The sequence below is a fragment of the Epinephelus fuscoguttatus genome, linkage group LG2, assembly GCF_011397635.1.
Source record: "Epinephelus fuscoguttatus linkage group LG2, E.fuscoguttatus.final_Chr_v1".
NCBI lineage: Eukaryota > Metazoa > Chordata > Actinopteri > Perciformes > Serranidae > Epinephelus > Epinephelus fuscoguttatus.
In genome coordinates this window covers 25,003,885-25,061,458 of record NC_064753.1, presented here as the reverse complement: position 1 = coordinate 25,061,458, position 57,574 = coordinate 25,003,885, and the positions used below count along the sequence as shown (strand labels likewise).

The 57,574-nt window shown below is 40.5% G+C and overlaps 4 protein-coding genes across 5 annotated transcripts; all 4 read right to left on the bottom strand.

Moving 5' to 3' along the window:
- Nucleotides 1-222: 222 nt before the first annotated feature.
- Nucleotides 223-18,356, bottom strand: LOC125881853 (hexokinase HKDC1-like). The gene is made up of 21 exons (XM_049565254.1): nt 18,095-18,356; nt 16,643-16,805; nt 16,386-16,543; nt 16,073-16,195; nt 15,881-15,976; nt 15,579-15,678; nt 10,810-10,993; nt 10,538-10,693; nt 10,224-10,457; nt 9,887-10,028; nt 7,164-7,320; nt 6,882-7,030; nt 6,534-6,653; nt 6,252-6,347; nt 5,861-5,960; nt 3,528-3,637; nt 3,274-3,437; nt 2,931-3,086; nt 2,650-2,737; nt 1,646-1,791; nt 223-1,477 (listed from the first exon to the last, which is right to left on the bottom strand). The coding sequence occupies exons 1-21, from the start codon at nt 18,155-18,157 to the stop codon at nt 1,342-1,344; spliced, it is 2,841 nt and encodes a 946-aa protein (XP_049421211.1). The 5' UTR covers nt 18,158-18,356; the 3' UTR covers nt 223-1,341.
- A 2,381-nt stretch (nt 18,357-20,737) lies between these two features.
- Nucleotides 20,738-32,123, bottom strand: supv3l1 (SUV3-like helicase). The gene is made up of 16 exons (XM_049565315.1): nt 31,644-32,123; nt 31,229-31,306; nt 29,829-29,936; nt 29,603-29,717; nt 29,038-29,206; nt 28,417-28,528; nt 28,000-28,077; nt 27,043-27,134; nt 26,760-26,940; nt 26,340-26,433; nt 25,972-26,091; nt 24,290-24,389; nt 24,111-24,191; nt 23,494-23,670; nt 22,416-22,564; nt 20,738-22,263 (listed from the first exon to the last, which is right to left on the bottom strand). Exons 1-16 carry the CDS (start codon nt 31,921-31,923, stop codon nt 21,831-21,833), a joined length of 2,367 nt encoding a protein of 788 aa, XP_049421272.1. The 5' UTR covers nt 31,924-32,123; the 3' UTR covers nt 20,738-21,830.
- Nucleotides 32,124-34,189: 2,066 nt separating this feature from the next.
- Nucleotides 34,190-44,452, bottom strand: vps26a (VPS26, retromer complex component A). Its single transcript, XM_049565718.1, has 9 exons — nt 44,362-44,452; nt 42,778-42,927; nt 42,197-42,272; nt 41,548-41,704; nt 39,567-39,731; nt 38,821-38,927; nt 38,494-38,595; nt 38,227-38,336; nt 34,190-37,425 (listed from the first exon to the last, which is right to left on the bottom strand). Exons 1-9 carry the CDS (start codon nt 44,362-44,364, stop codon nt 37,309-37,311), a joined length of 987 nt encoding a protein of 328 aa, XP_049421675.1. The 5' UTR covers nt 44,365-44,452; the 3' UTR covers nt 34,190-37,308.
- Nucleotides 44,453-46,584: 2,132 nt separating this feature from the next.
- srgn (serglycin) lies at nt 46,585-56,383 on the bottom strand. 2 transcript variants are annotated; one of them, XM_049565844.1, is made up of 4 exons: nt 56,154-56,383; nt 53,650-53,791; nt 47,615-47,838; nt 46,585-47,466 (listed from the first exon to the last, which is right to left on the bottom strand). In XM_049565844.1, exons 1-4 carry the CDS (start codon nt 56,206-56,208, stop codon nt 47,363-47,365), a joined length of 525 nt encoding a protein of 174 aa, XP_049421801.1. In that variant the 5' UTR covers nt 56,209-56,383; the 3' UTR covers nt 46,585-47,362. The 2 variants fall into 2 exon arrangements, with proteins under 2 accessions (XP_049421801.1, XP_049421799.1); XM_049565842.1 differs by having other exon boundaries at nt 47,576-47,838; nt 56,154-56,368.
- Nucleotides 56,384-57,574: the final 1,191 nt, after the last annotated feature.

The following is a 57,574-nucleotide window of genomic DNA, read 5'->3' as shown; positions in this document are numbered from 1 at the left end:
TGTCCAAACTTTTTTGAATGGGGGCCAGCTGCTTGTTGCATCAATTGGGTTATTTTTTAAAAAAAAAAGGAAATCACAAACAAACCAGATAAAGACAACTGTTTCATCTTTCAGTGAAAATGTATTCTTGTCTCCTCTGCTGCTGCTGAAAGTGACAGCCCTCACTGTTAACTTTATGCTTATTTGCTGTGGCTATGACACGTATGCTGTCAGATAACCGTTCTGTTTGCCTGTTTACTGTCTAAGACAACACATTAGTTCTGCCTGCGTACCTACTTGATGCATGTCTATAAACTGTATGATAGTCCTGCCATTGTGAAGTGAAGGGAAAAAATGCAAGTGATATTGTGTGGTGGGCCATATATAGTATATTTAAAGATGGTCCACAGGCCAGACTTTGGACATGCCTGTCCTACACATTTGGCTTAGGGAGAAGTTTGAGTTGTGCAACCTCACCACTAGAGGCCACTAACTCCGACACATGGACCTTTAATAGCTTGACACTGAATATACAACACAATAATTTATAGTGTGTATGAATCATCTGGTTCAAAGAACTGAATTGATACAAATTACTGCAGTGCAAAAGTTTATTAGAAACACTTCAAACACAGTAGATTTAATGTGTGTGTGTGTGTGTGTGTGTGTGTGTGTGTGTGTGTGTGTGTGTGTGAGCAGAAGTGAAGAGACTGTTCAGTTCTTGAGAGAATCACACCACGTGTACAGATCACACTTTGACAGCTGAATCTTATTATCAGTCTTGTATGATAACTTCACTTTTTGTTTGGTCTCACATACATGCCGACCATGAGGAGTTTGCAGGGTGTGATTTTTGATATCAGCGTTCTTTCTTTTCCTAAACTAAGCACTCAGCTGTGTTATCAAAGGCAGAGTCTAATCAGTGCATGGCTAATACTGGCATGTGACTGTGCAGCTGTAGGTGTGACACTTCCCACATCTAATCTGGTAATGATTGGGAAATCAAAGGCTTTCAGTTTTTGCATTGGCAAGCTTTGTTGTAAACATTTGGTAGTTTGAATCAAGTTCATTAAATATTTTTAGGGACCAGAAATTAATTGCGGTCTGCACAGTGCAGCACAAATGGCTGTATTCATGGGTGGGAAGCCTGTCAGTGAAAAACCTCTGCGTGTTTTATGCCCTTCAGGCGAGGCTTCGCTGTCAGGTGAGAGAAGCTGTTGGTGAATCCATGTGACACATGACACTCAGCAGCTCTCTCACATCAGATGACAATGGCAGCAACAGGTGCAGCAGTGCTGACAACATTTCAAATAATGAGAAAAGTGAAAAAAGGACTTAAAAATATTTTTCAGTCAGGTGAATTTACATCTCTGGCTTCTGTTTGGCCACAGCTGTGATGAGGGCGGCACCCTTCCCGCTGCCTTCCTCTGATGGCAGGAAGGTGATGTTACACTGTGGGGCCATAACTCTGGCAGTTTCTTGGAGGACTATAGAGAAACTAGAAACAGCAGAAGAAGAACAAATAATTTAGTTTTTATTAAGTAATTTGAAGAAGCTAAATAAAGAGAAACAAGTAACATCAAAACTTGTGATTGGACTGATTCCTTTTAAAGTATAGTTTTGTGTCCGTAGCATACACCGACTACAACAAATAAAAAAAACTCACTGTGGATGTAGTTTGTAAAGTGCACCGTCCACCCCGACAGTGATGTCCAGATGATCCAGTCCTCGGTTCTCCCTGATCTTTTCGACCACGGCTGCCATTCCTGCCCCACACATTTGAGCTGCACGACGTGACACTGCTCCACATACCTGCGTAACAATGAAAACCATTATCATTATTACAACACATAACAGACTGTTGGTGCCACAGTTTGCAGAACCAGACAAAATCATATCACCCCTCATTCAGTGGAAAGAAATCTTACTGACTCCCAAAGTGAGGTTGCAACAGAGAACATGCTTTTCTGGGCAAGTGTGTCAAAACGTCAACTCTTAACCTCTCTGTGGTATTTGAGACAAGAAACAGGACACAGGGTTGCAGAATTTTGATATTTACATCTAAATACTTTCAACTGGTTGACAAAGTTCAAAAGTTTAATATCAGTGGTTCCTGCACGCTGGCTCAACAAGGAAATGAGAAAACTCAAATGAAACAGAGTGATGTTAACGAATTACTCCTGTGTTTTTCTTGCACTGACTGAAGTATCTGCGAGTAAGGTAATGGATTTAGACTTCAGTCCTGTGGGATGCAGTGCTGTATTCAGAATCGCATACTCACTTCATACTTAAAATCACCATTGCGTTAGTGAGTTTGTAGGGGCATGTTGTGCAGCCTTCAAACAAAATGTGCCTGCAGCTATACATGTCTCAGACATCCTGGTATTTCTGGCAAACTGCATTTGACACACTGACATACTAAATCTTTATCTGACATATCAAACAGTATTGTAGTATGGAGGCTGCTAAAGTAGTAAAATAGACTATAATCATTGTTAATGATATTAAAAGGACTTGCTTAAAACACCTGTGTTGGTCCTGCACAAACATTAGTTACAGTATAACAAAGATTGTGTCCTTAAATTTGTTTTTCTCTGACTGAGACGGCGCTGAAACAGCTGTTTGTCTACAAACATGACACAGTGCTGCTCATTATTTTCTGTCTTCTACCTCTTTGACGATGATGCTGTCGTCACAGTTGCTGTCGAGCCCCAGCTGTTGGAGAATAGCTCTGACCTGCAGTAGAGCCAGGCGGTCACTAGGGGGAGACAACACAGTTTAGACACATTACACTAAGATAGAGCCACACATTTACACTCACTCACACCCAGGTGGCATCATTGAATAAGGGACCATCTGAAAAAGACATGCATGCATTTTCACACGCAGTCTCACTTACAAACACACACATACAGTCTATACTCTTCCCATTCACACACAGTTTCTCCTACCTCTCTATTTGTGACAGGTATTTGGTTTCAAATATTCCAGGTGTTTTTAAAGCTTCAGTGACGTGTCCTCTGAACAGCAAACCTCCACTGGTTAAATCCAGCAATACCTGACGGACAACTTCTCCTAAATACATCCCACTGGTCAGCTTTTCAAACCTGCACACTCACAAAGACACAAATCATTTGTTAAAAAGACCATGTGACCACCTGATGGAGTCTGAACAGCTAAAAGGTTCAGAAAACACGCAGAGTCACTGGAGCATGAGACACACACTGTATTTGTATAAAAGTATACAAATAATGTGGCCACTTGTGCACAAACTTTACAAAAAGTGTTTCTCACCGTTGTTTTCCAGGGTTGACTGAGTTTTTGTCGACCTCAATGTCATAAGGTGTGATGATGTCATCCAGAGAGCCATCATCACCCAAACCTCCCCACTCTGTGTTTACACACATCTTTGATATCTCAGCATCCCCCTCCTCTCCCTCTCTCTCCGTCCCATCCTCCTGCAGGGAGCAGAAGCTAATGAGTTTGTTTTGACAACACCACAGCTCAATGAAGGACTAAACAGTGTGAGCCTTTTATAAATTTTATACCCAATCTTCTCCTTCAGGGGTCCCCTCTTCTCTGTCCAGTCTTCCTTTCTTTTGTTCTGTCTTCTCAATGTTCTTCAGTTCCTCCATGTAACACACATTAGTGCCAGTTCCTGTGAAACACAGTCACATAGTCTGTCTTGTATTAAATATAAGAACTACAATAAGGAAAGCATTCGTACTGCTGGTCAAACTCATTATGGTTAGAGAGAATCCAGTGTGCTTAGCAACACACACATGCATTACTGTTACAGTACTCGGGATGACCCTGATTGGTGAGTGCTTTTTTACCTCACGTTATAACACAAACCATCATAACTACGTACTGACAACAACCCTTAACACAATTCCAGCCTTTTTTTGAATACAGAGACAGGGGTCTATGTTGGGTCCCCTTCTATTCACCATATACATGCTATCTCTCGGACAAATCATGGGTAAAAACATAACTTTAACTTTCACTGTTACGCGAATGACACTCAATTATATGTCCCGTTAAAGCCTGGTTCCTCTGATGCTGTCTGTTTTATGTCTTGTCTGGCCGAAATCAAATCCTGGATGTCCAAAAATTTTCTGCAGTTGAATGACTCTAAATCAGAAGTAATCATCATCACCCCCTCTGGCCCCAGCACTAGCACCATCACCAATCTCACCTCTAGTCTGGGTACACTGTCTAATAATGTCCAAGCAGAGGCCCGCAACCTGGGTGTCATTTTTGACTGTGAACTGTCTTTTGATGTGCAGGTGACCAGAGTACTTCAGTCCTGCTTTGCCCAACTGAGACAGCTAACCAAAATCAGGTCATTCCTCTCCCCTGCAGATTTAGAAAAGGTCATCCATGCTTTTTTCTCTTCCAGACTCGACTATTGTAATGCACTTTATTCTGGCATCAGCAAATGAAACATTAAAAAACTGCAGTTGGTACAAAACACTGCTGCCAGGCTTTTAACAGGTACTAAGAGAAGTGACCACATAACACCAATCCTTGCTGCCCTTCACTGGTTACCTGTGAGTTTTAGAATTAATTTTAAGATTTTACTGTTTGTTTTTAAAGCCCTGAATGGTCAGGCTCCTGCCTATATCTGTGATCTACTAACCCCTTATGAGCCTGATCGCTGCTTGAGATCCTCCAGCAGGGCCCTTCTATTAGTTCCAAATTGTCGTCTTGTCACTAAAGGCGACCGGGCCTTTGCTGTTCGGGCCCCTCAGCTCTGGAACTCCCTGCCTGGAGATCTCAGGCAGGCTAACTCAATCTTCTTTTAAATCTCTTCTTCGGACTCACTTTTATAGTATGGCTTTTTCTTAACCGATGGTAATTATTGTAACTGTTTTTAAATTATTTGATGTTTTATTGTTTTTATGCACTAATTGTTCTATTGTGTATTAATTGTTTTCATTGTTAAGCACTTTGTAACTCCGTTTTGAAAGGTACTATACAAATAGTTATTATTATTATTACTTAAGTAAACCAAAGTTAGTAATCAGTCAGACATCTGCAGCTCCTCCAGAATGTTGCAGCCAGAGACCATTGAGCGCCTTATATGCAAACATCAGAATTTTAAAATCAATCCTGCAGCTAACAGGCAGCCAATGTAGTGAGGCAAGAATGGGGGTGATGTGTTCCCTCTTCTTTGACCTTGTCAAACCTCTGGCTGTTTCATTCTGGACAAGTTGAAGACGGGATAGGGAGGACTGATTGATACCAAAGTATACTGTAGTGAGTTACAGTAGTCAGGGTGGGAGGATATGAAGGCATGGATGACTTTCTACAGGTCAGAAATACAGAGAAATGATCTGAGTGTGGATATGGTGCAGAGCTGCATGAAACTTACTTTAACTACCTGATTGATTTGTTTCTCAAATTTTAATGCCGTGTCGAAGATGATAAGATTTTTTGCATGAGATTTGACAGCAGGAGCTAACAGGCTCACTGGCTTCCTGTGGGTCAAAGGAGGATTTTAAAATGCTTTTATTTGTCTGTAAAGCACTGAGTGGCCTCAGGTCTAAATACATTTCTAGATTTACTTGTACAATATGAAGCATCCATTAGGTCATCTGGAACCAGTTTACTCAGCGTTCCCAGGATCAAAACCAAGCATGGTGAAGCAGCTTTTAGTTTCTATGCTCCCCAACTGTAATACAAGCTCCCCAGCCTGCTAAAAACTGTTAACTCATTTTAATCAGGGCTTAAACATTATTGTTCAGTGCATCTTTCCATTTTACTAACCCCTGTAAAGCATTTTAAATTTCCTTGTGTCTAAATGGTGCTATATAAATAAATGTACCTTGCCTTACTGACAACTACTCAGAATGTCATCACTTTGAAGGTCACATACCAGCAATCAGTCCGATTTCACACTGAGGGTCTTCATAGGCACAGCTCATCATGGTCCCCACTGTGTCATTGACCACTGCTACTATGTCCAGGTCAAACTCCTGCAGGTACAAGCATGCAGTACATACAAGAACAAACATTTAGCACATGACTCAACATCCAAGAAAATGCAAGGCAATTTACCCTACAGAAGAATGACGATGACTTCATTTGTCATCATAATTTACATTCAATTTGTGGTGAAACAGTTTTGTGCATCTTACAGGTTCTTTACTTCCACATGCACTTAAACAAATATGTATAAATAGGAAAGCATGCAGGATTATTCTTTCACCTTATCTGACAAATCCCAGGTAATCCATACTGAATCTTTTCTGTTGTATTTTACTCACGTTGCGCCTCTTTATGGCTTCCCTCAGCATGCTGACAACATCCTGTCCTTCACAGTCTGTGGCCTTGAAGCCTTTGGTCCAGCTCACCAGTGTGCCCTACAGGAGAGTTACAAAGGTTGAAAAAGATTATAAAATCAGTGTCTGTTTACTTGTGTATTTTTTACTGTATGTTTCTCTGAAAAGCTATTAATTTGAGCATTGATTGATCATTGGTCGTTATTCCTACGAGAAAGTTTTCTATGGTTGCAAAAAAAACTAAACTAACATAGTGTCCACACTCACCGTGTCGAGAGCTGACTGCTCGCAGGGGAAAGAGAAGGTGAAGCCTGCAGGAAGATGAGCGTTCTTCATCCCCATGTAGTCCAGGAAGTCACTAACACACTGCGCTAAATGATCAAACAGCTAGAGACAGAGAGACAGAGAAGGAAAGGTTTTTACTGAAAGATGACCAAGTATGTACTGTTCATGTAATGCTGTCAGGTCAAATTCATTTTCCACAAATGTTCTTCTTAGCTCAGTAATTCAAATGCTGATTAAATCATTATCAATATTTTACAAAGGCAAGCCATGGTTTAATTTCTGCACAGCTTTCTGTGCATATTATTTGAAACCCACATCACAATGTCCTACCTCTTCCCCAGTTCCCTGCATTATCTCCAGTGGTATGGTGTAGATCTTGTGGTAAAGCTGTGTGTTCGGCTGCTGACCTTTTGTCAAGTTCACCAGCAATGCTCTGAAGTTTGTCCCTCCTAGATCCAGGGCAAGGTACTTCCCATGCTCTGGAAAAACACACATATAGTAACTTATTGATTATCTGTTTTAAAAGGATTCTGTTCAGTATATTCGATTAGAAAACAACAATTTTGGAAGGCCTTTTAATTGTTCACTTTGATTTTCATTTAAGTTTCTGACCTGTGCCGTCAGGTGTACGGTACACAAAAGAAGGCAGCATCTTGATAGCAGAGGGGCCTTTACTCTTCAGCCCTGCTTCCAGCCCCGCCCTCATCCTGCTCTTCACCAACTGGAGCTGCTCTGGGGTCAGTTTGAAGGGAGACAGCGTCTCATCCACCTGCGATACATGTCGGAGATACTGTATAATATCAGACATCAGGGCTGTGCAGAAACCTTTAGAGGGGCAGGTGCTAAAAGTTAAAAGGGGCACATGGACCAGTATTTTAAAAAAGCAAACCACACTAACATAATTTATAGCATAACCTATTGAATTATTACAATCCATATTTCCACAGAATGCAACTTGGCATCCTACAACAAACTGCACCTGGTGAAATCAGAAGGGCACTATGATACATAAATATCCTCCTGAGACCCTGTGTCCTCATATGGAGACATCACATTTTAGGTTTACTTGACCTTATACCATCTAGTGGTAGTAAGACCACAATACACTAATCCATGTAAAAACAAGATGGCAGCTAACTTTGCCACGTCAGTATACAACCGATCCTGACACAAAAGTGGACAAGGTCCAAAACCTGATCACATTTTATGGTTGAAAGTTGTTTATTTATGATTAATAATGTTTGTAGTTTGATATGGCAACAAATTGTAGCAACAGTAACAAGCTAAGACACTGTTAATTAGGAAGTCCTTGTTTGAAGACATTGGGACTTTATTATCATGTTGTTTGAGGACTCTAGGACTTTATTGTCGTCTCATTTGAGGACATCAAGACTTAATTGTTGTTTCGTTTGAGGATGGTGGGACGTTTTATAATCTCATTTGAGGACATCAGGTCTTAACTGTTGTCTTGTTTGAGAACATCAGGACTTAACTGTTGTCTTGTTTGAGGACATCAGAACTTAATTGTTGTCTCCTTTGAGGACATCAGGACTTAACTGTTGTCTCGTTTGAGAACATCAGGACTAACTGTTGTCTCGTTTGAGGACATCAGAACTTAATTGTTGTCTCATTTGAGGACATCAGGACTTAACTGTTGTCTCGTTTGAGGACATCAGAACTTAAAATTGTTGTCTCGTTTGAGAACATCAGGACTTAAAATTGTTGTTTCGTTTGAGGATGGTGGGACATTTTATAATCTCATTTGAGGACATCAGGATTTAACTGTTGTCTTGTTTGAGGATGGTGGGACGTTTTATAATCTCATTTGAGGACTCTAGGACTTTATTATCGTCTCATTTGAGGACATCAGGACTTAATTGTTGTCTCATATGAGGATGGTTGGACATTTTATAATCTCATTTGAGGACATCAGAGCTTACAATTGTGTCTCGTTTGAGGACATCAGGACTTGTTGTCTTGACTGAGGATGGTGGGACTTAATTGTTGTCTCGATTGAGGATGGTGGGACTTAATTGTTGGCTCATATGAGGATGGTTGGACATTTTATAATCTCATTTGAGGACATCAGAGCTTACAATTGTGTCTCGTTTGAGGACATCAGGACTTAATTGTTGCCTTGTTTGAGGATGGTGGGACATTTTATAATCTCATTTGAGGACTCTAGGACTTTATTGTTGTCTCATTTGAGGACATTGGGACTTAATTGTTGTCTCGTTTGAGGATGGTGGGACGTTCTATAATCTCATTTGAGGACTCTAGGACTTTATTGTCGTCTCATTTGAGGACATTGGGACTTTATTATCATTGACAGTGTTTAGTTTTTTTACTTATTGGGTCCTATTAATTAATTGATATAAGAGAAATTAAAAATACAAACAGGACGAAAGTTTGGATCTCAGGATGGTATGAGGAAATTCTAAGTGTGTCGAAATGTAATTTGAGCTGATTTTCCATGAAGATTTCTCCAAAACTGTGCAGTTCAATCACAATTTCTCATGGACATAGTCGAGGTCATCCTGAACAGGAATCCTTTGAAAATTTCATATAACCTATTGGAGATTTTTACAATGAAATTTCTAATGTTAAGAAACTACAACTGTGTTAGAATGTAATCTGAGGGCACTTTCCCTTTATATTCCTCAGAACCTGCACGGTGAAATCACATGAACCTTTGCATGGTCATGGTCATGCACAGCAGGAAGCCATTGGAAATTTCAGCTAACGTATGAAGGAAAGGTTTTAATGACGGGTCAAAGATGATTATTCGGAGATATTTTAACTTTTGAGGTCTCTCTTTGTATAAAAACAGTACAGTAGAATGACTCTGAGTTTTACGATAACTGGATTTTACGTAATATGCAGTATAAAGTCTTTGGACCTTGGACATCAAGTAACAGAGGGGCAGGATGGGGGCACGTACCTGACAGATACAATAGCTGATGAGGTTAGAATTAGGGGTGTAAGAAATAATGATACAATAGAGTACTGAGACAAAGTGTTTTGTAATACTGTATCGATATGCAAAAACATTGTACTGATGTTTCATTAATAGTTTACATACAAAGATTTGTGACAGTGGTTCATTTTGTGTTGTGTTTAAACTCCCCTACTGCTAGATCTGACAGTGTTGTAACCTATCTGCAGCCATCTGACTCTTACACTCATAACATATTGCTAGCGCAGTATATATATCAATATATTTAATCATAACTCCTGTATTGTAAGGTATCAGCAGAGTATTGCCAATACGCTGCCCTAGATAAAAACATAAACTACATTCAGTATACAGAAACACACACAAACAACATCCTAACCTGTCGCCTTCGTGATGCCAGTCGTTGGGCGACTGCTGTTACCAGGGCAGCTCCTTTGCTGCTGCCATTGTCTGAGAGCACAAATCTGACTTGACAATCAGGAAGCAGCCGCCGCACTACTTTATGGAGACGTTTAGCATACCTGAAATGGAAAGAGGGGAATCTGTAGCAGCTGCAACAACATGTGATTTACATACAAATGTGTTTTTACAGGTTACAATATTAATTCAAGGTTCCTGCTATTAGCATGTGAATAGTCAGGAGGATAATTCAAGATATCTCCAAATGAAAAAGGTCTATTGATGATTTTTGTTGAATATTTGTTATAATAACCTACTGTGGATGTGTCTTGTATACAGTTCCATCCACACCTACAGTGATCCTGAATTTCCTCAACTTCCGGTTTTGCTTAATTCGAGTCAAGATGGCAGCCAGTCCTGCAGCTACCAGATTTGAGGACCTGAAGGACACTATGGTGCTGATATGTTGAACAGCAGCACAGTCGTCAGACGATGGGTTCAAATCGAGATCTGTGAGGATGTTTATAGTGTTCTTCAGACCAGTTTTGTACCTGTAATAGAAAGATGTGGATGGTATCACTTGTTTTTACAGAGAGGGAGTGTGACACAGACAGAGAGACAGATAACTTACTCCTCCATGGCCGCTACATGTGCAGTGGTTATTGTCCCTTTAGTCTTTAGGGCCTCAGACAAATGTCCATCAAACAACAGCCCGAGTTTAGCCATCTTTAATACAACCAGCCTCATGAGCTCACCCAGGTACATCCCACTGACCATCTTCTCCATGCTACAGTGAGGAGAAAAAAGAAACAGATGGGGTTCACGCCACAGTTGATATTGTGTCATACATGCTGTGCTGTACCATATCAATCTCATGAGGAAAGACAAAGCTGCTCTCCTCACATTTGTTTTCCAGGGTTGTTGGAGGCTGCGTCCACTTCCCTGTCAAACTCAGTGATGTAATCGTTGAGAGCCCCATCATCTCCGAAGCCTCCCCACTCAGTGTTCACACACATCCTACCCTCATCTCCCTCCACCAAGTCAACATGACGCATTTCCTCCATGTAACACGCATTGGTGCCAGTGCCTAAACACATAAACATACAGGATATCCATGCATTCATTTTTATACTATTGAAAGAAACTTGCTTCCTTTTGTTATCTTTAAATAATCACAACGTGTTGTGCCTAAACTAACATTAAACAAGTGACTATTATTCTAGATTTTGTATTTGCCTCAGAGTCTAGTCCGAATACTTCAAACACAGAAAACAGAATACAGTTTCCTCACACACATGCATTAACATAGTGAACCACTAGAGGGAGCAACATTTTAACCAAATAAATGAATGAAGGAATGACTATTATTTATATAGAACCTTTAATGCACAAAATGCAGCATGCAGAGCTTTACAATTTAGACAGCAGCGACAAACAGCAAAGAAGTAACACCATGCAATTATACAACACTCATTCAAGGGGAAAAGAGAAGAGTAAATAAATGCATCAATCAATAATTAATCAAGTAAAGTAAATACATATATACAAACACGTTAAGAATATTAAAACAGATAGCTGCGAGTTATAGGCTATGTTAAAGAGATATTTTTTGAGTTGTCATTTTAAACTGTCCACTCAGCCAGCAAGTCTAATATTCTAAGGCAGGGTATTCCATATTTTTGGGGTGTAGTTGCTAAAAGAAGCATCCCCAAAGGTTTTTGTAATGACATTAGGAACAGATAAAAGGGCAGCTGCAGAGGATCTCAGGTTTTATGGAGGGACATGAGGTGCACAACAACTATTTGTATTTGATTTTTTTCATCATAGCATGTCAAAATATGTTAATTTCAAACTAAAAATAAATTTGAACTTTAATGACATTTAGCAAGGTTTCAGTTCAACTATATTCAGAGTTTTAAGAATGCTGTTTTGTTGGGCTGCATTTATTGTCAGGGGTTTCATTTTTGCAGAGTACCGTACATGAACAGAGGCATACCTGTAGAAGACAGAACTGACACAAAGTATACAGAGAAGTTTGCAACTGCAGTTGTCTGCTGCCTCGAACAGCTACAGAAAACTGTATAACTCTGATATCTTGTTGCCAAATATATCAATATATTGATACATATCAAATCTGAATATTTGTGACGGTTTAATCCTCATAATTATATCGTATCTATATTTCCCACGCAGTGTCTGTTAGTAGGAAAACTCAATTGTCACTGTACAATACGCCGTGACTCTGAAAAATAGATGAGGAGCATATTTTCATAGCTTCTGGGGCGCTTCTGAGATGTTTCTAAAAATGCTTTGAGCTGCATCTGCTGGAATTACAAAAACTGTAAGTGGTCATGATCAGCCAAGGGTGCTGCTCGGATGCCCGGCAAGATCTGCACTCTACCGAGTGTATTTTGAAGTTATCGTTATTATCAGAGTAGATGTGGCATTTGGAAATGATATGAAAGGTTTGCTGCCAAATAGACAACAAATAGAGGCACTCTCTCACACTTACACAGCCCATGGGTATGCACAGATAAACGCTCCAAAAGTAACAACAGTAGTATTAGTAATAGAGGCTGTAGTATGATAGATGGAAAACTGTGAAAAATAAAATGGAGATTCTGCTGCTGTCATGTCTGAGAAACGCACACACCAACATGTCTGTGAGTGGCCATTGCTATGATAATTAATGAGGGACACCTGGACCAGTGGAGGGGGAGGGGCAGACAGCAGTTCAGAGCAGGCACCTGATTTAATGGAGTTGAAACCTCTCAAACACCTCCTTTTCAACATATGGATACCACCAGGGAGAGGAAATGATCTTTGTGTAGATGTCTTTTTAATGTTTGTGGTGTCAAACATGTGATCTTGGCCACAGGTTAGAAATCTGGTGCCCCCCAGCTCTTTTCAAGGAATTTCTCCTCTCAGATTACATAGGAGTGAATGTGAAAAAAATGGTCTCTCCCTTTGCTTGGAGGCTCACTGAGCCAAATATGTCACTGTGTGTGATTCCATAGTAACATTTCTGCGACCAGCACAAATTTTCCTACGTTTTGATGTATAAATTGTTTATGTAGAATGGAAACTCTGGGCATGACAGCGAATTAAGAGAATTTTTTTAAAGAAGATTTCAGAGAAAATGTGTGTGTGTGTGTGTGTGTGTGTGTGTGTGTGTGTGTGTGTGTGTGTGTGTGAGAGAGAGACTTTGTATAATAAAGTTTTGTAAAAAAAAAAAAAAAAAAAAAAAAAAATCTATGATGGAACAGAGCATCTGTGACATCACAACACAGTTCCACCAGAGTTTGTAAGCAGGACTTAAATTCAAAGAATTTCAGGCAGCAGTACTGCTGGAATATCATTTTGCTTGAACTCAAGGCAGTGTTTTAGTTATTTTTAACAAACATGAGCCAAACAAAGAAGTCAGCTGAGGCACTCGAGGCAGAGTATTTCTGCATAAGTAAAAGCTTTGACTTAGCCATCGAAAATGCAAAGAAACTATCCAGTGAGTCTTTAGTCAAAACTTTAACTGGAAAAAACTTTGAACATGTAGTGGGGAAAGTGAAGGTTCAGAGACAGAGGTCATACAACCTGCATGATGATCTGGAATCTTTGCATGATGCATATGACAGCATCAACAGTACCGTGGCAGCGATGATTAATGAATTTCCTCTGTTTGATAGAGAGGGTAACCAGTGAGTAACTGCCCTCCCGGCCCAGAAAGAAGAGTGCCGATATTATTTAAAAAATGAGGACATCATTAGGGAAGATGATGGTTCTGGGCAGCAGGAAAAGCCCAAAAAAAAAAAGCGCAAAGGCTGGAAGAAATTTATTTATAACATCAAGCCCTAGCACTGGGAAATAAAGTGTAGGATAAAATGATTCCTCTGCTTTTTACCCATTCAAATATGGATGGGTAAAAAGTAGAGGATAAAACTCTCTGCTGTGTGAGGTTTTCTCTGGGTGCTCCAGTTTCCCCACACTTCAAAAAAAAAAAAAGCCCAGCCGTCAGACGCTTACCAACAGCTGCCAAAGCTCTGCCTCCATATTTGGCCCCGGTATCCCTGTCATAAGTTCTGCTGGAATATCATTTTGCTTAAACTCAAGGCAGCGTTTTAGTTATTTTTAACAAACATGAGCCAAAGAAGTCAGCTGAGGCACTCCAGGCAGAGTATTTATACGTATACGTATAAGTATTTTATACTTAAGAGAAGGCTTTCACTTAGCCAACGAAAATGCAAAGAAACTATCCAGTGAGTCTTTAGTCAAAACTTTAACTGGAAAGGACTTTGACAATGTAGACTCCAGGTCATACGGTCTGGATCATGCTCTAGAATCTTTGTATGATGCATATGACAGCATCAACAGTACTGTGGCAGCGACTAATGAATTCCCTCTGTTTAAATAGAGGTTAACTGCCCTCCCTAAAAAATAGGGGATAAAACTCTCTGCTGTGTGAGGTTTTCTCTGGGTGCTCCAGTTTCCCCACACATAAAAAAAATAAATAAATAAATAAGTAAGCCCAGCCATCAGACGCTTACCAACAGCTGCCAAAACTCTGCCTCCATATTTGGCCCTGGTATCCCTGTCGTAAACTTTAAAGCATTGTATATAATGTAAATTTACCACCGCCAATTCCATGAAGTACATAACAGAGATGTGTACATTGTAATCATGTGCAGAGTCTAAAGTTTAGCATCTTGTGTTCTGTTAGCTGTATTGTATTGCATTACATGCACATACACCTACACAACATGGCAACTGGTTAGCTTGTCAATGTGACATCAATGTGCACTTTTTTAGCAGTGTAAATGTAATTAAGTAATTAATAAGCCTACCTTTATCGGCTGCAGCTGAAATGATGTTGATGTTTGAGGTAGATGCATATATCAACGCGTGTGCACAGTAACTCGTGGGGTGAATGCATCCACTTTGTAAAAGAATATACTAATAATTGTAATTTTTTGAAAAAGTCACTTAGTCACCTTCTACCTATGCCAATCCTCAATGACTATGTGCAGTTTCACATAGATTTACCACGTCAGTGAGTAGAAAAACGTGGAACAGACATACCCACAGACAGACAGAGTTTTCGTCATTATATAATAAGATAATAAAGCACTAATAAAAGAAGTAATTGTGTCTTGTGAGGGGATTTATTACATACATAAATAAATGGTTTGAGAACACAGTCAAAACAGTCTTGCTCTGTCCCATAGACTCCTTACTCTTAGTAAACAGTGTGACCTTTTTTGGTGGGCAGGACTTAGCTGGAGGCAAAACAATTCTCCGCAAACATTAGCTAGTGCTAGCTAGCAAGTTCTGTTGGATTGTTTGAGAAATGGAGAAAGACGGTGTGAGTGGTGCATTCAGAACCCATCAGCCTAATATTGTGTGTGCACATTTATGACTATATGCTCATTATGAGCCCTGTTGGGTTGCAGTGATTCACAGTTGCTGAAAAACCTGTTTTATTACATCATTAACTGCTGACTCCTCACTCCTCTTTACTGGCTGCAAAGTTGCGTTTCCTTGGATAGTGAAGACATGACCCACCCAACTCTTCTTCTGATTGGCTAGTACTCGTTACCTTTGTTGGTTGGGTTGATTTGGATTAGGCAAGAGATTTTAAATGAAATTACAAATTCCAGTATTATGACAACACTAGTACTCACCAACGATGAGTCCGACTTCACAGTACTGGTCATCAAAGCCGCAGGTCATCATGGTTGCTACAGTGTCATTTACCATGGCTAACACCTCTACATCCATACCCTGCAGAGTGAGTTACAGAGTGGATAATTAACATCAACTACAGTACAGTTTTATACTGGATTAAGTGTTTCTTAAGAAGTGCAGTCAACTCTAACTGATGTTAAGTGGGTATGATTGTCTCAGTGCCTTTACTGGCCTTTCTGATAAATGAAAAATAGTTTGTGGGTCATATACAGGTAAGTAGTAGCTGCTTATGTCCTACCCCAGTTCTCTCAATAGCCCCTCTGAGGGCCTGGACCACATCTTTACCCTGAAGGCCTCGAGCCTGATAGTTTTTACTCCAGTCTAGCAATAATCCCTGCAGAGAAAGAAATAAATGAAAGGACAACAGTAACATACTGTACTGCAGGTGCAGGTGATGAAAACCAAATGGAAGGATGTAGGGTGTCATTACCTGGTTTAAGGCGGACTGTTCACAGGGGAAGGAGAAAGTTAAGGCCAGAGGATGTTTCTTCTCCAAACTGATGTTCTTCTCATGCATGAAGTCCTTCAAAGACTCTGACACGTGGTCAAATAGCTGCAGACAGAACGGGAGAGAAGACAGGAGGACAGTCAAGAAGAAGGTGGAAAAGGCTGATAATGTGTCCCAACTGCTGCTCCCATCCTTATCCAAATCTCTTCCACATGCCTTCCCTTTACTACACCCTCCCCTTGTTCCTCTGCTTTTCGTTGTCCATGTTTCCCACATCTCCTCCTCTCCTCCGTACCTCTGTTCCTTTCCCATTCAGTAGCTCCTTAGGTATCGGGTAGGTCTTCTCCTCCATCTCCACTCCTCCTCTCCTGATCCCCATGCCCTCTCTCACTTTAACCTGGAGCACCTTAAACCTGGAACCTCCGAGATCCAACACCAGAAACTGTCCTTTCTCTGCAGGAGTGGTAAAGACAGGCAAAAATATATGACCTGTATCACATGTTTCTTCAGAATACATTGACCTACAGTGTGAAAACCGTTACTGCGAGTTACCTGATCCGTCCGGAGTGGAGCGGACATGTGTTGGCAGCATCTTCACTGCTGCTGCAGCGTTGCTTTCTGCTGAAAGCCCCTTCTTCATTTCAGCCTGGAAACGAGCCGAGATGTCACTTAACTGGTCGTCATGGAGGCGCATGGCGTGCAGAAACCTGTCCACCTAAAAAAATTAGAGAAACAGAGTCAGCAAACAGACACAAAGGGAAATGATGCGTACTAATTTAATCTCTGTTTTCTATCTTGACAATAAAGTCATAAACAAATAGGGGCGGCAGAACAAATGTGTCACAAGGTCAGATTCACTTTATCTTGTTTAATCAACCCTCAGATTTGGGGTCTGTATTCATAGTTGTGACAATGTGGTCCTAACAGAAAGATTTATCTGTTATTCTAAAAAATACAGGTTTCTTCCATCTTGATGGTTTACATGAGGCAAACATTTGAAATGCCATAAGATTTATTGCTGCATGCCAGATTCAGCACAACTAAAAGCTCAAAGGTCATTTTGTGGTGAAACTTAATCCAGGGAGTGTTGCTTAAATGAAGGAGACAGAGACTATGGACTTCTTTGCCTCAAGTGGCTGGGAAATAAAGGGTGTGTCATACAAAAAAAAAAAAAAATGAAAGGAATGACAAAAAAAGCATGAATCAAAAAGCCTTTCTAAGCTCAGTCCCTCCCCGTATACTGTATCACTGTGGGGTCATGTTTAAGGACAAGGTCACTCTGGCTGTGCACCTGGTTGCATGTCGTATTGTATTTGTGTCGGAGTGTGAATGTGAGCAGTGTTTCTTATGACAGCGTCAATACTTTGTCCCTGGGACAGTGTGTCACACCCATCTGCACTAAAAGAGTAGTAGTGATACAGCCAGGGGAAGATGTTAATCATTGCTCAGGAGAGACCAATGGTGACACAGTAACTAATCATCACAGTACCTTGATAATCTTATTACAGCACAGGCTACTGCCTTATCTTTTAGATTTAGTAGATAGTTGTGGGCACATCTGCAAAACCCCAGCAAGTCAGTGGATACAAATATATGTATATATTCAATCCTTTAATCATTGATTAATCCTGACAGAATTTCTCACAGCGAATAATTCAGCACTACATGAGAGCAATTAGCAAGGAATATACATTTTATTTCTTTAAAAACAAAATTACTGTCTGATAATTTTGAGGTGGACTTGCCATGATTAGCACATACAATATTTTACAATAAATATGTTAGATAAAGGAAGGCAATTAATACACTTGTTGGATTTAAAGGTAAATGTAAGCCAGTGAGTGATATATAGAGGTCAGCAGCTGTTTAGATGAATATATTACAGATATCTTTGTAAATCTCATCATACCTCATCTGTAGCAGAGCACATATTCAATGTGGCCTCTTTATAGGAACTAAAGTTTAAGCTGTGATTAGAACGTAAAACTGTGTAGTGGCTCTTACCTTCTTTGTGGGGTCCTCCTGGAGTTTGGAGAAGAAGAAGGAAACAAGGTGAACAGCAAGCATCTTGATGTATAATGTTTCTCTGCCAGTGCACGAACGATACAACTGCACACACTCCAGTGAAATGTTGTTGAAAACATTCAGTGTGTGCACATATTAAAATACATTAAGTCTGTTTCTTCCCTCCTGTACTCCTGTCTTGTTTTGGTTTCACTGACTGAGTCCACTACGCAGAGACCAAACACTACTCTGACTCAATGATTAACAACAAGCCCAACCCCTTTCTCCCATCATTTCCTCCTATTTTTTCTCTTACTGCCCAACCCTCTCTGAATATTTAGTTTCACTTAGCGTCTCTGGTGAACTGCACCTGACCTTTACTGAAATTCGGCAGAAACGTAGGATAATCAAAAATGAGTGATGAGTTACTCAGCAAAGGTCATGGAAATGGAGAAGTGACATTTTTAAAAATACTTTTGCAGTGTACATTTCTCAACTTGCCCCAATTTTTTGAGAGTGAGTATAATCTATTAATAGAATGTATGCTATCTAACACCAAAAACTATATTTTAGAAATGTCTTGTAGGCAGACAAACAATTGAAAGACTGAGATATCTGCCTCACATGCAACAGCCCGATTATGAGTCAGTACAAACCAAATGTTATACGTACCCAAAGAACATTATTTTATTTTCTAGTGGAGAACCCAAGGTTTCCAAAGATGCAAAATATATAGGGCTGAATTCTATGGAAACGTGTATAAAATAGTGCATGGGATATCTAGAATATTTCTATTTCAGTCAGGACCACTTTAGTCAAAGAAAATTTAATTTCCATTTGCAGTATTACATTTGGCAGTATGGCTCTGTTTTGGGGCCTCTGCTTTTTCTCAGGCCTACATAGAAAGCCTCTTCCACACGCCTAGTTGGAAAGCCTGAGGCAGAGAAAGTAAACCTCCTTGCCCTTCTATGCGCCTACATGGAAAGCCTGAGGCAAGGAGAGCAGCAGCAAAGACCCCCCGGAACAGAACAGAGCAGCATCAATGACAAACAGAAATGACATTGATAAGTCAGACACAGCATGAGAAGGAGCTGGGGTGGAGGTGGGTTGCAAAGTGACTTGCAGAGGAAGCAGCCACAGTAGGCAGGCCAGAGCAGTTTAAATAGGACACCCTGAATGAGATTTTGCCAACTAGTTGCATAGAAAGGAATCATGTGATCTATCAGCTGACGGTCTTCCATCAATCAGCTGCTCCATCAGTTGATTGGCTGTTTGAGATCAGCTGATGTAGCTGGGATGTGAGCTGAGCTTGACATTGGGTCCATCCCAAGTCTCTTATTTTTATAGCGCTACTGCTAGCTCCTCGCTTGAACCGGAAGTCGAGGTCCGCCATCTTCTAGGCCATCCCAAGTCTCTTATTTGTGCAGCGAGGAGCTAGCGCTAGGAGCTAGCAGCAAGCTTTAAGCAGCTACGAGCTAGGATGTGTCAAGAGCTTCCTATCCGGAAGAGTTTTTCAGCTGAACGCCATGACGTATAAATACCTGCCCTCTACATCTGGCACATTTGAACGAGATGGCAGAGAAACAGTACAAGAGTAAGTACCCGTTACATGCATTCTTTGCAATGAATCGCTGTAATTCACGTACCTACTTGAAAGAGTAATGATATTTCATGCAAGATTGTTATGCTGCAATTAGGTTTCTTAGTCACAACCCGTTGCGTTGTTTATCAGACTGTCGGTGATGTGCGGCTGCTACATGCAAAAGTGTGTGACCAGAGTCATGACGGCGGGGGGTGGGGGCTACTGTTTTGGTCAGCAAATATAATGAGACTTGGAATGTACCCATAGTAACGCCAAATGCTGGCTCCATTATGCAGCAGATCCAGCGGTGCTGCTGTCATCAGGAATGGACATCGCTTCATGTGACGCTTCAGTGGAAAGGACGTCTCATGTCTCTTAAACCGACAATGCTCGCTCATCGCTCTTAGCGCTAGCTCCTCGCATTTTTTCCTAGGCGGGAGAGCTAAACAGCTAGCAAAGTTGGCTATGTAAGATAACTAGCAGTAATTTAAGAGACTTGGGACGGACCCATAGTGTCCTGCCGGAATTAACGCTATGCTCTATTTGATGGAATGGTGCCAACATTTTAACATCAAGTATTTTCTCTGAAAAACTGGAATAAGCTGAAAAGAATATTTATGATACTGCTGAATAAGATGATTTTAACAACCTCAGGGCTACTTAAAGGAAAACAAAAGCATTATGTTAAGGGATTAAAGGTAACTGTAATTTACAGGCAGGTATGTCTGCCACATCCATGTTTGTTAATGCCACTAATGTGGGTTGTCTTTTTGGTATAAGAAAAGAAGTCATGGCTTGAGGTTGTTTCCCATAGTACATGAAGTCATCTTTCCTGTTTTTAAATGAATACACATGCAATTTGCTTCTGTTTGAGAGTTTCTCATTGGAGCTCTTTGTTGCCTTTTGACCCACTGAAAATTCACATGTGGAAGTCTTGACTGAGTTAACTTATTATTCAGAGTTAGTTTTAATCATGTGCTTGTGTTATTTTGTTTCTCCCTGGTGTGAGATGCATCACACAATTTAAACATGAAATCAAGACTTGTTAAAATATAGTGGATTTTAATTGACTAATGTTTTCACCTTCAATATACAAAGGAACAAGAAAAATCTCATCTGTATATAGACACTAACAGGGCTGCACTCAGTTTACTCTATTCCAAGTGTTTACAGGAACTGCAATTAAAGGTCCAGTGTGTACAATCTAGTGGCATCTAGTGGTGAGGCTACAGAGTAGACACTTCTCCCCTGAGTCAAGCTTGTAGGAGAACTATGGTGGCTGATGTAAGGACATGACTGGCCCAATCTAGAGCCAGTGTATGATTTGTCCGAGCTACTGTGGAACACGGCGGCCTCTGTGGAGGAGGACCCGCACCATATGTGGATACAAACGGCGAGGTGAAAACACAATGATTCATATTTTCAGGTGACCATAAACTAATGAGAACATAGTTATGAATATTATATTGCATTTCTGCCAGTATATTCCCCTAAATCCTACACATTGGACCTTCAATGTGAGATTACTTTAACTGACAGTAACTGCACAACTGGGTTGGATGTATACTTATACTGTTCTGAGGGTTTACATTGAAGAAAATAAAGCAAAATAAAACTGATTCCAGACCTGCATAACACACATACACAATGTTTAAATGTTTCTTTCAGCATTTGCAACACACAGTGACTCTCCACTGAAACACTGCGGTAAACCATGCTGCTTCTCAGTTTGCAAGCAAGAACTGTGGGTGAGAAGTTCAGGCAGGACCTGACATTTCCAAGGACAATTTCTTGAAAGCCAAATTCGAGTGAGGTCAATAAAGTTTGCCGTTTGGCTAATTGACAGTTTTAGATCCTTTTCCAAGGTGATTCTGTTAAGAATAAAAGAATAATGAGCTTTTCACAGTAAAAACAAGTAAATCACATGATCTAATGACCCAGTGCTTTGGCGGAAATCTTAGTCCAGACCTGTTCAAACTACATATTGGTGTTTTAATGATTACAGCTCAAGCTAAAAGCTTTTTATGATCCCTCCAGGGCTGGAAAATGTGATCCATCTGAAACAAACCACAACAAATCAGGGCTTGTATCAGCTTTTGACCTCTATGGGGACAGCACTGACCATGTTACAACTACAACACCTGAGAGTTTTCTTCATTTCTTCTTCCTTCTTCCTTTCCTGTCGCTGTTGTTGTCAGTTTGTTTTTCTCTACTGCGTGCGCTGTGATTGGTGCTTTCCTGCTTTTTATCTTTTGACCACTCCCTCTGCAGCTGCCGGAGCAATTCAGGAGTCAACATACCGTCTCTCACGAGGCGACTAGCCAGAGACCTGTCCATCGTCTCTTCTGAGCGTCTTTGTCCTTTTGGACCTCTGCTGTTGATTGTATAATTACTACTGACACTTCCACTGATTCCACCTGTTTGTCCGTGCCTGCTGCTCGGCGTCTGCAGCGAGTCAGCGATGGCTGGGTCAGTGGCTCTGATGAGACGGGTGATATTTTGGACGCCCTGTTGTATGATGTTATCGAGCTCCTGCTGGGTTTCCCGAATCAAGGCCGTGTCTGGAAACATGTCCATGAAGCGGTAGCTGTGGAGACAGGCAAAAATGTAACATAAAATAGAGTTTAGAAATATGATGATGAAACTTAAATTAAATTCACCACATTTTTAGACACAAGAAATATATGACTGCATGAAACAACAGCTGCCCATAATAACCCCATTTAAATGACAGGTTACCTTAACCAGAGGTAAAGATCCAACACATCGTGAACGGCTTCCAAGTGCACCAGATCTTTTATGTTTTTGGGTGCGGACAGAGGCCAATTGACATGGCGACAGACCCAGTCAAATGTCAGGGGTTCATCTCGGCTGAACTGACGGGCAAACTGAAAGAGAAGTAAGATTCAAATCAGTGCAACAAAGCTGTAAGGACAGGACAGTATGTAAAGCTCAACAGATGAGCATATGGAAGGACTTGAGCTGTATCAGTTTGGGGTCCCTGTGGTCTAACAAAGTATTTCATATGATCTGATTATTGAATTGTCAGGAGTTTGTCTTGTCTCTGTGTGTTTTAGTGCTGTCCTGTTTGTTCTGTAATGTTACGTGTTATGATGTAATTTGTAATGGTTGAACTGTTACCGGGGGGTGTTGGGGGTCCTCTGCCAACCACTGGGCATTACACTGAATTTCCACTTAATTTGTTGCCTCAACTCTGTGTGCTCCAGTGCGCACCTTGAATCTCAAAGGTTACATGTTGAGGACAGTAATTTAGTCTTGTTTTATTAGTGTGATATAACCATAAAGAGACAGAGCAAAAGTACAATCCTGTACAAAGTATCCTCCTGGGGCATCGATAACATAGTGGATAGTGCCGGCGCCCCATGTACAGAGGCACTGCCTTGCTGCAGCGGTCGCGGGTTCGAGTCCGGCCTGCGACCCTTCGCTGCGTGTCAGTCCCCGCTCTCTCTCTGTCTCCCCATTTCACCCACTGTCCTATCCATTAAAAGCAAAAGCCCAGAAAAATAACCTAAAAAAAAAAAAAAAGTATCCTCCTATGAACCTTGTCATATTTATTTTTTACAACAATTAAATCACTGAATCAGTTTATGTTGTCTGACAAACAGAAAAAAGTAAAAATAAATAAATAAATAAAAATCTCAGCGCAGCAGAAATGAGCTCAAATGTTTTGTCTTGTCTTTCACTATGTGTCTCGCTGTTGTTGCTGCCCCTTAAACTTCTTTCCTTCCTTGTCTCCCTCCATTTTCCTCCTGCCGTCTCATACCTTCTTCCCATGTCAACTCCTAGTAATCCTTACCTTTAGGAAGGAGGTGCAAACAAAAGGCTGCTTCTTGTTGATGGGAGCGGTGCAGAAGACGTAGCGCGACCTCAGGTTGAGTGGAATATGCTGAATCATATCAGCCAGGAACTTGAAGTCGTCAATGTTGCAGACGAAATACATACCGTCCACCTGAGAGAGGCTGACAAATATGTCCTGTGAGAAATGGATGGAAGGAGAGAGGAGTCATAAAGTTTGTCAGAGTGCGAATTCACCTAGACTTGAACATCTTTCTTTTGTGACATGTGGATGTAACAGTCAGAATTTAACTTCTTCTCACAAATCATACACATCTCTTAATTGACAGCCCTGTTTTAAGCAGGTCCTTCTGTGGGATAATGTGCAGTGTCACTTGAAGCAATCGTCATGTCAAAATGGCCACACAAAGATGGCAGTTACCTCAGTTTACCTTCCCCTGCAGTCTTAGATCTCAATAATGCAACTTCAGGACTAGTCTAAAGAGGTTCACACAGCCCGACAATGGGGGCAACAGTCCCAAAAGTCCCTCCCAAAATTAATTCTGCAAATGGACACCTCAAAGTATTCAGGCTATTCTGAGGACAAAAACACTTGAATGGATAGCTGGCTATACTCACAACAAGGTTGGACAGTGTAGCATCAGGTAGGTGATAGGCAAACATCTCTATCTGCTCTGCTGTAGGATGGAGACCTGCAGTCTGAGATAGAGGAGGAGAGATAAACACAGTGAAGCTTGGTTTTTCAGAGACTACCTACGCATGTGTGTTCAACTGCAAGCTTGTCTGTAAATGATTACCTCTATGGGGTCTATGGATTGGCTGAGTATTTCCTTCAGTACAGGCAGATCATCTCTGTGCATGGTGGTGACTTCTCCCTCTTTAAACTTGGAGGAAAATCTGAGAGATGTGACAAAGGAGACAGGTTTAACTAAAATTACTGCCTTGCCGCCAACAAGTCAAGTTTACATCCATGTCTGTCCAGCACTGATACACAGGTCAGGGATTCCTAAAACCTGCACCAACCTGGCCTGCAATGGCTATATTGTATGTAATTTCCAGTAAATATCATAATATGAAACTTGTGGTTTCTGTTTAAAAAGTATTTTTTAAGTGGTTACAGTTTTGTGTGATCTTTAGAGCAGATGATATCCTAGGTAGTTTGTTTACAAGGGTGCACAGCCGATAGGTACAGTGGTTTGTTTACATGACATAACAGAAGTGCATATTGGATGGATTCTGTGTGGACAGAGAGGCGCCTGCTTGCTGTTAAGTCACGGTGTTAGGCCTCGGCTACATATTCTCAGAGGGAAATATTTTACCAGACATCATGACCGCAGAGTTTTAAATATGTCCGGACTTCAACAGATTTGTCCTGGTAAAAAAAAAACGGACAATGGAAACCCTAAACACAGCAGCACTGATAACAAAGCTACTTGCTGTGTGTGTTTGACAGGGATGGATAAAGACAGAGATCATGATCACTCAAATGATCATGATCATGGATACGCGGCATTGCCAGGTAACTCACATTAACCACAGGCCAACGCATTACGGAAACCTGCTTAGCATTGCCCTCACTCGCATAGCATTAGCTTCAATCAACGGAACCTGCGTTAAGGCTTTTAGCGTCAGTCATCCGAACCTAACCTGTCCGCTAACTTCACCTGTGTTGACGATAGCTTCGTGTTGGTTGCAGAAACTACATTGCACTTCACCACTCAGTTGACTGTTGTTCCATTTGTTTTTTTTGTTTTCTTTTCCCAATGACAAAGCAAAAAGATACTGGTAGTGGTACTTTCACATTAGTGAAATGGGGTTCAGCTGCTAAAAGCCAAACACAAGACATTACAACAACTTCATTAACAACAACTGATTAAACATATACACCTCAATCTGTATCCATATCAATCGCAGACACATGTAGCCTATCATCTTTCTACTGACGCCTCCTTACCAAAATACATGCTTACTATGGGCACTGCACTAGTTTAATAAAAGGCACTAAGTGAATTTTTTTGCGTGTTGAATAATGGCCAGAAAGTGTTTTTGCAGAGCATAATGATGTCACAGTTGAGTTGACCTTTAGATTTTGGATATGAAATGTCACTACTTCATCATTTTATTCTATTAGACATTTGCGTGAAAGTTTATCATTTTTAGTGCATGAATTCTTGAGTTATGGCGAACAGTGTTATTGTGAGGTCACAGTGACCTTTGACCACCAAAATCTAACCAGTTCATCCTTATGTCGGAGTGGACTGACAGTGGACTGGAGTGCCAAATTTGAGGAAATTCCCTCAGTGCGTTCCTGAGATACCTTCGTCACAAGAATGGGACAGACGGACGGCCACAGCTATCACTGGCACAGAGGTATAAAAAATGTACTTGACAGAAACTGAATTTGCTTGTTAATATTGCATCCTCTCTCCCACCTTCAACCCTCCTGAACAGGGATAATATGAGTGAAAATGAGACTGACCTTCCTGCCCGGCCAGATATCTGCAGAGCTTGTGATGTGCTGATGGTCTCCATGTGTTTCTCCCCTTTCTCATTAATATTCGGCTTCATCAGACTGTTGAAGATGATACGCTTTATACTCCTAGAGAGAGAAAAGGGGGGCAGACAAATGGATAGACATGAGCTGAGCTAGTGGAAACTGCCAACGTAGCTACAACTTCAAGATTAGATTCTTGTTAAAGCCCATGTGTGTAGGATTTAAAAGTTTCTGACTGTAGCAGCCCCTGGTGGTGTCTGACGAACATGCAACAGCAAACAACAGACTAAGTGTTTTACTTATGACCTCTTTTGGGCTCTTCGTGGTATTACAGTGTGCATGATGGTACTTACAGGTTAAGGCCCATGCCAATAGCATCGGTAGCAACCAGTATCTTGCAGGGGTCATCAGGGTCATTGAACTTCTTGGCCTGTGACAACTTGGTGCCTGCAGATCACAGAAGTCTGGAGCTTATTTACAGAAGTCTATCACACGAAGAGCTCAAACATTGGATGGTTAAAAGTTGAGTTTGAGCTGCAGCACAGATGAAGCCCAGTAGCATCTGCCTGACTTCCAAGACTTTATTCAAACATGACCACCTCCTACTTTAATAAACGTGCAGACGCTTCGTGGATGGAAACACACATTTATAGAGGTTTTATCTTTATCTTTGCAGCCAGTCTTTAGTTAGTACTGAGGATCAAGTTGACAGATTGTGTCTTTGCCTTACACACATTAATACATCTATCTATACGCCCTTCTCACAATCTCACCTGGAGGTAAACTCCCATAAATCACAGCACATTCCAGTCCTCTGGCCTCAATCTGTCTGCTTATGGAATAGATGTCATTTTTACTGAAGCAAACGATGCAGTCTCCTGGTCTCAATTTGTCCAGTGACTCCACAGCGTGATCCAAGATTGCAAATGGGGTTAAACGCTGGTAGGTGTGGACCTTGAGAAAGAGACAGAGACCCAAATAAAATGATTTTAAAAAGCACTGAATAACATCAGTGACACGCTTCTCTTCCTGCTGCATTACACGTCACATCCTCACCTCCACCTCCTCCCCAGTGGTGTACATCAGCTCTCTGATGAAGTCTATGGCAGCAGGTTCCCCACATATGTGGATCTCCTCGGCACAGAGACCTAGAAAAACACAATGATGTCAGCTGCGGCAGTTGGAAACATCTTGTTCAAAATGAATGATAAAATCAAAAGGTACAAATGAAAAAGTAAAATGCAGAGTTCACAAATGAAAAAGTAAAATGCAGACTTTGTGTACATTAGGGTTGTTAAAGTGACAAGCACTAGCACAATATTAGATTTCACTACATGATTATCACGGCCAAAAGAGTTCACCATTTTGATATTATCACAATATCTTTACAAAATTAAAAAAATAAATAAAAATAAATCAGTTAAAATAATCATATTAGTCAGAATCATCTTTAACACTGGTTTTTGTGCATTTTGTCCCTTTTTTAGCAAATTAATTTCACACAAAATACGAGTGTAGGGAGGTAGAGAGAGAGTCTGTAAGCGTACAAAAAGAGCAGTTACACTTAATGGATAGTTAAAAGCACAACCAGACGGCACTGGGGGAGGGAGATTAAAGGAGAGTGGAAAGAATGGACATGATTCAAGAGGCGCTGGATATTTTACACTGAATCACATGTGCATTATCAACATGATATGAATATTTCATTTTAAATATCACGGTTATCATCTATGATGATATATTGGAACACCTCTATAGTACATATTTTGCCTAAAAATGTTGCGTTTGTGAGTGTGTGTGTCATGACATTTAGAACATTTTCATTATCACTGCTTGATCATCATAAATGCAACTATTGCAGGAAGAGCCCCATCAGTTCAGCCTCAGGCCAAATCAAAAACAGGGTGAGACAGAGAGATATGACGTACATGTGCGAGAAGTTGTGTGTGTGTGTGTGTGTGTGTGTGTGTGTGTGTGTGTGTGACCGTATGTTTTAGAATGTGTGTTACAAACCCAGCAGCGCTCTGGTCCAGGCCCAGCCTCTGGAAGGATCTTTGATCATTTGAATTTCATCGATTACAGCCACCTCATCTGAAGACAGACAGACAAAAAAAATCTGTGTTAAATATTCTATTCTCCTTGTTTTATAAATCAACACAAACATAATTTATCATTTCAATCAGTGCCTAAATTTCTACATGACCTGACGGGGGCAACATTCTGTTAGTTTTTGTGATTAGAAGAGACCAGACTCCACTTTTGGGGGGTCAATGTGAAAAGAAACAGCAGCAGTCAAACATTCATATTTGATGTAGCTGACATAATCTGATAAGGTACAACATAGTGTGATGTCCCACAGAGAAATGTTGAGTTTTCTGGTCATATTTTTGCTATGAAACTGAAATGTTTGCATGTGTTATGTTTACGTACAGGGTGTGCTGACACTGCACATCTCAATGGTACAGGCTACATGACTAGCAGCTCGACCCTCCAAGTCCACAAAGGTCCTCTCCTCTCCAGTAACCAAGTCACATGGCACACCCTGTGAATACACACACACACACGTACACACATGGGACAACAGTAAATGGTAAATGGACGGTAAATGAACTTATACTTGTCAAGTGCCTGTCTAGTGCCTGTCTGACCACTCTAAGAGCTTTTACACTATTTATCACTATCACACCCACATTCCTACAGCTGAGGTGCCACCTGCTACTCAGTTTAAACATTCACATGCAATTTTGCGTTCAGTATCGTGCCCAAGGATGCTTCCATATAAGGACTGGTGAAGATGATAATCCACTGCCAATTAGTGGACGACCTGCTCTACCTCTGAGTCACAGCTGCTAACAGCACAGTGCAGTGACAAAGAGATAACAGATCACATCTTAAAAGTATAAGCAAAATTAGGAAATAGGAGACATTTTTCTTTCTATCAGTGAAGACTTTTACATATGTAGCCCCCAAGACCTTTAAAAACACTGATGTGTTAAAATCAGGGGAGTTTCACTTTAACAACAAAGATAACAGAGCAAGACAAATACGTACGGCAGTGTTGCTCTTCTCAAAGATCTCGTGGGCCAATAGTTTCAGCGGCCCACAGTAGACCCCAGACTTAGCAGCCAGGTAGCGCTGGATGGCGTGATAGGTTTTACCACTGTTAGTGGGACCAGCGTGGAAAATCACCTTCCTCTCGATGGCACGAGCCTCAGGGTACCTGACGAAAACACACATACACACAGTAATGTTGTGCAAGTTATGATACATGAATGCAGATGGTGACTGAAACCTACAGCCAGCACAGTTTGAAGGGACAGTTCATCCCAAAATCCCACCACAAGCTGAATGCCATCTAGTTCTATTATACTGTATCTGAGAGAAGGTGGACATCTCTACTGCTGATATCTCAAAACACTCAGCAACTCACACCAAAACGATCTAGACTGATAAATAACACTACAGTTAAGAGCAAAAATATGTATTTCTGATTTGGGGGTGAACTGTCCCTTTATGTGAAGGTGTAATACCACTGTTGGTCGCCACTAGGGATGGAAATAGAGAACCAGTTCCAGCTGAGAATCGATAAGGGTTCGTCATGCCCTGTAATACCTACCAGTTAGCAGGGACTCTGAGGTCTGAGATTTTTCTCAGGTCATCCATACAGTCCAGCATGGGAAAGATTTGCTTGGCATGACGCATAAAGTACGGGTAGATGTCATCTATGTGACCTGGAGAACAACAAAAATTAAAGTTAATTAAAGTTTGAATTTGATTAATTAAATGAATATGATCTCTTTGAACACAACTCCTTCTTGAGGATCAATGAAAAGCCAACAAACCTGCTCCAGAGCAGATGTCACTGAGGATGATATGCAGATCCGCGGGGAGTGATGACATTTCCAGAGCATACTTTCTGAAGCTAATGAAGGCCTGGTGGAACAGACGAGCTGTGCACACACACACACACACACACACACACACACACACACACACACACACACACACACACACACAAAAACACATGAGGCTCACCAAACAAAGCATGCTGGTTAGATTTCTGTCTGCATCATTCTGACATCAGTGTCAAAAACTTCACAAGTTTTCAGATTCAACAGCTGCTCTCCACCAAAGGCAGGACCTCAGCACATGATGATCTAAGAACCTATCAGCGCAAATACGTCTCCAATATGTTTTATCGAAATTCTTCACTGTCTGTTTAATCAGAAATATTTTGAGTTTATTAGTCTTCATTTTTACCATAGGAGTTTATTGTTTCAACAGAATAAAAGCTCTCTGGTTGATGACAATAGTTATCAGGCCACAGAAGTGGAAATTTATTTTACAACAACAATGACAAGTGGGACATGATTGTTCTTCAAACAATCTCTATCGAGAATGACGTTGAGTCCTGACAGTCTAATTCCACTGGCATAGGGTGGTGACATAACTGCAGCTTCAGCTTTAATCTAATAAAAGGAAATGCATATCTGGTTCTTTTCTCTTGTTATGTATGCGTCATGATATTTTGACTCGTGATTGATGTTTTGAATTTCTTTATTTTAAATTAAATTTCTATGGTAAAATTTTCTTGTAAATTGTCCATTTATACATAACTGTTTATCAGAAGCACTTCACAATTAGCAGTGAATTCAACCATTCACCTGCACACATACTGTATGACAGCAAGCTACCTTGCATTGTCCTGGCCTTGGAAGCAATTTAGGGTTCAGTGTCACTATATTTTGTTTAACAACATGCTGCATTTTAAAATCCTGTGGTCTGTCACACAGAACATTAACTAGTAGACAATTACATTTAGTCAAAACACTGGAGTTAAAATTAGGTGTTTCTGAAAACAATGCAGTGACAACCTGAGATGGGGGATAACTAGTTACATGTAATTAAATTACAAAGTAAATGTACTTGAAATTAGAATAGCCCAAAAGAATATACTCAGATGTTATATTCTTTTTGGTAGAAAGTTTATATGCAGAATACAACATTCATTCTGCTGCTTTGCATCTTTTTTATGTGCAGTACTGTCTTCTCTTGGTATTGCTTTATTGCCCAGTTTAAAACGTGTAAGAGAAGAAATCAAATAACAGATACATTAATGTGATGAAGTGATGCAAACAGTTTAGTTAGTGATCATTAAATTACTGCATTTCCAAAGTAACATTTCCATCACTGCTGACAACTGTAAAAAAAAACAAAAAAAACATGCAGTTTTATTTCTCACCATCCAGGCCATGGTCTGCTGCCAGCTTCTGCATCTCTTTCCTCTTATAAAACCGGTTCAGGATTTTCAGAAGTTCACCTGAATCAGAGACAATAAAGAGAGACAATAAAATAACTTTTATATCTGTAATTAACAGCGAGCAATCAACACACACACACACACACACACACACACACACACACACACACACACACACACACAAACACAGGCCACATAAGGATATAAAACTAGCGCTATCCAGTCCACTAGTGGCTGGCACACTTGCTTCACCCATCAGCCTCAATCAATAGTCATCTGTGTTTAGTGGCTGGTAAAAGTTGCACAGTCACTTGCCATTTGGCCGGTAGACAGAAATAAGTTTATAGCACACCCTGCCTTCACCCAAACTCAGGGACCAGCCGGGGGATGTACTCACTTCTGTCGAGCGGCTGTGTGAGCTCTGCTCCCACACTCCCATCTGCCGAGAAGTCAGTCTTCAGAGACACGGGGACAAACAGAGAGGTGTCCGGGGGCTTTGGAGAGGAGCTGTTAGATGAAACATGTCTGCTACAAACCACAGTACCAGCCTGGTGTTGTTTATTTGACAAAACAGACCCAGAAGACACATAACAGTTGGCAGCGGTGATGCGGGCAGTCCGGGGGCTAATGTGGCGGTGAAGCCGAGAAAACAAATACATACACCGATTAACTGACATCTCTGCGGGTCGTTTACACCCCTGGTGTTACGGGCTAAGGACAAAAATGTGCTATCGTCGCCCCATGCTGTTCAGCAGGTGTAAATATGTGGATAACACGCCACTGACTTCACCAGAGGACGGTCAACAGTTTTCTCTTCCTGGTAACACAACGTGGGACAGGACCAGTCGCCATGTAGCTGCCCACAAATGTGCCTGTGCTAATATCGACCACAAAAAAAAATGTATATTCAATTTTAAATGATAAATCTCACTTAAAGTAGGCACTATTTGTCATATACGACAGTTCAATCCAAAAATTGATTTTATTTTGAACAATATTTGCAAAGTTTGCAAAAATATAAACAGGCATAAAATGGACTCCTCTATATCGGAACCCGAAGATCGTCTATACAACGATAATGGCTGCCTCACCATCTGAAAAAAAGTCCCGCTTTTAGTGTGTCTTTGTGACATCGCCTACCCTTTAGTAAATCAATCTTTGAATGTTTCCAATGCCATACTTTCACCTGAGTTACTTTTTTGAAATGAGTGTTTCCAAAAATGTATAGGATACTTTTACGTCTATTTAGGTGCCATGATAAATATTAGTATCTGTCATTCCATATCCTCCTCTCCACTGCACTAAACACAAACTTAAATGCAGCATTTTCCACAGGTTTAAGACTTCTTATGCACATAAGGGACTTACTTCTCTCAAATTCTGGTCTCATTTTTTTTTTTAAATTCGTGTTATCCTTTCCAAGATAATCCATCCACCAGACAGGTGTGGCATATTTAAACAGCTATTCAAACAGCATCATTACTGTACATGTGTGCCTTGGGCTGTTCGCAAAAAAAGGCCACTTTTAAATGTGCAGTTTACTGACACATCACTATGCCACTGATGTGACAAGTTTTGAGGGAGCATACCATTGGCGTGCTGGCTGCAGGAATGTCCACCGGAGCTGTTGCCCATGAACCGAATGTTCATTTCACTGCCATGAGATGTCTCTGGTGTCATTTTTGTGAATTTGGCAGTACATCCAACCAGACCACATGTAACCAGACAGCAACCAACCACTGGGATGAGTTTCTCTGAGACAGTTTCTGACAGTTTGTGAGGAGATTCTTCAGCGGTGCAAGTGTCTGGCCTCACACAATCTTACAGGTAAAAATGCAGGATGTGGGGGTCCTGAGCTGCAGTGGTTACATGTTGTTTGCTGTTGTGAGGATGGTTGGATGTCCTGCCAAATTCATGGAAATGACACTGGAAACGGCTCACAGTATTGGAGTGAACAATAAAGATTGTGGATTATGTTGGCAAAGTGCTCACAAAAACAGATTCTAACAAATTTGTGACAAAACTTTGAGAGGAGAAGTGTTGTGTTCATAAAAAGTGTTAGCACTTTTATTTCAACTTGTGAAAAATGGGAGCAAACACGTAAGTGCTGAGCTTGTATTTTTGTTCAGTGTGTAATTCAAGACAAATGTTTAAGTTGTTTTTTTTTTTTTACTTAGCTTTTCATTTCTCTTTTAGCAGGCATGTAGCCAGAATTTTAGAAAAAAAACTGGTGTCAAAACCCCCAAATTCACCACACCAACACCCTCACAGAACATCGCTTTTCAGAGTTTGAGATGTTACAGTATGCAATGTTTCCTCAGCTGTATTTAGAGAAATGCCTTTTTTTCCCCCAAGGGAAGCCAGATTCAGACAAATGTAAATTATTGTATTGATTGTGAGTGACTTAAAGGTTGGATTTTAAGTCACTGAAAACTTAAAGGCTGTATTTTCTACATGAATGTCAAGTTGGATAAATTCTTTGTACTAAACATGAGATGTCCCTGTTTACAACTGAGAACTGAGCTCATACGACTGGTATGTTAAAGACAAAGTGTTGTTCAAAAGATATTCTGTATAAATTTGCTTTATTCACGATTCATTTTGGCTATATATTTGGGTTTGGTGTATATACACATATTATCATACACACACACGCACACACACACTCACACACACGCACATGTCGATGGCATGATTAGACATTGTATAAAGATTAACATGCAGTAGATAAGACAGGGGAAGAGAGTTTTGGCATTTAAGTGTTTCTTCATTACCTCTGGAGGTATTTAAAGCACACCAAACAAACCCCACCTGTACAGTGTTCAGAAAGACAGAAAATATGTCTGACAGGCAGAAAGAAAGCATCACCTGAAAATAAATTACGCTGTTCCCAAACAAAAGAAAACCAGATTGCAAAGGAACAAATAAAATCTCAACTGTGGATGGGTGTTCAGAGGTTTATGAAATGAAACATGTAACATGACAGTATGACTTGCACACGAGAGACAAAAAAACAAACAAAAAAATGACTTAATAACGTCCAATTAAAAAAAGTAGTGATATATAAATGACAGTATCATTTCCATGATAGACACAGGAGATCTCTGAGGTGAAGTTGTCCTTGAGTGATGTTTAGTTTCAGCTTCCATGCCACTTTTAAACAAAGTTAAGCATCGGAGGGGGAAAGTGCAAAATTGGCCACAGATCAGAGCTTAAGGGCAAATTCAACCTACACACAAGACCGGTAACATCACCAAACTGTGTGTTTGTGAGTGTGTGTCTTTAAAGCAGGACCTAAACAGCCGGTCTGAGCGTCACAGTGGAATATTTTTTACAGTATGTTGATATGAGATCCCTCCCAGTGCTTACAATAACAGACATAAGCCTTTTTTTTAACATTAGTATTCTACTTATACCAAACCAACATGCTCAAAGATGCTGCAACCTGCAAAGAGAAAGTGAAACTGACAGTGAATCTCCTGATCATGGCTAGCGTCATTTAATTTGTCTAATGCATCACTGATATAAATAAAAACCGCTATTCATGTTGTGATGACAGGTGTTCATTTTCAGGTATAAGAGGCTCGACAACCTCAACTTTCAACCTTTTTTTTTTTAACCTTTGAATTTAAGATACTGGAGATATTTCTTAAGTCAGCTGATGTGAGTCAGCCGACACCAGCCCTGACACATGAACTTAAAGGTTCAGTTCACCCAAATTACATATAAACATATTTTCTATAAAGTTTTGATATCTCTTTCTATAATCTCTTCTTCCACCTTAATAAAATGGAGGTCAATGGAATCAAATTTGTGGTGCTCAAAGTGCTGAAATCTAACTACTATGCTAATCCAGATAATCCACATGTCTGGCCTGGAAAAGATGTTTTACTTCTGTGTGTAATTTGGGTGAGCTGACCCTTAAAATAACTTAAGGGAGGAAATGGTTTCTATATTCTTCAAGATTAGTCATAAATAAGCGGCACTTTTAAGATCAAACAAAAGGCCTCGTGCCAGAGAAACTTCTTCAAACTCAGAGTGAATCTCCACATACGTTTGGAGGCAGTTCTGTGGTAACCAGACAGACAACACTGCATCGAATATTCATCTTAACAAGAGATGTTGAAATATTGTATTGAGCTAAAAAACCTGTATCAAAGTATAATGCTTTTAGAGCTGCAGCAATTAGTTGACTTATTGATTTGGAAAATGACTGAAAACTAATTGGCAACTATTTTTATGGTTGATAAAGCGTTTTAGTCAGTTTTTAAGGAACCACTACATGAGAACAATTTACAAGCATTTGCTGCATTTCTCTCTATAATGTAACTGTAAATTGAGTATTTTTAAACAAAAAAAAGATACTCATAGATGTCACCACAGCTCTATGAAATTGTGATGGATCCAGTTCACTTTCTTCGGACATTCTATAGACTAAATTCATCAATTAATGGAGAATGTGCAGGTTACTCGATAATGAAATTAAGCATCAATAGCAACACTACATGATTGTTATCTATTTAAATTATTTTAGGAAATAAAATACAGTGAAATGATAATGTTCACCTTGGATCCAACACATTTCTTGTATGGAACGAAATGTGGACTGGAACTGGAAACATATAAAGGTGCGTTCAAACCAAGCACGAGGCAAATTTTTCCACAGGGCACAATTACAACCGAATGGACGTGAATTCACGGCAGATGACGAAAATGACAATGATGGAATATGGGAAATATATGTATCCACCCAAGACGAAATTCTTCAGGTTGTGCAAAACATTCATGCAAGTGTGTCGCAAAAGCCTTTTACCATTGAGATCTATTTGAAATTCTCCTGACGTCACTGAGAAGCAGAGATGGAGGATAAACTTAAACTGTATGGAGATAAAACTAAAAAGGAGAGGGCTCGGAGAAAAGTAAGCGAAGACATGGGACTACATGATAAGTTCTGAAAATATGTACGTGTCACTTTTGTAAACCATATTGTTGAGTTGCATTTTAGCAACACGCTTTGAGTGACTTAGCATTAGCTGCTTTCCCCAGTTAGTTAGCACAACTGTTAGCACAGTAAATATCAAAGACAACCCAGCGGCCATATTCTTACAAGTAACACGAGGCAAAAATCCGCTTCCTGTTTGGTGCTAACACAACCTGAGAGCAAAAAATGTTCATGAAAACACTATATTTGAAAATGATATATAAAATTAAACTAAGATGTTAAGTTAAGATGAACATTTGTTGGACTAAACAAGACACTTGCATGGAAGAAGCAGCCTGTGGACTGTTGGAACATACTTAACAACAACTGGGAAACACTTGATCTCCCAGCTAGATGGATGGTCGAGAGCACAGTGATATTAGCATAGCTTAAACTCAGGTATTGTGAATGAACACAGAGCGCCTGTGTTGACTCATAGCTTAGCCTCCCATGTCCTTCGTTCAGGCTGATCCCCACGTCTTGAATACCTTAAGTCATTGACTAGCTCATCCAGAAATTTTGCAGGGGATGTCAGAGGGAAGATGCCAGAGAAATTCCAGGGTAAGTGCTGCCAAAATTTGCAAACAACAGAAGCTCCTGTTGCAGAAGAAAGGGATAACCGTGTGGCGGTTGTCTGTGGCCGCCTCCTCTTTTCCGTCTTTGCTCCTGTTTTATTATGCATTCAGATATCTGAGACTGTATGGCTTCATTTGTGTGTGCTTGTGTGTGTGTTTGCAGTCTGAGACGCCAAGATGACATAGGCTGCCTCACTGTTCCTTGCTTGGGTCGGTTTGATTTGCACTCTTGCCTTGACGTTTAGCTTTCAGCCATCTTGGATCGTATGCTTGTGCGTCTGTATGAGAGTGTGTTTCAGTTCTGGCGGGGAGAGAGTGAAGGTGGTCGGACAGCTCTCGTCTGAAGCTGTGGAGTGGTGATGGGGATGTCTGAAGTTATGTCATGTGTATTCATGTATACATTTCTCAGTCCAGGGGGATAGTGGGGCAGCCCGCACACCTCTGGCTGTTCAGCAGTGAAGAGTTGGTGTATTTTCTGTGTGTATTTTCAGTTCATAGTGTCGTCCTCACATCTCTGGCTGCTCTGCATTGACTGGTGGGGTTCGGGCCTCGGGAGACTCGTAGCGCTGATGGAAGTTTCTTTTCCTCATCTTCTCTGGAGCTTTTCTCCACAAAACAATCTCCTAAACACAGAAGCAGAGAATACATGAATGAAAACTCAGAGAAATCCCAATTAAAAATACAGTGGCAGTGTTTACATTCAGTGTCTCTCACCACAACTTTTTGTATCTAACAAATGTCACACCCGAGCTGTTGAGTTCCAGTAGCACCAATCAGAAAACCGAGATGTTGTTGATAGAAGTTGGACAGTGTTGTGTGTACGACACAAATAGGACAGAAGTGCTGATAAACACTATATTACTAAAGCTTTTCCTCCTGTTCATGCACAGGGCAGCCATATTGGATCGGAGTGGTTGGTAAGATCCCTCCAACCTTCCAAGTCGAAAATCTGACGTCAGCGGGCGTTCCTGCTCAGGACTTTTCAGGACCACTTTTTAATTTTGACCTCAAGTTCAATTTTGACTCCAGTTCAGATGGAACGCACCAATAAAACCAATAAAAATCTGCAGGGACCATATTTTAAATAATCCTGCATTGATTACATGCAGGTTTGCTTGATAGCAGTGGTCTTCTTCACTGCCTTTCCTCGCCATTGCTACTTTTCCTGGGGCATTGCCGCCACTTACTGTTGGTCAATGCGAAATAAACAACAGGGTGTCAATCGTGCCATTCTCATACAAGAAAATGTAAGTCTACATGCGCTTCCAAAATACTAAAAAAGGGGACCCACTTGTATAAACTTTACTCCATAGAGATACTATTTAGAGATATTCTGACACCATTTTTTCCCTTCCTGATTCTGATACCTGAACTTGCATATCAGCCGGAAAAATGTAGAGGTGCTGTGTGTGCAAGTGTGTTACCTGTTGTTTAAAGTATCTTCTGTCCTCCTCATCCACCAGCACCAGATTTAGGAAGTAGCGTACAGAGAACTTCTTGTTGACATCCCTCATGGTGGGTGTCAGGTCATATCCTGTACAGAGACACAGTATGTCATGTGCTACATTCAGTCCTTGTGTACAAATATGCTTATTTAAATGTTTTAATAAGAGGGAAACTGACCATCGTCTACCATATCTTTTTTATAACGGAGAAGAGAAAAAGGGAGGGGAGCACAGGAGAAGACTTACCTGCGAGGAACAGTCTGATGGGGATTGATTCTCCTTTAACTGGAGCACCATCCATGATTTCATACTTTGCAACCGTCTCTGTCTCTGTGGTCGTACTGGGACCTGAAAAGGAGGACAAAAATGACATAATCGATAGAATACGGTAAAGTGGAGCAGAGCTGACAGAAGTTTCTGCTCTTACTGCGACTTAATCAGTTTACAGAGGAGTAAACCAGTTACAGCATTTTACAGCTAAAGAAACCTCAAATGTGACGACCTAAAGTTAGCACATGCTCCTGTCTTATGTATAATCCATGTGTTTCACACGTGGCCATCCTAGATTCTCACCAATGCCTGTTATCTCCTTCTTGATGAGCTGTAGCTCCATGTGTTGGATCTTGATCCTGACCAGCAGGAAGTAGATCTTCCCGACAATCACATCCTTCAGGTGGTATCTGACAAAGAGACACATCAAGAGAAGCTGAACAAACTGAGAGGAGGTCAGAGGTTATGAGGGGAGATAAGAGGGTTAGTGAGGTACGATGAATCTAAAGTCAGAGTTTGCTACAGAGATAGCTCACTTTTAACCTGGCTGGGTCGCTATGATAACTTGCGCTGCGCAGCAAACCTGGTTGAGACCAGTTTATGTTCATAACGTTACCACTTTGGACTATGTTTTTATGCTCCGTTCTGATTTGCTGAAGCCTGTTTGTACACTGCTGATATATAACACCTCTTCCTAAATGGATGTGATGGGAACAAGCAAACAAATTATTTCAGATTTTCCCAGAGAACATGTCCTGACTTGCCCTTTGTATCAGCAAACAGGGTAAGCGCTGTGCGGCTTGCTTAAAAAAATTGCTCACCCTGGCTACATTTTTTCAATGCTTCATGCACCTCCACCTTATTTTCAGAGCAACAGCAAGCTGTTCCTTTGGCTCAACAGACTCCCTGAATGTTGTTGCTAAGGCAAAAAAAGCCTGGCTCTGTCCAGTTTGCTCTGTAGTACACCCCTCTAGTCTTATTTGGATTAAAGGTTTACTGAGTAAGCAATAAAGACGTTAACAGAGAAGTTAAAATGATATTAATCTTACTTGGATTTATTGTATTCGAACTCAATGTGCAGACAGTCCTCTATGCCGACCTCCATCTTGATCGAGTTGTTGACATCTGGGTAGGTGGCTAACTGGTGGACGATCAACTCGTACTCCTTCACCAGGTCAGACAGACGACGGACTATTGTCACCCTGAGGAAGTACCTGTGAGAAACACACAGACAACACGAGCTTTAGGAGTCAGTCTCAAAACAATGCTGAGCATGCTGCCGTCCAAAGATAATTCCCCACTGTGTCAATCATAAAAAAGAGAAGAGTCACATGTAGACATACAGTACAGGCCAAAAGTTTGGACACACCTTCTCATTCAATGCGTTTTCTTTATTTTCATGACTATTTACATTGTAGATTCTCACTGAAGGCATCAAAACTATGAATGAACACATGTGGAGTTATGTACTTAACAAAAAAGGTGAAATAACTGAAAACATGTTTTATATTCTAGTTTCTTCAAAATAGCCACCCTTTGCTCTGATTACTGCTTTGCACACTCTTGGCATTCTCTCCATGAGCTTCAAGAGGTAGTCACCTGAAATGGTTTTCCAACAGTCTTGAAGGAGTTCCCAGAGATGTTTAGCATTTGTTGGCCCCTTTGCCTTCACTCTGCGGTCCAGCTCACCCCAAACCATCTCGATTGGGTTCAGGTCCGGTGACTGTGGAGGCCAGGTCATCTGCCACAGCACTCCATCACTCTCCTTCTTGGTCAAAAGCCCTTACACAGCCTGGAGGTGTGTTTGGGGTCATTGTCCTGTTGAAAAATAAGTGATCGTCCAACTAAACGCAAACCGGATGGGATGGCATGTCGCTGCAGGATGCTGTGGTAGCCATGCTGGTTCAGTGTGCCTTCAATTTTGAATAAATCCCCAACAGTGTCACCAGCAAAACACCCCCCACACCATCACACCTCCTCCTCCATGCTTCACAGTGGGAACCAGGCATGTGGAATCCATCCGTTCACCTTTTCTGCGTCTCACAAAGACACGGCGGTTGGAACCAAAGATCTCAAATTTGGACTCATCAGACCAAAGCACAGATTTCCACTGGTCTAATGTCCATTCCTTGTGTTTCTTGGCCCAAACAAATCTCTTCTGCTTGTTGCCTCTCCTTAGCAGTGGTTTCCTAGCAGCTATTTGACCATGAAGGCCTGATTCGCGCAGTCTCCTCTTAACAGTTGTTCTAGAGATGGGTCTGCTGCTAGAACTCTGTGTGCCATTCATCTGGTCTCTGATCTGAGCTGCTGTTAACTTGCGATTTCTGAGGCTGGTGACTCGGATGAACTTATCCTCAGAAGCAGAGGTGACTCTTGGTCTTCCTTTCCTGGGTCGGTCCTCATGTGTGCCAGTTTCGTTGTAGCGCTTGATGGTTTTTGCGACTCCACTTGGGGACACATTTAAAGTTTTTGCAATTTTCCGGACTGACTGACCTTCATTTCTTTAAGTAATGATGGCCACTCGTTTTTCTTTAGTTAGCTGATTGGTTCTTGCCATAATATGAATTTTAACAGTTGTCCAATAGGGCTGTCGGCTGTGTATTAACCTGACTTCTGCACAACACAACTGATGGTCCCAACCCCATTGATAAAGCAAGAAATTCCACTAATTAACCCTGATAAGGCACACCTGTGAAGTGGAAACCATTTCAGGTGACTACCTCTTGAAGCTCATCGAGAGAATGCCAAGAGTATGCAAAGCAGTAATCAGAGCAAAGGGTGGCTATTTTGAAGAAACTAGAATATAAAACATGTTTTCAGTTATTTCACCTTTTTTTGTTAAGTACATGACTCCACACGTGTTCATTCATAGTTTTGATACCTTCAGTGAGAATTTACAATGTAAATAGTTATGAAAATAAAGAAAACGCATTGAATGAGAAGGTGTGTCCAAACTTTTGGCCTGTACTGTATCTAACCCAAACAACCCCCCTGCAGTTTGCCTTGTGTCAAACTGTGTAATAAATATACCTTAGCCTGACATTCGCTCCCGTGTAGGACTCATAGGGCTTCTCCACCTGCATGAACTCAAAGTCGTAGCTCCTGTTCTGGGTGAGTTCCCCAGGTAGAGCCAACTCCTTCACCAAATCCACAAACTCATGGGTGTTGCTCTTGTCGGAGAACAGCTCTGAAATACAGCAGAGTGAACATAGAGTGTTGGTGTATAGTTGGACAGTTTAAATACACTACAAAAACTCAGTTTCAGTTCAGTTCAGATTCTACGCTCTTTCAACACATCACTTTTGTCACCCTCCTCCTCCTCATGCGTATACAGTCAGAGGAGGGTTTAGCTGCACTATGGCAGGCTGCACATGACAACCACATGCTCCGTTAAACCTTTTAGCCACATGAGAAAGCCAGCAGCCGACTGTTGGCAAGCAGTTTTCCAGCTATAAGGCGATGCACTTAATTAGCATTTCAAATATTTCTATCTAGCTGCATATGGCAATTTGGAGGTTATAAGTGTAAACAGAATATATCCATCAGCACCATGCTGCTAACATCAGAGAAACAAAAAAGTTGGGTAGGCTCATCGTAACCATAAATAACAATTAACACTCTAGACACTGTACACCTCTTGTAAAACACACAGAGATAAAATAGCTTCAATCATGCTCACCTATCTGTCCAACAAACTCAATGCGGATGCCCTGATGCTCCAGCCGCTTTCCTCCCTGCTTCACATTTAGATTCACCTGGAGAGGAAATATTTCATTAGATCAACTATCACGTGAGCCAAAAAGCATATTGTCACAATTATAATATTTCCAATTCATAAATAGATTTGACTTTGCCAGGGAAAATCTAAAATATCCTCTCTTTATAGAGAATAAAAACAAGACAAGAGCTATCCATTATTACTACATATATATTGGATCTTCCAATATGACTTAATAAAGCTGATATTACAGCTGATACATTTGCAGATCCTAAACATAGATGTTACAGTTCCTCTTGAAGTCAGAGCAAATCTTGCACACACATCAAAAGAACATTATTTCCCAGTGGGCTCCGTTAAAGAGAGTATCCCAGAATAGACTGTGGCATGGCAGTGAAGTCTATTATCTACTGACTGAGCATGGTTAACTACTAAAATACAATTATAGCTAATTTAAATTAGGCTTCATGTGTGTAAGACAGCCTTATTGAACCTTGTGGAGCTCTGCATCCTAACCTATAAATAATATAAACTCAGTTTACCTTGCCAGACACAGACTCTCCGTCATAGAACAGGTAATGTTTCTCCACCTTCCCATCTTCTGTCTTTAACTCGGCTGTCTTTCTGTTCTCTGCATCGTTCAGCAGTACGTCTATCTCACACACCGGCCCAAACAGACCTCCTAGGAAACTCTGAAAATATGAAGCACAGTGTAGAAAACAGTATATTACACATGTAAACAGACTATATAAGAAATGCAACCTGTTCAAAGCTGACTCATTGGTGGCTTGTAAGAATTATACATTGGCTAAGCCTGTATTTGGAGTAAATTAGAAGTTAATGTGAACAGAGAAGATGGTCTTTTTTTAATACTGAAGGGCATGAACTGCACATTGTTAAGCAGAATGACAGCTGACATCTCTATTTTTTTATGTTCAAGGTTCCGGAAATGATTCAAAACAAAGATAGGCAAATCTATGATCACCATGACATTTGCCTATCTTGATTTAAAAGACTGAAACACAATGTCAGTCACATTTTAAGCCCGACATTATAAATAATTGGACTGGATAACAGGACTGGAGCAGCATTCCAGTTTAGAGGCACCAAGTATATTACAGTTTGTTGACACATATTCTCTACGGACTCTGATTACAGACAATGGCATGCAGCTATCTACAGTAATCACAAACGCCACCACAGCTGCTAAATTAACATGTATACGTGTGTGCACATGTATGGGACTGATGGGTGTGCTCTGGAGATAATCACATTTTGAAGCGGGAACCATGTAACTCCTCCACAGCTACTCCCTATCTGTTATTTCCACACTAATTCAGCCACTTATCACTGGCTGCACAGCCACATTATTTTCCTCTGAGCTGGCACAAAGTCACAAACACATACTTCAGCATGCAGCAGATCTGGAGGGATAAGCACAATCATCAAGATGCCAGGAGAGACCTCTGGACACGAGTGAGAGGCTTGTGATTGATTTTAACCCGTAAAATGATTTATAGAAGGAATATAGGAGAGGAAATAGGAGTATCCCAGTTTTAAGTCCAAACTCAACTTAATATAAAGCACAGCAACAGTGCATCAGAGTCAGTGGGTGTCAACTTGCATCTGTCCTCAACTAAACCTATAAGCTATCAAAGCTTTTCCAGTTCGCATATCCTTTAAACATCAAGATATTAAGATAATTTCAGGAGTCGTTACTGTAATTCAACGTGCATGTGTCCTACGGCACAACTTCACATTACACCCCGCTAACCAACCACCAACGTTAGCTAGCACTGACATTTCTCTCAGCCCTATGCCAGCTGTAGTCACCAAACATAAACAAGCTGAAGTTAATTCAATTATTAACCAACACTTTTAGTTGCTGCCAATACTCTCCACAGCTGCTGGGCCGTTAGCTAGCTTAAAACATCATTTAAAAGGCAGAGACGGCCTCGGACTAATGCTAACTCGAGCAGCCTAGCTAGCTTTCCTGTCAGGTTTAAACATTAAATAGCTGTTGTCAAGGGAAACCGCGGGTCCGTCTAAACGCTGGGTTTTTGTCAGTTAATCCCCCCGTTCGTCTCGGTGCAGTCCGGACAACTGACGCTTGTTTTTACACTCACCATCTCGGCCGTCTAGACAGTTGAAGCTAACAGCTAGCCTCGCTCCGTGCAGCCTGTCTGTCTGAACCAGGAGGTAGTATCAGGACTTACCGTCATGTGACCCGGATCATGTGTGTGTGTTGTCGAGGGGGAGGGGGCTCAGCTCCCATGGGATACAGTCAGGGATACAGTCACAGGTTATAGACACCACCTACACTACTCACATTGTATTATTACAAAAATATTAAATAAGGTTGTGATAAGAATAGCAGGTAATCCCAGAATTCATTTTGAGAGCAGACATCTAATTCTCTACTCTGTCATTATTTTAATGTTAAGGACCATTGCTTATTTAAGTGGCAACTACAGAGTCCTTATGACATTACTCACTATAATTAGAGCCTAAACACAAACTGTAAAAATAAAGTATTTGTTTCAACTGAAAAAAGGTTAGTGTCCAGGCTGCCTTAAATTTTTAGGTTGATTGAATTAGAGAAGACATGTTGGATAATTACAAAATTGCCTCAACTTGTCTTCTTAAATTCAGCCAACATAAAATTTTACGGCAGCCCAGACACTAACTTAACTTTAAGTTAAAACAAATAGGTTCTTTTTTAGTGTGTCCGGACTCTTTTGGGCTAATGTTTATATCAGTATTTAAGAAAAAAATATTAGGTGATATTCTTTTCTTTCTTTTTTTAAATAATAAACATATAACAAACATTTTTGATAGGAATCCCTTCAATTTGGTAATTAAAATATTCAGACTAATATCTGTGTTTATTTTACAGTTGAAAATAAAGCTTATCAGTGCTCTCTGGTGGACAAACTAATGTTGACAGTGCCTCTAAATTTCTCCAGACATATCTTATGCATTTCTCTACTGCTCTTTGTTGTTACATGTCTGCCAGCGCATTATGCTGATATAATATAAGCCTATGTGTGACAAACTAATATTGGAGTAACACCAGCCTGACAGGTCTTTATCTGACTAAGCAGGAGCCCACATCATTTCGTCATGCTGTTCAAAATACCACTTATCTTTTAAAATAAGTGGTGGAAGGTAATTAAGTACATTTACTTAAGTACTGGACTTAAATACAATTTTGCAGTACTTGCACTTTACTTGAGTATTTCCATGCCATGCTACTTTATACTTTACTTCCTTCACTACATTTATTTGACAACTTTAGTAACTTGTTTCTTTGCATATTCATATTATTAATACAAAATATAAATCAATAGATTGTGATGCATTGTTATAGATGAAACTACCCCGCAGTATATAAAGTAATAAAACTGGCTCAACATTTACCAGCTGCAGCATCAAAGAGGTCAACACATTGATGCATCAATAATTATAATCCAAGGGGCGCTGGTGGCTTAGTGGTAGAGCAGGCGCCCCATGTACAAGGCTGCTGCTGTAGCAGCCCGGGTTTGACTCCAGCCTGTGGCCCTTTGCTATATGTCTCTCACACACACACACACACACACACACTCTCTCTCTCTCTCCCCCTCCCCCCTCCACACTTGTCTGTCCTATACATTAAAGGCTAAAAAGCCCCCAAAAAATCTTTAATAATCCAGCGATATATTATATATAACTCTACAACCGGCCGTTCTGCATCATGCTTACTTTAACGATTGGTAGGCCTACTTTAAGTATATCTTGATGCAAATGCTTTTGTACTTAAACTTGAATATGAGCAAGGAAAGTAGAGTATTTTACACTGTATTATTGGTACTTTGATTCAAGTTAAAGATCCGAGTACTTCTTCCATCGCTGTTTAAAATAGTTTTCCACTAACAAATCTGTTTGGTGCTTTAATGGCATTGTTTGTTGTGTAAAATAGTTTTGAATTATGAATCTACATTATACCTATTGCAGTTCAATTTGATTGATTCATTACCCTCAATCTTGTTGTTCCCTTGTTAAATTCGGTAATGCATCACATTCATATTCTCCTATGTTAAAAAACAGATTTCTAAAGTCAATTTAGCTTAATTTTCCATGCAAAAATCAACGTTTTTTTCCTAGGAAAGGGCATAGCTATAAATCATCCAAAGATAATCTCTCACGTTCATGAGTTTAAACATAAGGGCCGGAGCAGAAGAGGACAAAGTCATTAAAACCTGTTTACCCAAACATGACATTCCCAAATACCCAACTGACTGCAGAGATGTACAGTTAACAGAACAGACAGACAGATAGTTTTGATCAAATCTACTGAAAACACAACTGAATACCATTGGTATAAATCCTTTATTGTATTTCAAATGCAAATTAGACAACGCAGAGCATGTTAAAATGCATGCATGTGCACAGTACATATTCTGATACTATGTTTCAGCTCACAGTGGTTAAGATTGCGTGAATCCGTTCCTGAGGGGTTTGGGTTTGCGAGGATCTCTTGTTCAACTTTGCAGACCAGAAGTTCCCAAACAATGTTATATAATTCTCCTGGGTAAGTGTAAAGTGTCAAAACATTTGAGACAAAGGGATCAAATAATATAAATAAGTCTTTGTTTTTGTGGAACACATGACTCATAGCTTAAAAAAAAAAAAAAGGTTAGGACCACGGCTATACAGAATGAGCAACACGTGGACGAAGGTGTCATCTTATTGCACAGGTATTACAACTATTCGAAAGCATATTTCAAATTTTATAGTAAAAAGCACAGTAAAACTTACATATTTTTTTCCACAAGAAAGCAAAAATACAGGTCCCTGCCAACTTAAACTAAATTAAAGTGTGTATATGTCTCATTTATGCAGACCATTCTTTTACTTTGGCAGCTACTTTTTCAATGTTTACAGTCTTTTGCCCCTGAAAAGAGTAATTCCCACCAATAACATTGAGAATATAAAATATATATATTTGGCCTTTGTCAAACTCTGAGCAACCATGTTTTACACCACCAGGTAGTGATGCAATATTTGTTTTACTATTTGAACACACAAGGTAGAGATGAAACAGATGCTAGCCTTGTTTATGTGTCTCTGACTGGGTGGGTGTGTATTCTACAGCAGAAGGTGGTCTTCTCTCAGCTCCTGCTCTGCTGGTTTTGCCTCACCAAACACAGGCCTGCTGGGAAACAATCTCCTCATGCCGCTGGGTTTCTCATCTAGAAGCAGGAAAACAAGGAAATGATCAAACTACATGAAGCAGAAAAAAGGATGACATTGACAAATACTGAATCCATGAAACTCAGGACATGTCCCCCTCAAAAATACCTTTGTATAGCTTCGCGTCTTTCTCGATCCCAGACTCACCGGAGCCAGGTGCAAAGGCCCAGTCTGCGAGGAAGCTACCTTCAGCTCCAGAGCCTTCATAACCTCCAGAGCCTTCCTCAGTCTCCACAGGTGACTCTCCCTCTTCACCTGTGATTGGCGATTCACCCTCCTCTGCTCCCTCATCGTACTCCTCTTCCATCTCATCCACTCCCTCCTCCTCCCATGTTGGACTCTCACCTCCGTCCTCCTCAGGCTCGGCCTCTCTGGAAACACAACGAGAGTCAGTTATATATGGGGTTTAGCAGGTTGTAGCTGTCTGTTTGAGAAGGCTGTCCTACTTCATCTTTTCAGTAAATCATACTTATAATCATATTACTTCATCGTAACTGACATTTTCACTGCATCGCAAACAATAAAGTGACACAACTTCACCAATAAACCTTAGACACTCTTCCTAAACTTTGCTGCAGCTGAACTTGTGGAGGGTTTTGAATTTCAGCTTTAAAGATCCTGAGCAGACAGATAAAAATACTTGAAATAATATTCGTCTGTGATCTTTTTCCCCCACAAATAGTTCAGCACACTCCCTACAAACTCTTTAAAGCACATTTACTCTTCCTCCCTCATTTAAAGGTTCAGTGTGTAAGATTTAGTGACATCTAGTGGTGAGGTTGCAGAACTGAAACTTCTCCTGTGTACCAAGTGTGTAGGAGAACTATGTTTGCCAATGCAAAAATACAAATGGCCCAATCTAGAGCCAGTGTTTAATTTTTTAAAATTCTGGGATACTGTAGAACAACATAGTGGACGTATGAAGGTATAATAGATGCCCCTTAATCCAACACACTGGACCTTGAACACCCATCTATGCAAATATTCTTCATTTCAAAGGGGTGACTTCCATGACATACCACTGACATTCTATAAACCAAAGGATTAAATGAAAAAAATAAATATTAGTTGCAGTCCTACTGCACATATCTCATTCTGCAAAGTGACTGTGACAACCAAAACACACTTAGGTTGATGGGGGCTTTAAAGGTCCAGACTTGGGTACTACTATGTTTATGTCTATTCATACTGATTGTACTGTTGCTCAAAAAAAGGCCAGAGGAATAGTCAGTGTAATAAGCTTTTGGTTTTACTTTGGTGCAATTATCAGGAGCAGGTAGATGTGCTCTCCTTGCATCTAATATGTTGCACTACTACCAACTACTGGATTTAAACTAAAATCTCTACTTCATAAATAAAACAATAATAACCTCTTCCCATCAATTTCCCATTCTGCTATGAATTCTGTTTTCTAGGTGTTTAAGAGAGCCTCAAGTTTCTCTCAGCTGCTGCTGCACACTTTCTCCCAAAACTCCCACAACACCCAGAAATCTCCTGTATCTATAATTATGTCCATTTTCTCACATTTCAATTCTCCTCCAGCAGTACAGTTAATTACCATTGCCACAAGCCCCAAAACACCTGATTCCTCACAAAAGCAAAACTCTGCATTCTTCATGACTGACGTGTCCTTCATAGCTTCTTTTCTCACACCATACCTTGTTTTACCTACTTCCTAACACATCTAACCCTGATTATTTCTGTCTCTCTTACTCTCTTTGGGCAGTTATCCTCCCATGCTGCATGATTCCCTTTACAAAGAAGACACTCCACAGTCTCCTTCACATTAATGCTCCCCACATTTACCACATGGCAACAGTTCTTACACTGTAGTGGTTTGGGAACATACCACCTAACTGGGTACGACACGTGGTCTAGGAAGACCCTATCCGGCGGCAAGAACTCCAACTCAAAGTGAAGAGTAAGACATGAAGTCTTAAACTTCTCTTTTCTTTTTGTTGTCAAGCGTCTTTATCCTGAAGCTGTCTGTTAGCCCTTTACACTCTTTGAATCTCCTTGCATCGACTCTGCGTGAGACTCCACCAACTACCCCTGTTATTGGAACGTTCTTGCTGAGCGGAAAACATACCAGCTGCTCTAAGTGATATACAGCAGCTGTGCATCAATCAGGCAGATAATGTCACATCTTAAAAGGCCTACATAGGAGGTTTCACTTGTTTTTGCTGATGAGACCTCGTCTGAGGGCTGTGTGGGTGTGCACAGACTGTGCTTGAGTGACATATGCCTTGTCTTGCACAGCCAGACTTCTCGCTGCACTTTGTTTTAACACTGTGCCAGAGCGGGGCAAAAGTCTTGCTGAATGCATCATAACTCTGCACTGAGGGAAAAAAGCACTCTGGGTTGTTTGTATTTCTTTAAACCAATCACAATCATCCTGGGTGGTGCCACGTCCAGCATGTAGAAACAGTGCCCTTGCAAAATAGTGATAGCAGACAGAAGAAGGGGAGGAGAATTACATCTGAAATAGGTGGCCAATGGCGCAGTCTACTGTACATCCTGTGAGTCAGACTAACATCTTTCTGACCCTTCTATTAGCTTTGTATTGCACCTTTATCATTATTATTGTTTTATGGTACTTGGTGACCTCACTTCCAACAAAGCTCAATCCAGCTTCAAGAAACAGAATTCTATGTAGCCAGAATAAGTGAAAACACCTGCGTGTACAGAGCCTTTAAGTGGAGACCTAAGGTGTTTTTCAACTGGAAGAACTCCCAATTTTGTTGTGTCCACACCCCAACAACTAAGTTTGTGGTTCTTAAAAAACAGTTTTGAGGGACTTTTTTAGTTCCTGTAGAGTAGGTACTCGCCCAGCAAAAGAGGAACCAGGACTAATGTAAGTGTATGGGGACTGATCGCATGCACCCAATGTAACACATCATAATGAATAAACACAGACAAATGGACTGACTGTGAAGTCTAGGCTTTACTAAGCATTTATGTGGCGGTGGCACTACAGCCCAGTTTTGGCTTGTCAGTGTGAAAGTGATGGTGCTATACCAACAACTGGCTGGCTACAGTAATCACATCAGCACTCCTATTGGCAGTGCAAATGCAACAAGCAAAAAAACCCTTGACTGTATATAGTTCTCAGGGGAGCTCCCCAGTGGGCAGTTCCTCTCAGGGGGTCCCCAGAACTGGTCTGAAAACACCCATTAACAATCAAGAACTACATGCAACAACAGCATTAACTGAACCTGACTTCATCTGACTAAATCATTTATCATATCTGCTTTATAGACAGACCTCCCTTCAGTAGCTGTTGAAATACATCAGTCAAAGTTAAAAAAAAGTTAAAAGTTGAATTACAGTACCCTTTTGACATGTAATCTGGTACTTCTCACACATCAGTATCAGACTAATGTGGCACATACGCAGACGCAAAACAATGGACCAGAAGTAGCAGCCCACCAGGCGTCACAGCCCACTTCCTTTCAACACTTCCCTCTGACTTCCTGTTAGAGGTGCGCAGCAAAAAGGAGGGCTGCTGCTTAAGCAATTGCTGCCTTAAGCAAGCTGAAATGATGTAGGAGGCCTGATAAGACTCTGACTAATAACACAAACAATCTATAAGAAGAACCCTTATTTCAAAGCACTCTCATTCACTCTGTCTCCAACCATCCTTTCTACCTGCTACCTTCTGACATATCCACACCTTTCCTCTCTTTTTCTTTAAGTCTCACCTAAATCCTATATCATTTATACATTTTTATAGCTGCTTTGCAACCAAATCATTTAATTCTCAGTTGGATGTTTGATCATTTTAATGATCAGACCTGTGATGGTAGTAGCTCATACAGTCTATCATGTTCGTTGGCACACTGATGCTAAAACAACCAGTCATCCACCTTTTCTATGCCTCTTTGTACAGACCATATGCTTTAGAAAATGAGATATGAAACAGTGTAAATTTGGAGTTTGCAGTTATTTATGCGCAGAGTACATAATGTTGTAAGCTGGTTAATTCAATACAAGACACTGTGTGATTTCAGCAACACTGCAGATGGACTGCAGCTTGATAAGATATGATTTGTGGTATTCATTTCAAGTTTCCTGTTTTTTGAAAATATAAGTTCCTTAACTGATAGCATCGCTGTTGGTTTAAGAGGAACCCTAAAAGAGGAAACTGAAGGCTCAGACCAAGACTGTGAGACAAACTTTCTCAGGAATCACACATATTCAATATAAACTCTTTCACATGTACCACCATGTGTTAAACACACACACACACACACACACGCAGTTCTTTACTGGCTCATTAACTCCAGAGGGTCACAGTTTTAAAGTTCAAGGTAAACTACTAAATGAAACAATCTGGACAGAGATAGTCTGAACAAAAGGATGGTTTGAATTCCTTTTAAGAGACTATTAACATATGAATCATTCACCACGCTTACTGCTCCCAGAGGAATTGGATTGTTTGGGTGTTTTCTTGCAGTTAACTGTGAAGAAGTTGGTTGGGGAAGCGAAAACAGATCAACCTTTCTCACCAGTGGCCAGAGGGAGTAGATGTGCTATATATGTCTGCCTAACACGCAGTGCTTATAACTTCTGGGTGGACTTAAAAAAAAAGGTCAGATTTCATGATATGGAAACACAATTTTAAATAACTGCCCAATTTTTACAGAAACTGGCAAAAGATATAAGGCTTAGAAGTAGCTAAGTTGATTGCTTTCCATTTATTTTAAGGCACAGACATGGCGGTGTGTTCATCTCTTGAACTCTCTGCCATCTATTGTTTTTTTGCCATGGCAAATAGCCTATAATTTAATATCTAATAAATGAATGTGGTTCAGTGACGTCCTTTGATGCTCAAAGAATGCTCTTGTTAGGAAGAAAAATCTGGAATTATTAAATAGAGATTAAATAGGAATTAATAATAATGAATTAATTAATTAACTTTGGCCTACCCAAGCATAAGGGACACATACGGACAGTCCCTTCACCTCAAACACACACACCAGCACGAAGAAGACACGTATATGAGTTATAATATTGATACCAGAAGTAAGTTTGCATCTCTACAGCTTACTAGATATAATATGTTTCTTTTAGTATATGCCACCTCTAATTTCCCCATATCCTCTACTGACATGTGTTTATACCATACAAAATTCTTCCTTAAAATAATTCTTTGGTGTGTATAGACAATCTGTAAGAATTATCTTAAGTGCAGAGAAAGTACCTACATTTCTCCTCGTGATTCCACACGTTTGGGAAGTGAAACAAAGCCAGCCATAGATCAACACCTTACACTTTAAATTACGTGTACTCCTATTTCTGTATTCTGTGACAATATGAAAAAGACCATGAACTCTTAAGGTCTTTCTCACTGCAGCCCGAACCTCCCAGCTTCTCTCTGTCAGCCTTTGTCTTATCCCTCCACGTTGTCTCATATTTTGGCTTTTCTTGGCCACCTACCTTACACTTAAGCGCACACACACACACACACACACACACACACACACACACACACACACACACACAGAGGTTGGTTGCTGGAGTTGTGGTGACCAAGATAACAGATCCAATGCAGCATCAGCATTTCTATATTCAAAGTCTGCATTCATCTGCCAACAGCATACAGCGGTGTCATAGTGGAGGGAAAAGTGGGACTGATGACCCAGGGCCCAAGTTGGAGGGGGGCCTTCTAAAACCCTGGAATGTGCATTTTGGTTTTGTTTATAATTCTTCATTTCTAAGCAATAAGTGCAATGACTACATTAAAAATGGTTGAGTAAGTCAATTGAAAGACTTCACTTGGCAAAAAATGGAAGCTCTGTGAGGCCCCTCTCAAGCCTGCACCTCTCTAAACACAGCTAGAGCCATGTGCTAGAGCATGTACACACTGTCATGTCTTTCCCCAAGAAAGGGAAATTTGGGTTTAAAAAAAAAATGCTGAGGAAAAACTCAAACTGACTTTGTAAAAGAAAAATTCACAGGGTGGGTGAGATACATGGATCAAGAGATGAAGGGCGGGGGGGGGGCCAACAGAGACTGGGCATAGTGGCCAAAATTTGGTGCTACACCCCAGACAGTATACTTTATTTTGTTTTTCCAGACTTAATTTAAAATTGATGTGAACTCACTGCTGCAAAGACATTTTCATCCCACACACACACACACACACACACACACACACACACACACACACAAACACTTACAGATACTGTGCAGTGGCAGCAGGCAGTTTGGCTGGTAGGTCTGGACTCCATGCCATTTCTGTACTTTTCTGAGTGACACAGTTGGCCTGGTCACCCTCGGGGTTACATCTCACAAACTTATACACAGCAGTTGTGGGCGCTCCTACAGAGAGACAGAGAGTTGTTAATGTTCAAGTTATGTGTTGTTTTTTTCATGCAATATTTCATGTCACATTTCACTTTAGTCTGACAGTTCTTGGGCAATATCTGGTTGCTCATCTGGATCAGCTCAGTGTGACAATTAGGGTTCACTATTTCCATATTTGCAGTGTTTCAAGAGATTACAACATTATTCTGCAACAGGGTAAATAGATGGTTGGCCTGATGGGCTTCTGCAGTGTCAACGTCCATCAGAATAAAAGATTATTCTGCTTAAGAAGAGGAAGTAACGATACCACAGCCTTTTCTCAACACATTGCAGCAAGTTGATCATAGAGCTTATCTGATGCTGAAAGTATTAACAGTTATTTCCCACCAATATTCAGGGTAAAGAAGTTAGCTGATCACTTATTGTCTGTTTTATTGCTACAGCGAGCAAGATAAGACGGTGGGATCTCGACATTTTGACAACTGGTGTTGGGTGTTCATTCATGGTTTCATTATTGCTGCATCAAAAAATTGCACAAGTTGTCTGTCAAAACACCTTTTCCTGTTTTGCACACACTGTTGGGCTCTTGGCATTGCTTAAAACGTTTTTAAAAAGTCTCCTGGCTCTTGGAAAATCTTCCAAACTATTAAGTGTTTAAAAAATGCTTAGTTGTCTGTGTGACATTTCTGCAGCACACCAATATAACCCAAAGCTAATCTACCACCATCTGTCATGGAGGCCACTGATATCTGACAGTTGTATCAGTGTCATTTAATTAGGTGTTTTTAGATGGGTGGCTTCCTGTCACAAGTAGTTTGGATCTTAGGAGTTAACACAAGGGACAGTCACTGAAAAGGCAATTTCAGGCCTAATAGGAACCGATGACGATCTGTTGATTGAGCTCAGGCTAGTGTCACAAATGTACATCTTGTGACACCTATAATACATTCATCTGGCATTTTATAATTTAATGTTTAATCCAAATTCTACTGAATAAAATCTTGATTTAGCTGCTGTTTTATTTAGACTTGTGATTGGCAAAATCCAACAATCTGGGGTGTCAAACATACGACCCAGAGGCCAGAACCAGCACACCAAAGGGTTCAATCCGGCCTACTGGATGACCAGGCCAAGTACAAAGTTTTAAAGGCCAGGTTAAGAAGTGATTAGTTGCTTCAGAGGCCTATACTTATCTGAAAAAAACACCCAAATACTTACAGATATTAAAAACTGTGCGAAATATTATCAATCTGCAGCTTCAGCACAAAAATAATCTGCATCAAAATCCTGTTTTAAAACAATATAATTGGAACTGCACTTATTTTTCTGAGGACATACCAGGTTGTTCGTCTGTTTTATGAAAGGATGAACATTTACAGAATGTATTTGTGCATGTTTACATGAAAAGAAAGGGAAAAATCAGAATGATGTAAGTTGGTGGTGAAGAGAGTGTATTTATTTATGTCATAGTTTGCTTAGTGATGGATTAATAGGCCTATAGTTTGGGAATGGGGGTAAGGCTAAGACATGTTGCTTCTTCCTGCTCCTTTTCGGACATGAAATGTTAATTGATGTTTCTCATTGTAAATCTCTTTATGATTTATTGTTTGTTTCTGTTTGTAGGGTTTTTTCTACAATAGGTATATCCTGTGTTATTTTATTATTTTTATTAAATGTTCAATATAATTCAGGCAAATCAAAATTAAAATAAAATCTCCCTGTAATATTTTGTTTAGAAACATCTGAAAACACATCAAAGAATTGCTATTTTTATTTACTTATCAGGGTTTCCCCATGCAGTTTCCTTGTGTCATGGTGAGAGTACCAAAAGCCCCTTAATATGTACTGAAGGAGACACAGTGTTCAACAAGCCACAAACTTGACTCGGAAACTGAAACGCCTTTGCTTTCCGATCTTATATGAACTACACCAGACAGGGGCTCCCACATATTTTCCCCACATGTACCTGAAAGTGTTCACCTCAGTTTCTCATCTTAAAGTATAATGGTAATGATGTATTCACACTTTAAAGTTGTGTTTCTGTTCATGCCATTTGCGCAGCAGTGAGTAGCCTACAGACGAACCTGACGTGACGTCTTGACATATGAGTCACACACTTATGGTAACCCCATTATGCTGACACAGTGAGACAAATAGTGGCACAGTTCCGAATTCTGCCTGTCAATCAAAGACCCCTGACGGCCCTCAGACCCCAGTTTGGCTCACTCCCTGAGCTGTTATTGTGAGGCTGTGTGTGTAAGCTGTCAGGGTGATGACATGTTTCCACTACAACCTGCCCAAATACAGTCCACATGAAGTCTGCAGCGACCTCCGCCTCAACAGTCACAAATATTTAGCGATAAAATACTCGACTTACCCTTTCCGTTATGCAGGGCGAGGCAGCAGATAACGAGGGCCAGAATCAGCTTCATCCTCAGCTTTGTCTCTCTTTGACTCAAACACCTAGAAAATGTGTGAAGGCACTCCTTCTTCAAAATGAACCTTGTTGCGCTGGTGTTGAAGAATAAGAGTAAACTGCAAACTCCCCCTGAAGGAGCTCAGCCCTCTGAGTGCGTCATGGTTTCCTGAAGTCGTCTGGTGCACAAAGTGAACATCCTCAGTGGAAACTTTTGCATTAGCAGCCTCAAATATCAGATATCAGTGCGGAGTCTGCGTAACTACACACTTCTACTGAGGAAATACCAGAAGATTCAATCTGTCTTTCTGATAATAACGACCGAGAGGAAGCAACAATCTGTCTTAATTGGCTGCGGGCTCGTTTTGTAGTGAGATAAGGAAACGATAGCATCTGTGAGAGCTTCTGCTTTTACGTGAAATGAATTCACTTCAATTGAATTTGGTCTTTTTAACTCTCTCTGTATGTGAAAATAAGCAATTTTCTCCGTGTGTGAGAGAGAAAGAGAAGGTTGTGTGTCACCCTTTGATTTTCTACTTGTGGTTTCACTCATCTTAACTTTGCTTTCTTCTAGTTTCACAAGGCTACAACAGAAACACGAGAGCAATACAATTAATTAAAAGCAATGAATTACGTCAACATCAACTTGTCTGAGTAACACAAGGGAAAGCTTACATGCAGGGGGGTAAATAGAGACAATGCAGGCAGTGCAGTTGCACGAGGGCCCATGGGGTGGGGGGTCCACAGTGAGTGTTTGCAGGGCTCTCTCTTTCTTGGGAGTGATTTAACTTGCCGCCTCAGAAATTCACCTGTGTTCAAAGAAGAACACACGATAAAATACAAATGTTATCTGCTATGCCTTCGAGAGGGCAAACCCATCTCCCTCTGTTTCTTTTTTTTCTTTTGTGAAACAGTCAGTAGAAATCTATAATAGATTTCATAATAGATTTGCAGTGATGATTGGCTATATGTATGTTGTTCAAAGTCAAATCTGTATTTTAATGTGACAATATTATAAAATATGTGGAGCTGTTTTAACACAAAATCTGGCACTAGGGCCCGTCATAATAGTGCACACTGGGGCCCATGAGCGCCACTGCTTATGTGCTTATGTGATCCAGAGAGAGCAGGGATTGCAAAGACAATATATATATATATATATACTGGCACATCTTCTGCTTACATCCACATTTATTTGTTTCATTACCCATACACTCATACTGGTTTAATTTCACAACAGTAACAAACAATGGCGAGGCTTAGGGCAAACACTATTGTTACATGGCTGGATGTCACCAATCAGGGCAGGTCAGGGAGATGTTGATGCTACTCTGCGGGGTGCTCGATTTGCTTGCATTAATGCAAGCAAAGCATGCAAGCAT

What these genes read in the sequence shown, in the direction of transcription:
- LOC125881853 (XM_049565254.1), bottom strand. Translation starts at nt 18,157, where the DNA reads ATGCTTGCTGTTCACCTTGTTTCCTTCTTCTTCTCCAAACTCCAGGAG. An exon ending in AAGCCATAAAGAGGCGCAAC is followed by an intron (nt 5,961 to 6,251) that starts GTGAGTAAAATA and finishes TTGTACCTGCAG; the next exon opens with GAGTTTGACCTGGACATAGT. An exon ending in CCCCTGAAGGAGAAGATTGG is followed by an intron (nt 3,438 to 3,527) that starts GTATAAAATTTA and finishes TGCTCCCTGCAG; the next exon opens with GAGGATGGGACGGAGAGAGA.
- supv3l1 (XM_049565315.1), bottom strand. Translation starts at nt 31,923, where the DNA reads ATGTCAGTTAATCGGTGTATGTATTTGTTTTCTCGGCTTCACCGCCAC. An exon ending in AGCAGACCATGGCCTGGATG is followed by an intron (nt 29,937 to 31,228) that starts GTGAGAAATAAA and finishes GTGTGTGCACAG; the next exon opens with CTCGTCTGTTCCACCAGGCC. An exon ending in CTCAGAGTCCCTGCTAACTG is followed by an intron (nt 29,207 to 29,602) that starts GTAGGTATTACA and finishes TGTTTTCGTCAG; the next exon opens with GTACCCTGAGGCTCGTGCCA.
- vps26a (XM_049565718.1), bottom strand. An exon ending in TGAGTTTGTTGGACAGATAG is followed by an intron (nt 41,705 to 42,196) that starts GTGAGCATGATT and finishes GCTGTATTTCAG; the next exon opens with AGCTGTTCTCCGACAAGAGC. An exon ending in GAAGATACTTTAAACAACAG is followed by an intron (nt 37,426 to 38,226) that starts GTAACACACTTG and finishes TTCTGTGTTTAG; the next exon opens with GAGATTGTTTTGTGGAGAAA.
- srgn (XM_049565842.1), bottom strand. Translation starts at nt 56,208, where the DNA reads ATGAAGCTGATTCTGGCCCTCGTTATCTGCTGCCTCGCCCTGCATAAC. An exon ending in CGCCCTGCATAACGGAAAGG is followed by an intron (nt 53,792 to 56,153) that starts GTAAGTCGAGTA and finishes GTCTCTCTGTAG; the next exon opens with GAGCGCCCACAACTGCTGTG. An exon ending in GCTGCCACTGCACAGTATCT is followed by an intron (nt 47,839 to 53,649) that starts GTAAGTGTTTGT and finishes TTGTGTTTCCAG; the next exon opens with AGAGGCCGAGCCTGAGGAGG.